The 72,089-nt window shown below is 34.6% G+C and overlaps 2 protein-coding genes across 2 annotated transcripts; one reads left to right on the plus strand and one right to left on the minus strand.

Moving 5' to 3' along the window:
- Nucleotides 1-10,753: 10,753 nt before the first annotated feature.
- On the minus strand, nucleotides 10,754-11,155 carry LOC145286393 (uncharacterized). Its single transcript, XM_080135320.1, has one exon. It carries the CDS (start codon nucleotides 11,153-11,155, stop codon nucleotides 10,754-10,756), a length of 402 nt encoding a protein of 133 aa, XP_079991446.1.
- Nucleotides 11,156-11,483: 328 nt separating this feature from the next.
- LOC145286394 (protein CFDP2-like) lies at nucleotides 11,484-12,582 on the plus strand. The gene is made up of 2 exons (XM_080135321.1): nucleotides 11,484-11,787; nucleotides 11,933-12,582. The coding sequence occupies exons 1-2, from the start codon at nucleotides 11,484-11,486 to the stop codon at nucleotides 12,580-12,582; spliced, it is 954 nt and encodes a 317-aa protein (XP_079991447.1).
- Nucleotides 12,583-72,089: the final 59,507 nt, after the last annotated feature.

Below are 72,089 nucleotides of genomic sequence, written 5' to 3' on the forward strand. Positions count from 1 at the left end.
CTCTCGACGGTGGCAATCTTTCTAGGGCAATTGCTCTTGACATATCTAAAGCGTTTGATAGGGTATGGCATAAAGGTTTACTTCATAAGATCGCTAGCTATGGTATAGCTGGAAAAGTCTTCTCAATTATTAAATCATTTCTTTCTGATAGGTTCATAAGAGTAGTAGTTGAGGGGCAAAAATCAGAAGCTCACAGTATTAATGCCGGTGTCCCTCAGGGATCCATCCTGGGCCCAACTCTTTTCCTGATCTACATTAATGATCTTCCAAATCATATCCTTACATCATTTGTAGACATTTATGCTGACGACACTACCATTTATGGTACCACATCTAAGACAGTAAACGAGCAAGTACTCTCCAATTCTCTCTCCTCTGATCTTGAGCATGTAGTACAATGGGGAAAGGAGTGGCTGGTTACTTTTAATGCATCTAAAACCAAGCTTCTCTCTTTACATCATCAACATTTTAATCCACATTTGTCATCAATTGAAATGAATGGCTCTCGTCTTCAGGAGGCCTCAAGTTTTGACAAGCTTCTGGGCTTGACCATTACTCCTGATCTTAAATGGAACACGTATATCAAATCTGTTGCCAAGGCCGCTGGAAAAATGGTGGGATCTTTCTATCGATCCAGTAGATATCTCACTGCTGATGCTATTCTCTATCTATATAAGAGCCAGGTACGTCCAAGGATGGAATACTGTTGCCACATCTGGGCAGGAGCTGCTAGAAAGGACTTGTCCTGCCTTGATAGAGTTCAAAATAGAATTCGTAGCCTCGTAGGAGATGTCCTTTTCTCCTCCTTACAACCTCTATCTCACAGAAGAGATGTTGCGAGTTTGTCTCTGATGTATCGTTATTTTCATGGAAAGTGTTCAACTGAGCTTCAATCTATGGTCCCCCCTCGCCAAACTTTCACAAGAAACACTCGTCTAGCTGTAAACACTATCAATAATTTCCCCCACTCTTTATCTGTGCCTAAACCTAAACATAGATTCCATGAACAAAGCTTCTTTCTTAGAACTGCACGCCTGTGGAATTGTCTTCCGTTTTCCTGCTTTCCGGCTGACTACAATATGGTTGTGTTCAAGTCTAAGGTAAATAAGTTCTTGATGAGCCGTTCCATATAAGTTATTAAATTTACCAAATTTTCATTACTAATGATTACTATATTGACCAACTTCTACTGTACACTCTTTAACCCTTATCCTTGAGTGGCCTCTGGGCCTTGATAATGTGGTGATGCCTTTGTAAAAAAAAAAAAAAAAAAAAAAAAATTCCATTGAATGATGTATTCGATGTTTTTTTTATTCGGAATAAAAGAGCTGAAATCTTCGTGTATGTGCAAAAGCCAACTGTTACATGATTACGTTAATTTTTTTTAAGAGTTCTCTGAAATTTTCATAGTTTTTAAAGAAAAATTATGCTATTACATTTCGAATATTCTCTGAATTTTTTATAATTCCTAAAGAAATATTATTTGACTAACGAAAGAAAGTTTCCTGAATTCTAGATGATTTTTAAGGAAGAATTATTCGAGCGAATTCTTTAGTGCAAGGTTTATTTGAAATTGGACCATGTGATAGGGGTCCCTGAAATATTGACTGAGGAGTATTTACGAAAAATTGAATTAATTCTTAAGAAAAAAATGTCCTCGGTCTTGAAAGATCTCTCTTTAATTGAAACTTTAATTTCTTCAAGCTGTTAACTATACAGAATTGGTCATTAACTAATGTTACTCCCAGGTGTGGCGGGAGTTTATTAATTCGAAATAATCTTTGTGAGTGAGTTTGAGAAGAGAGTTGCTTTTAAATAATAAACTAATTACTTTGAAAAAAAAAAAGTTAATTAACGTGAAAAGTTTCGGAATTCGAAATGATCTTAATAATGGTCTATAAGAAGAAATGATTTTTAAGAATCAATTAAATAACTTTGATATACACTGAATTTTAAAAATAATAATTAGGAAATGAAAAAAATTGGGATGTCTGAACTTCATTGTGAAGGGTAAATTGATTCAAAATCGATTTTCTATGATTTTTTAGGAAGATTAATTTTAATAATGAACCAAATGTTTGGAATAATTTTTGGATTTCATTGTGAAAAATGGGTTGATTCGAAATTTATGATCTTTTGAGAAGCTCGTTTTAAAATAATAAATGAATTGCTTTGGAAAGAAGTTAACATAAATTCGGAATTTTTAATGGTATTTTGGGAAGGAAAAATTGATTTTAACGATGAACCAAAATATTTGAAATAATTTTTAAATTTTGGAATGAAATTTTAATGATCTTTTGTAAATCACGTTTTGAAAAAATACACATACTTTTAAAATGTACCCTGAAATTTGGGAAAAAGTTAATTATGAATGCATTAACTTGAAATGCGTTTGCATTGTGTGAACAAATTCTAATTGTGACCAAGGTGCTCTGCAATGATTTTTTTTTAAATGTTTTGTTTTTAAGAAAAAAAATTGTTAACACCCTATTTCATTGATTTAATGTATACCAGGTTTCTGAATTGTTTATCTTTTGAAATTATTGGCCCTAATTTAGTATTCTAACTCATGAAGGCTGAGTGCCCTTCTTAATAAATTCTTTATATAATTAATAAATATTCCGTGGTGGATAGTTTTTATTGGTCGTTCGGCGGCAGACTCCCTGCTCTAAGAGAATTTAATTGGATTAGAACATCTGAAGGTCGAGGTTTTACTAAATCCATATAGATCGGCGTGATGAGGTCACGTATCCCGACTTATTTAAAATACATTATACTAGTTGCTGAAGAGAGCGTATGTCCAGTTACTGAAGTAATAACTTGGAATACTAAATCCATATAGGTCGGCGTGATGAGGTCACGTAACTCCGACTGGGTTAAAATACATTATACTGGCTGCTGAAGGGAGCGTAAATCCAGCTAAGTAAGTTGCTATCTTTCTGTTTCTTTCCTGCACGACCACCATGAAGTGGAGACGCATATTCTGTCTCTCCGTAAATCGGGGGCACCCCTCTCTCAATACTAGTGAGGTTAGTTAGCTTTGAAAAACCTTTTGTCCAGTTTTTATTTGTTAAAGTTTTTGTAATATATATTTTGTAAAATAAAATAGTTAGTTATGTTCCATATATATTACAATTGTGTCGCGTGTCGTCTTTCTTGTGTCTGCCATAAATGCCTTCGTTGAAACAACGAAACGGTCCGGAAAATGAAGAAAGAAAGAAAAAGTATTGGAGATTTGATAAAGTGTCTTACTTCAGGGGGCGGTTCATCAGGAATTTGTTTATGTTGGACTTGAAGACATCCAGGTTGTAGTCAGGTGGGAAACAGGCAAACGGAACAGAGTTCCACAGGCGTGCACTTCTAAGAAAGCTTTGTTCATGGGATCTACGTTTTGGTTTCGGCACAGATTAAAAGTGGGGAAAACTTTTCACAGTGGTTTCAGCTAGAAGGGTGTTTATCGTGAAAGATTGGCGGGGAGGGACCAGAGATTTGAGCTCAGACGAGCACTTGCCATGGTAGTAACGATAAAACAAAGACAGGCTCGCAACGTCTCTCCTGTGGGAGAAAAGTTGGAGGGAAGAGAAAAGGGCATCCCCCACTAAGCCACGAATCCTATTTTGTACTCTCTCAAGGCAGGATAGGCTGTTTTTAGCAGCTCCTGCTCAGATGTGGCAGCAGTATTCCATCCTTGGACGTACTTGGCTTTTATACCGATAGAGAATTGCATCAGGGGCGAGATATCTTCTGGCGTGGTAGAAGAATCCTACGATTTTTCCAGCGACCTAGGCAACTAACTTGATGTACGTGTTCCATTTCAGGTTAGGAGTAAAGGTCAAGCCCAGAAGCTTATCAAAACATGGAGCTACCCCTAGTCGAGAGCCACCCATATCAATTGATGCCAGATGGGAATCAGAGCGTTGATGATGTAGAGATAGAAGCTTGGTTTTAGATGCATTACAAGTAACCAGACACCTCTCCCCCCACTGTACCACGCGCTCAAGATTAGAGGACAGAAAATCAGAGAGAAATTTGTTATTTACGGCCTTTGATGTGTTGCCATAGATGATCGTGTCATCAGCATAGATGTCAACGAATAGTTTAAGTATGTGTTTTGGGAGATCATAGATGTAGATCAGGAAGAGAGTTGGGCCCAGGATTGACCCCTGAGGGACTCCAACATTAATACTGAGAGGCTCGGATTTCTGCCCATCAACCACTACTCGTATGAGCCTATCAGAGAGAAATGATATAACGATTGAGAAAACATTTCCAGTCATACCGTAGCTGAAAATATTGTGATGTAAGCGTTATGCCATGCCTTATCGAAGGCTTTTGATATGTCGAGAGCAATTGCCCTAGAGAGGAAGCCTTTGTCAAGAGATTCGCTAATCCCATGAGATATAACCGTTAGCACATCTGCTGTAGATCTGGAAGAACGGAAACCATAGTGCATGTCATTAAGAAGGTTATTTCTGTTGAGGTGGTTGACTACTTTTCTATTTAATATGGATTCCAGCAACTTATTCATGACACATAGGAGACTTATTAGTCTGTACTGAGAGGGAGGCGACTTATCACCTGAATTCTTAAATACAGGACATACTGATGAGGTTTTCTAAGGTGTTGGGAAGCACTTCTCTTTAAGGCAACGTTTAAACAGTTTTGTGAGTATGGGGGGGAAGTTCTGGTTGAAGCTTTTTCAGCACTATAATTGGAATGCCGTCAGGGCCAGTTGCTTTACTGGAATCAAGGTTCTTGATTATCTTGGCGACCTCACACACAGATATTTGTAGTTTGCAGAGCGTGTTGTCCGTTATGGGAGTTGATTGCCTTCCTCACATAAGGTAGCATTAGCTGCAAAGTTTTTGGCAAATAGTCTGGTCTTGTCTGATGCTGATGAGATGACATCAGGTTCATTGATGATGGTTGGGATAGAACGCACGCTTCTGTTCAGGATCCTGTTTGCTATTTGCCAGAACTGGTGGGAACCAAGCCGCTGCTCAGCTACTTTGGATTTAACGGACTGAGCATAAAGCTCTCTTGCATTTTTTATTACTCTTTTACATGATTGCTGGCAGTCCTAAAAGCAGTTTTAGTCTCAGTGCATCTATTACGTTGGTAGCTATGGAAAAAGTGATTTCTGTGAGCGATGGTAGCAGCATATTCTGGAGAGAACCATGGCTGGCTGTTAGGTTTTTGTTGGAATTTTTTGGATAGTATGAATCGGTCTATGCCTACAATTAGCCATTCGGTCAGGTCTGATACTATGGAGTACACATCCTTTTTAAACATGGAATGCAGGGGTAGATCAGATATAAATGTACGGAAGCTATCCGAGTCAGCCGTAGAGTATCGATATTACATTACAGTGAAGAGGTACGTCTGAGGACTTATTGCATTTCGATTTTTTCTTAACTGATACAACCTAGTGGTCGGAAGATCCCAAAGGAGACAGAACAGAAACTGAACATAGCTCAGGGGAAGTTGTAAGAAAAAGGTCTATAATGTTAGCGTACTGACCTGAAGTATCGGCACACGGATGAATTCGTGAACAATCTGGGAGAGGTCATAGGCAATGGCGAAATCATGGCAAAAACTCCACTCATCATCTGTTTTGTTAGAGTGGGTCAACCATTCCAGATTCTGGACATTGAATCACCACAAATACGGATGTTAGCTGAAGGGTGAGTAGACAGGATGTGATCAATTTTCTCAGATTGCTCTTAAAGAGAGTAACTCCGCTGTTGTAAAGGCGATAGACGGCTAATATAAATGCAGTGGTGTAAGCAAGTGCAACCCAGAAGTACATATAAGGTAAATTAGGGTCTTCACTGGAGATATCCCTTCCACACGGAAAACCATCTTTAATGTAGGCACATATTCCATGTCAATGGCGATCTTGGGGGTCAGATTTAGATGTTAAGTTAGAGTATCCTTTAATTATGACCTCGTCAAGGGTAGTGGTCGGCCCTATGCCAGTTTCGCTTAGGAAGAATAGGTCCAGTTTCGTCTCCTGATCATCTATAAAACGCTAGGTCCACAGTGTAGCAGCAAGTCTAAGGATCGCAATACCAGAAAGAACAGTTAGAAACCAATACTATGAGTATGCACTTCATAAAGCTATGTAACATAATACGAGAACTGTTAAATCTATAATAGTAATATAGGACAAGATAGGGACATGGGTATCCCTAGTCTAAACAGTGTATCTAATGATGCTGGCTTAGTCAAAGCTGGGAAGGAAAAGATAACAAAATGCAAAGATCTAATGTATGACATAAAAACAAGCCCGAAACCTTACGAAGATCTCCATAATTCCAGTAGTTATAAGAGCAATTCGACTCCGGAAAGAATTATAAACATTACTTAGTGAATGTACCCGATGAACCATGTGCAATAGAAATACAAACAAATACACTGATCTGTTACAATCGTAAAAAAGATCCCCCCGATGGAGTGTCTGAAATAGCGGATCATTGTCCGGAATCCAGTAGAATACCGTGTCTTTAACAAAATCAAAATGATAAGTAAATTCCTGTGTGTATATGTCATATGCTACTGGTACCATGTAACCCAGTACTACATGCTTCATGGTCGAGTCACCGGCGACTAACTGGTTCCCCCACCAGACTTGTTTGGTGAGGACGGTGGCTAGTCTCCCTGAAGGATTAAAAACAAGACCTTCCAAAGGGCGAATGAACCCTTTTTCGGGGTCAACGGCCAACTAGCACCGTGTGTATTTGTATATATGTATGTGTGTGTTGGGGTGGAGAGGGTTCCGGTAAGCCGTGGTGAAGGCAACCTTTCGAGAAGAGGCAAATCTCTGATTTAAAAAAAAAACATAAAGCGGGAGACCAGTACCCGTATTAAGCTGGTCTGCAGTTTAACTTGTTGCTGGCTATCTTGCTCTTGCTTGTTGCTGGATCTCAACATTTTGAACCGAGAGAGAGAGACTTAGCTGTCGTACAAAGCTAAGACTCTGTAACATTATCTGTGTACAGATACTCTCTCAAACATTTGTCTATTAAAATGGTCTTGTTGCGATGGAAGTCACTTTTAGGCTCATGGAATTTAAGTGTCTGAGGCAGTGACACTCGTCTGACAAGACGTTGCAATCATAATATATATATATATATATATATATATATATATTGATAGATAGATTTTTATTCAAATTTCACCCCAAACAAGGCACAGTGCCACTTTGATGTAGGGGGCATAAGTTACAGGGATACTACGTAGGGAGTTGGGCGGCAAGATGTCAGTTCTCATTACAATTGAACTTCTGCATGTCAGTACAGTTGGGAAAGCAGAAACCCGGAAAGGAGTTCCAAAGGCTAGCAGTTATAGGGAAGAAACTATTAGCGTAGAAGGCTTACTTACATCGAGGGATCTCTGTTGTGTAGGGGTGGAATTTTGATGCTTTTATATATCGAATACGAAACTATAGGCTCACCAGATCAATATATGTTTCTATACAGTTATATTATCTTTTTTAATTATTATTTTACTAAAAAAATTTTATTAGCTTTTGTGCTGGAAATTTTGCTTATCACTCAAAAGGTCAGCTTTTTTAGAGGCCACCTCCGTCTGGTTTATGGCGAGTTACACGAAAATAGCAATGTGTCTCTTCTACAAGATGTTAATAAACTTACAGAGTACCTCATGAATTCCTCACGTAAAATAAAAATCAATCATCTGACACATCCAGTACTAGATGGAAGAAAGCGTTTATAATTTTATATGACAAAAGGTTTGGGATCTACAAAGGTTTTTATTCGACTCGAGATTTTATTTTGTTTGTTTATTTGTTTTAATTTGCTATGAATATATTGTGATCAGGTCCGGGTAAAACATGTCCACAGACGTCACTATGTAGAAAGGTTTAAAAACGAACGTTCAATTCATTTATATTGTACTGCCTGTGTATTATTAAGTAGGGATTTTAATCAGCAATGATATTAGCAAAGTAGAAAAATACAGTTTCTTTGTTACTAGAATTTCAACTCGGCGTTGCCCGGATGCTTGGAGGTGTGTGCTGAGCAAAAAAAAAAGTGGTAGTAGGAAGGCAGGCTCGAACCCGTACCGCGAAGGAGGTAAAAGAACGGGAAAAAACTGACGTCTTTGCTGTTACGACCACCGTCAAACCAGAAGTGACATAGGTTTAAATTAAGGCTAGACAATCGAAAAGAGGGATGATTTTCGAAAATATCGGTGAAAAATGCGACCCCTCCCTGTAGAAACGCCAATTTTTCGGTATTTCTCGTCTGAAGGGTCGAGCTTCAACACGATACTGATCTCTTCAAAATCAGACATGCAAACATACATACATTTATATATTGATAATAAAAATGTTTGGCCCGAACCGATTAAAAAAGCTTGTCCTATCTCTGAATATTCTTTATTTCAAATTTCAAATGTTTAGACCAGAAATTGTTTGAGAAATTTGGTAGAGACTACAGAGGTACAATTTTTTTTTAAACTTTGACCCCCATTTTGACACATTAACATTTATTGTTTTTGGCGCAACCCAAGTTATTAAGTTAGATCCATGTCTAAGGAACCTATATCTAAAATTTCAAGTGTTTCGACCCAACATTGGCAGAGGAGTTTTGTAGAGTTCTCAAAAGTCAAATCGTTGAACTTTGACCCCTTACCAGGAAAATTTCTGTCCGAAAACAGATTACGAAGATGTTCCCAAATCTCACTACCATGTATATCAAATTTCGAGTCCTTAGACTGAAAGTTGACAGAGTTATTGTGTAGGGAAATGTACACAGACAGACAGACAGACAGACAAACAGACAGTTTTATAGATATCTAGATATGTACTGGCTGTGTATTGTAAATTAGGGATTTTAATCAGCAATAATATTGGCAAAGTAGAAAAATACAGTTTCTTTGTTATATTTTTTTTTTTACTTATTAGAGGTACAGGAAATAAGAAACTGGGAAATATGATAGTTTGTTTGTTACGTTGAACACAGAAAAATAAGGAAAAGGAAAAAAAAAACAAAGAAAAAATGTTGCGTTCACAAAACATGTACTTATATCCTTCAGAGACGTTCATTAAATCAGCGCATTTAGCATTTAGTGCTGAAGATATTGTTTCAAATATAATCGTCAAAAAATCGTAAAACATCGACAAACGGACAGACAAAGATACGATTTATTTCATACTCAAACAGAACAACAAAAAAAACGATATAACTATAACTATATTGTATTGGTTGTCCTTCTATGTGACTGTTCAGCTCGGTGGTAGTCTTGCCGTTTTGAGTGTCAGTGACCCAGATTTTAAACTTGTACTTGAACTTGAAACGACATTCACCCTGGAGGAGTTGAGTCGGCTTCATAAAGATGCACATCTCGTATCGCTGCAGCCCAAGCCCGGCGATCGGAGGCAAGATCCCGAGTGAGCAACAGCCAGTCACGTCTCCAACGAGACAGGCCATAGATGAGCGGGCCCGAAATAAGCTCAGCGTCGGCTTTGATAGTCCCGAGCCACGTTCTTAGCTGGCCACCGACACGTTTTTTCCAGCCGGGTAGAGGACGTGGGGAGATAGCCTCGTGGATAAAGACCCCTGCATCACAGCGAGAGGCATGGCCGAACCATCGAAGGCGTCGGGCCCGCAGTAGGTCAGTAATTGCCTGGAGATTGCAGCGATGCCGGACTTCTTTGTTGGCGACGAAATCCAAGGGACGGACATGGAGAATGCGGCGGAGATTGTAGTGGTCGAAAACTTCTACGCGTCGCAGATCCGCTTTCCGTATGGACCAGGTCTCACATCCATACAAAAGTATTGAGCGGACGAGGGCCTGGTAGATTCGTATTTTTGTCCTCAGACGTATTTCAGGCCGTGGCCATAATCGCCTTTGGAGTCGACAAAAGGCAGCTCGTGCGGCATTAATGCGCGTTTCAATCTCATTCATGCTTTGACCGGTACCAATGAACGTGCAGTCCAGGTATTTGAAACTATCCGTCTCCTCGAGGGTTTTCCCGTTGAGAGTGACGGAGGACCTTTCTGCTTGGGGGATGCCAGCCGATAGAATCTTCGTCTTGCTGGCGTTGATTCTCATGCCGATGGCAGCTGCCTTCTCCTGGATTCGGTTCAGCACCGTCTGTATGTCTCTGTAGCTCTCCCCGAGAACCGCAATATCGTCCGCGTAGTCCAAATCGGTGAGATGAAAGTTACGCCCCACCACGACGCCAGGATATCCAGGTAGCGCCTGCTCCATGATCCAATCAATAGCGTAATAGAAAAGGGTGGGCGAGAGCGCGCATCCCTGCCGGACACCACTACTGACGTTGAAGAAAGAGGAGTCCTGGCCATAACAGCGGACACGCGTGCGAGTCCGATGGTAGTAGGCCTTGATCAAGTTGAGTAGCTTCGGAGGGATACCATCTGCTTCCATCACTCTCCACAGGGTACCGCGGTCGACCGAGTCAAAAGCGGCAGCGAAGTCGATAAAGCATACGATTGTACGCTGTTGGTAGCATCAGCACTGTTCCAAGGCTCGCCTCAGCGTGAATATTTGGTCGACACATCCGCGGCCAGGTCGGAATCCGCATTGGTTAGGACGAGTCCTTTTGTCCCTTTCGTATTGAAACCGTCTCAGAATGAGGATAGTGAAGACTTTGGCAGCGACATCTATAAGGATGATCCCTTTGTAGTTACTATATGTCCGTTTGTCACCCTTTTTAAAAAAGGGAAGAAGGATGGCGTCACTCCAATCTTGGGGAATCTCCCCACTATTCCAAATCCCAGAAATCAGCTGGTGTAGGCGAGGGGTTAATTAATTCATCGATTCCGGTCTTGTAGACCTCAGCCGGGATACCGTCCTCGCCTGGAGCTTTGTTATTCTTCAACTTGGCAATGACGGCTCTGATTTCTTCATGGCTGGGGGTATCCGACGAGAAATCGTAGAGATCTGCAGCCGTGAGGGTGTTTTGACCTGGTATTGTAGGTGGAGGCTGGTGGTTCAGGAGTTCACGGAAGTGCTCGTGCCACCGATCCAATCGTGCGTTTAGCTCAGTAATGATTTCACCTCCACTGTTGTGGATGGATTCGCTCACGGATGACCTCGTCTGTGTGCTGGACTTCAATAGTTGATATAACTTGCGGGAGTCCCCTACCGAGGCCGCATGTTCCATGTCAGTTGCGATATTGTGCTAGTAGACATTGCGGTCGTTGCGGGCAGAGTGCGTTGTTTCTCGGCGAAGGCGACGATAGTTGGCATCTCCGTTGAGTCTGGCACGTTTAGCCTCCTCACCCAATTTCACCGTTCGACTTGAGATCCAGTCCTTTTGACGACGCTTTGTGAAACCCTGTCGATAATCGGCGGCTCCATGGTCGGACTATCCCTTTGCGTCTGCTGACAATCAGCGGCAAGGATATCCGTTCCTGGGCACACACCCACAGTGTACACTTGCGACTGGCGTCCGCCTGTGGTTACTACCGCCAAGAAACTTCATGAGAAATATGCACAATTATACAACTGCGGACCCTACTACGGCGTATGCGGGAGCCGACGCGCTTGTTCACCCGGTGGAACAAGTGTTAAATTTGCAAGCTGGAATGCTTCGAAGAAGACAGAACTACTTCTTCGCCTGTTGGAACGTCCAAACCCTGAGATCTGAGGCGGCACAAGCCCTAACGGTGCGCTCTCTACACCAATACAAGGTGGACGTCGCATGCTTGTCTGAGGTCAGATTACCGGACAGTGGTCACCAATCCATCAAGGTACCACAAGAAGATACTTCCTACCACCTCTATCACAGTGGGGGTAACGGACAACTCAGGACTGTATGGCGTCGGAATCGCTCTGAGCGACCGCGCACAAAAATCTCTTTTGGACTGGGAACCCATTTCCCCTCGTCTTGCCCGAATTCGGCTAAAAGGAGTTATCCACAACGTCTCTGTCATCGCAGTCTATGCACCCACGCTAGACTCAGCCGACGCTATAAAGGATACCTTCTACAACGAATTACAAGCTGCCGTCAACGGAACCCCCGCCGGCGACATGCTTGTCATAGCAGGTGATTGGAATGGCAGAACTGGCAAGGCGGATGCTCAAACAAGATCTACGCTGGGTCCATTTGGCGTCGGGGATCGCTGTGCCAATGGCGAACGTATCATTAACTTCGCGATGAACAATCACCTCATTGTCTCCAATACGAAGTGTCAACATCCAAATCATTATCTGGTGACGTGGTACTCGAATGACGGTGTCACGGCGAACCAGATAGACTACATTTTGATACGCAAACGCTGGGTAAGCAATATGCGTGACTGCCGCGCTTACAGAGGTGCTGAAACAGGAAATACCCATGGATCGGATCATGTCCTTGTTAGAGCCAAGCTCACAATGCGACTGAAGGCCAACAAACACGTTTCCCGTCAAAAACGTCTTGATATCACGAAGCTGAAAGTGAACGACACTGCGACTCAGTTTCGACTGGACCTACGCAACCGATTCAATGGTTTACAACCAGAAGAATCGGTGGAAGATATATGGAAAGCACTCAAAAAGGACGTCACTGAAGCAGCGGCCAACACCGTGGGTTTCACAAGATTTTAAACTATTTAAATATTTATTTTTAATAAGGGGGGTCGATTTACTAGAACTGTGTATTAGAAACTGAGCACCTTTTAAAAATATTTAAATATTGAATTGAGGGTGGGGCATTTTTGTTTGGATTTGTTAGTTTGCGATGGATAATAATCCGCTCCAAAAATGGAAAAAAAAGACGAAAATAAAAAATATAAAATAAAATATGCATCAAGTGCGCTTGAAAGCCAAATCACAACGTAATATTAGGAAAATAATACAAATATTTACTTGCTCGAAATTTATAACACATATATTTCGGAGACACACTCCATCCTCAGTGTGTTGCCTTGTTTCGTTTTTCTTTTCTTCTTTATTGCCATTTTGTTAAGTTGGAGAAAGAAAAGTCTGTTTGTAAAGAGCCGCGCGTTGTATTTCATCAGTTGTATTTTGAAATGCTTGAACTGTGCGTAGGCAACGCGAGAATAACGTCAAGGGTGTGAATTCATATAGAAACGTTGATTTAATTTGAATAAGATAATTTTATTCGAATTAAATCGACGTTTCTATATGAACTCACACCCTTGAAATTTATATATATATACAGTGATGATCATATTTATTGGCACGGTAAAATAAAAGTTAAATTTTGTCTAATAAATTCTAAAAAAGGGATTAAATTAAAGAAAATAACAAAGTATATTATGTATTTTTAACTGGCCTTTCCGATGCAGCAATCGGATTTTAGAAAAAATAAATAACAAAGGAACAACAAACATAATTGCAAAAAACCGTTGTTCAAAATTATTGGCACGGCTTTGTTTTTCTTTTAGTATCATCAATCAATTTCCGGTTTACGTGCTTTCTGAACTTTTTTATAGCCATATAATGCTTATTTAACGCTAATTCAGTGAATAATTTTTTTCAGATGATTTTTAGATAGCGATTTATTTAAACTATTATAAGTGACTAAATTATAATTTTCAATCGCCATGGTTAAAACTAAGGAACACAGCGAAGACGTCAGGAAGCTTGTTGTAGCATGCCATACCAATGGGGAGGGCTATGATAAGATTTCAAAGAAGCTAAACCTTCCCGAATCCACTGTTAGAGCCATAATAAACAAGTTCAAATCGCAAGGCCACGTTATGAGTTTAGAGGGTAGAGGGAGAAAAAGGATTCTTTCCCCAAGAGATGAACGGAAAATTGTTCGACAAGTAAAACAAAACCCAAGGATCTCTGTTGGGGAGATTGTTGATGAACAGAGCACCTCTGGAGTGAATGTATCTCGACATACAGTTGGTAGAGTTTTGAAGAGAGCTGGTTTAAAAGCATGTCGTCCGAGAAAGACTCCATTATTGAAGCCTATGCACCTGAAAGCAAGGCTAGCCTTTGCAAAACGTCATATTGATAAAGATGTTGCATTCTGGAAACGTGTTCTATGGACTGACGAAACGAAAATAGAGTTATTTGGCCATAATAAAGTGTCTTATATTTACAGAAAATCTGGTGAAGCTTTCCTGCCTAAGAACACCATACCCACAGTGAAGCACGGTGGAGGCAGTTTGATGTTTTGGGGATCCTTTGCTGCCTCTGGACCAGGGCGACTTGTTAAGGTCACAGGTAGCATAAAAAAGGAAGATTATGTTAAAATATTGGATGAAAACCTGAAAGACTCTGCTAAAGAGCTCTCACTTGGTCGTCGTTGGTGGTTCATGCAAGATAATGACCCAAAGCATTCGGCTAAACTGACTAAGAAATGGCTTGAGGACAATCATATTAATGTTTTGGAGTGGCCATCACAAAGCCCAGACCTTAATCCAATTGAAAATTTATGGAGAACATTAAAATTGAGGGTAATGCAAAGGAAGCCTAAGAATCTTATTCAATTGGAGGATTATTGTCAGGAAGAGTGGGCTAAAATTACTACTGAAGAGTGCAACAACTTGGTTGTAAACTATGAAAAGCGACTGAGGAAGGTAATCAAGGCCAAAGGCTATACAATTGATTATTAAATAAATCGTGCCAATAATTTTGAACAAGGGTTTTTTGCAATTATGTTTGTTGTTCCTTTGTTATTTATTTTTTCTAAAATCCGATTGCTGCATCGGAAAGGCCAGTTAAAAATACATAATATACTTTGTTATTTTCTTTAATTTAATCCCTTTTTTAGAATTTATTAGACAAAATTTAACTTTTATTTTACCGTGCCAATAAATATGATCATCACTGTATATATATATATATTGATATATATATATATATATATATATATTGATATATATATATATATATATATATATATATATATATATATATATATATATATATATATACGGGGTGTCCATTGTGCAGGTCAATCGATAGAAAATGCTGCTTCTTTGTTATTGTAAGGAAATGCGACAGCAGAAAAGTTGATTTTTAATTAAAAGCAAACAATAATAACTACTTACATATTTTGTCTATTTCAACGATAAGCAATATTATCTACCTAATTGGCATGTCCCAATTTATCAAGTCTTTCATAATTCAACGAAAAAAGGATATCAGCTATGTCTCTTTTGTCATGTGACATGTGACGTAACCACAAGGGAAATATCTCAAATTTCTAATTTCTTCGAAAACTATTTTCTTTAATAATTGATTCCAACTTCATCATTTTTCATTTTTTTTTTTCATATTTTCAGTGCTGCGACATAGCAATTCTATAGATACAATTGATTCCACTTTAAAATCAATATTTCAATTCCCGAATTTCGCTACAATAACGCTAAACCACTTACAATGTTTACGAATATTCTCATTTATTACATTTGAAAGCAATATTCCCCTCTAAAAATGTGGGAAAATAAGGATATTTATCTTAATAAAAATAACAACAGTTTGCCAAACGATTTACCTTTTGCAAAACTTATTTTACAGCATTTTTACATCCGTTCCTCCATATAAAATGGCCTTGTGTCATACCTATATATTTCTACGGTATGCTTGTAGATTGATCCGTTATTGTAGCTTCATAAACAAGGGATTCAGCTTTACAGTTGCCCTCCAATGGGCACTTGGTTTTGGTCCTGCAAGAGCAGCAAGCGTTAACTATCTTTCCTGGCTCCTTAGATATAATAGACTTTATCGATTATGCTGTCAAATAACTTACTTTCACTTATTATTTGTCTCCAACTTTGTTGCTTGACTCCTTAAACATTTTTCTTTTTTGCCATCGAGTTATTATTGATAAAACACTGAACTTTCATGCAAAACATCAGTTATTTATTAATTCATTTATTGCGGACTATTATCCTCATCTTTTCTTAGTTGTTGTTTTCACGACGTTTCGGCCAACTATTCCTCTGGCCTTCGTCAGGTGGTAACCGCGATGGGATAGGATCTCCGACTCTCCTAACTGCATTCGCAGCAATTACTGCCATCAATAATTGTTGTCGTCTCACCACGTTTTGGCCAAGTAAGCCTCTGGTCAGCGTTGGGTAGGATTGAAACCGCTATCTTCAGGCAATTCTCACCTGGAACCGTAAAGATTCAACGTCTCTATCCACTACGCTATCGGCCTCGAAGTGCGATCAAGCTTGGGTTTATTGTTCTTATAAATCCACGTTTATTCATTGTCTGATCTTCCATGGTCGGTCCGTACCGAATGGTATATATATATATTTAATTGGAATTCATGAGTGTTATTTATTAATTTATTATTGCGGACTAGTATCCTCTTCTTTCCTTAGTTGTTCACAACTTAATTGCTGAGAATGCAGTTAGGAGATTCGGAGTTCCTATGCCGTCTCGGTTATCACCTGACGAAGGCCAAAACCGTTGTGAAACAACTAAGAAAAGATGAGGATAATAGTCAACAATAAATAAATTAATAAATAATAATCATCTCAATAATGAATTCCAATTAAATTTATATATATATATATATATATATATATATATATATATATATATATATATATATATATATATATATATAAAGGGTGACCAAAAAAACGGGCCCCAACTCTAATTAGGCCCCGTTTCTTAGTGTTTTGTTCGAATGAAATAAAACTTTGGTCATAACTTTTTTATTATATTCAAAACATCACATCAAAACACTAGGGTCTTTGGCCTTTTTTTCTCCGTTCTACAGCATATGTTCCAGATGACCTCCATTTAGCTTTTGTTTTTTGGGGGGTCACCCTATATATATATATATATATATATATATATATATATATATATAACTACTTCATTTATTCGCATAAATTTAATATACGAAAGTATAGATTTATGCGTAAACTTTAAGTATTTACTTCAAATGTGCTCAATACGTAGGTAGAGCTAGTTAGTAATTTATAAAATATATATGGCGATTAAGCTACACTGAATATTCTGCGTTTCATCCAACTATAGGATTCGTCAGGCTTATGCGCTTATGGGGCAGGTCACCTATGAATGACCGCATAAGCCTGACGAATCCTATAGTTGGATGAAACGCAGAATATTCAGTGTAGCTTAATCGCCATATATATTTTATAAATTACTATATATATATATATATATATCGTTGTAAGTATACATCTATAGTTATAAATATTAACACTGTACATCTAAAAACATGAGTAGCTTCAACGCTTACCAGATTCAAACTGGAATTGCCCACAAGGAAAAATATTAGGTAAAAATCAGTTTTAAGCGATATCTGGGGATGAAGGTTCAATCTTCAGCGCAGGCAATATGTAAAATACAATAATGAATTACTCAAGTTTATACCCGTTCATTACTAACAGAGCGATAGCATGATAACGCGTGGATTTAATAAAGTTTGCCGTTGAAATTCCCTTCAAATTCCTTAGTTCAAGAGAAATATTGCTGAATTCGACAAGATACCCCTGAAAAAAATTGAGAGGATATCGACCAAAACGTTGTGCGAATAACACTCGAGATGAGGACAGAATTCTGTTTTGTATATTTTCTTTTTGTTGTATTCGTTCGTTGTATTTTTCTATTTCTATATTTTCTTTTTTGTATTGTCTTATTATATTATTTTGTATTTCTATTTAGTTTCTGCATCTTTTATTTTGATATTTTTTAAAACTGTTTTTTCCATGATTCTATTTCTTTTTCGTTGTAGTCTTTCTTTCTTTTTTTTCTATTTCGAGTTTTTTGTTATATTTCTACATTTTCTTTTTTGTTTTATTCTTTTGTTATATTTTTCTAATTCTTGATTTTGTTATATTTTTCCAGCAGAGTGCTCAATTATAGGGAAAATCCTGAAATAACAGCTTTTATATTTTGTTTACAGAAAAGAGCGTTCATACTTTGTTTACAGAAAGTTTTTAGATGGGGCAGGTCATTGGTACCGTCGGTTTCAAACCCGAAAATTAGGCCTATTTCAGATACCTATATCAAGCTCTCTTAAGCCAATATTCATCTATTTTATAACCGGAAGTGGAAACCTATATATATATATATATATATATATATATATATATATATATATGGAAGGAGAAATTTCAGAGGAAACATAATTTAATTTAAATACCAAAAAACAAGAAATGGGCAGGTGAAATTATTAAAATTACCTTAAGGCCTTATCGTCTGACCCTCTATGAGGAAACGTCAGAATGATAAATTAAAAACTAAGAAAACGAATGAGGGAAGAAGGGAATTTTGGTTTCAGTTGGAAGAACAGTGGGGAAAAAAAAAAAAAAAGAATATCTCACTGTTCAGGTGGTTTTAAATCAATGAATATCTCCAACTGGTGTTTCAGAATCTTTTGTCTACACAGGCTAGGTCGAGAGTTGTTAATAACTAACGCCTCAATAATATTGAGATGATAGTTCGACCTAGCACTGTATAGAACAGAAAACCACCCATCGGAATATTGATCGGCACACCTATTTATACTCAACAGGTGATTACCAATGGCGGACTCATGAGCTTGGGAGTGCCCGGATATTCTCGAAACCTGGTGTAGTCGAATATCCCGAGGGATATGTTGGGATATTCTCATTTCTAACCTTTGGGATGTTTTGCCAACGTAGTCAGCTCCACACTGACAAACGAATTTATAAACAACAGAGTTCTTTTGAATGGTTGGCAAAACATCTTTACGAAAAGAAGAGAAAAAGGTTCGAGTTGTGTAAACTACTCTAAGCATAGTAGCTGGAAAACAACGTTGATATATATATATATCACGAGTTCACGTTTAACTCTCATTTTCTGAACGTCCCTTTTTATTTATCGGATGGTGATGATTTTATTAACTTAAAAATTAAATTATATTAAATTTAAAATATAATTTCAATTAACTTTTTTTTATGTTAAGTGCCTTTAATATTAAAGCCAAATCAATTTAAAAATGTAAAAATTTTTTAAATTGGTTTGGTTTCAAAATGTAAAACTTAAAATTTATCTCAATAGCGATTAAAACTTTAAATTCCATTTAATCATATTGAAATGCGAAATGGTTTTTCCTCGTACATAAAGCTCAATGCTATTGTATTTTTCCCTATAGTTTTAAAATTGAAATGGATTGTAAATTACGTTTATAAAGTATGATGTTTTAAAAATTTATATAATACAATAATTCAAAATCTATAATAAAATAATTTTAAATTACAATTGAAATCCAATTTTACAAACTAAATTAAATTTTAGAATTTAAAAGTTGATTAAATGTAAGTTTTTTTATGAATAAAAATCTAGGTTTTGTCTTTTTCACTGACCCAGTTTATAATGAGTACTTTCCTTCTATGTATACAGTTTTTTCAAAGATACACTCCACATGTTTATACATCTTATTTCTGAGTCTTGAATTGCCCGCAGTATGTGGTATTTTTCCACATTACAGAGAGAACATTTACTTAACTCCAGGACGTATGCTGGTTTATTCTCGATTTTTCTCCATTTTATGGAAAAAAGGTGTACCCTCTTCTTTAAGCCCCCAGACCTGGTGTGCTACTTATGTTTTTATCCTTGTTTTAGCTCTAAAGGAGCTCATATGCAGATAGTATCTTTGTTTAAATGGGTCATGTGTCATATCGATATATTTCTACGGTATGCTTGTAGATTGGTCCGTTATTGTAGCTTCATAAACAAGGAATTCAGCATTACAGTGCCCTCCAATGGGCACTTATTTTTATTCTTGCAAGAGCAGCCTGCGTTAACTACCTTTCCTGGTTCTTATGATAGATGATAGATGTGATAGACTTTATCGATGGTGCTGTCAAATAACTTACTTTCACAGTATTCTCATTAAATGTTTTGTGCAGTCTGTGCTTTTTGGGGAAATGCTTATCTAGAAGTCTAAGAACAAAATGCCCTACTCTCGTTTTTGTATTAAGTGAGAATGGACGTAAGAACAAATTATTTTTGTCTCCTAGTTCTTTTTTATTTACTTTTTGATTCTGAGTTTGTTTGAATTTTATATTTTCACTGAATCCGCTTTTATGCAGTGCCTCATTATAATATGGCGCTGCTTCTTTGAACACTTCAACGTTCGAAGAAATTCTTGATATTCTTTTGCTAATATTAGCTACTATATTTTTAAACACTGTGGGTGGGTGTTTTAAGAAAAAGCCAGTGGCTCAAGACTATAGAGAAGTGACAGATATTAGGTTGGTGCACAAAATAATGTCGTTTTCTATATATAGTTAAACGCCAAAACTGACATTATTTTTGCACCAACCCATTAGAAGTTCTTCTATTCACAGTGTATTCACCATTTAACTGGACCTAATGACTCGGTAGACATGCTGTTATTTTTTCTTAAAATAATTTTATGAAATCTTTCTTTTGTATTTCACCGATACCTTGAATGACGAGGTCAAGTGTTGATAATTTGCCAAAGGCTATTAATTAGAGGCGTTAAACTATTCCCACTTCCAAACTGACGGTATGTGGTATTCCGAAATTGTCACCAATTTAATTACAGGCAAGGTTTAATGCTGTTTAGGTTTCGGAAGAACAGCTGTTGCATGTTAAAACGATTCAATCATTTCAATTGTTAAAAGTGTGCCCATTTCGTTTCTTTTAGTTGATAACTTCACTTTTCAGTAATCAATTAAACGTTCCGACATGTTTTTCCCCCAGTAAGATATTATTTTTCTAATTTCATTTTCATTTTTAAGCAGAAGGTTGCCTGTGTTTCCTGATCGCAAAATAGATTTTTATTTAAAAATATACAATTTTGAGTTATGAATGTTTTATGTTGCGCATTAGCAAAGGTAACAGCAGGGGCATTTTTTTATTTGACTTACCATGACAAGGTCAACTGTTTTTTTTTTTTTTTTGTCTTTATTATTTAACCCCTTACCAAAAATTTGCTGGCTAAGAAGCAAATCGAAAGTGTGCTACAGGTTCAAATACTCTTTATATGTCAACTCTGTAGTCTAAATATTCAGAGAGAATTCTGGTACAGAGTTTTCGCATACGGACAACGTAACTTACTATACCTATCTATCTATCTATCTATCTATCTATCTCTCTTTCTCTCTCTCTCTCTCTCTCTATATATATATATATATATATATATATATATATATAGATATATATATATGTCAGGTCATGCCATATGCTACTGGTACCATGTACCCCAGTACTACCTGCCTCATGGTCGGGTCACCGACGACTAAACTGGTTCCCCCACCAGACTTGTTCGGTGAGGAGGGTGGTTAGTCTCCCTGAAGTATTAAAAACAAGACCTTCCAAAGGGCGAATGAACCCCTTTTCGGGGTCAATGGCCAACTAGCACCGTGTGTGTTTGTGTGTATTTATGTGTGTGTTGGGGTGGAGAGGGCTCCCGTAAGCTGTGGTGAAGGTAACCTTTCTAGACGAAGCAAATCTTTGATTAAAAAAAAACATAAAGCGCGAGACCAGTACCCGCCTCAAGCTGGTCTGCAGTTTAACTTGTTGCTGGGTATCTTGCTCTTGCTTGTTGCTGGATCTCAACATTTTGAACCGAGATAGAGAGACTTAGCTGTCGTACAAAGCTAAGACTCTGTAACATTATTTATGTATAGATACTCCCCCCAGGCATTTGTCTATTAAAATGGTCTTGTTGCGATGGAAGTCACTTTTAGGCTCATGTCTGAGGGAGTGGCACTCGTCTGACAAGACGTTACAATCATCATCATCTGTGTGTATATATATATATATATATATATATATATATATATATATTGAGAGAGAGAAACATATAGAGAGAAATATTTCCATGTGTTAGAACATTTTCATTTTGAATTCTACCCAATTATGCAGAATGTAGAAACTATGTAAAAATAGAATTTAGCGAAATAGTTAAATAAATCCACTTATCTAATCAGAAACTATAAGAAATTATTAAGTAATTAATTAAGGTTCGTTTTTTAAAGGAATATGCAAATTAATAATTATTAATGTAGTTTCTCGTATATCCGGTGTTGAGAATATTAAGAAGCTAATTTAAATATTTATTAAATAGGAAAAAGTGGGTTTTTAAATCCATTGTGAGACTGAGGAAAAACTCAACTTTATAGGTATACTAACAGGATGACCGGACGTTGCCCGGAATTGAATGATGATAAACTAAAGTTTCACACTCCCATATTATTTTGTCATCGAAATTGGTGAAATCGCCCATTTTCAATTGATTGCCTGCTCTAGCGAGGGACCCATCGTGGTGCACCGGGAAGAATCTCTAATGTCTCTCGCAGTGACTTAGTCCACATTACATATATAGTCTACATCGCTTCCCTATTACTTTATACTCTGTATATTATTTTCAATTGTTTTCTTTCTCTTTTATTTTTCCCCTATTATTTTTACCCTATTATCATATTAATTATATTTCCCTATTATTTTCATACCTAGTTATTTTTTTACATTTCAATGTTTTTTCTACTATTATATTTTCTTTTATACTGTTTTTTATTATTATTTTATACTAATGTTCTTTACTTGATCTCTATTTGAAAGTTTCTTTTGGAGAAAATGTGTTTTTGTAGGTTCAGAATAAGAAACGGGTCTTAGAATAACGGTTGAGTGGAAGAAACGTTCCATGTGTGAGAGGAGGAGTGCGGTAAGCCTGGAATCAAATCCAAATCTCCAAACCACGAGATAACATGTCAACGCCTTTAAAACTGGATATAGCATTTTTTTTTTAATCCCGTCCTATGCAAAAAATAGGGTTGAAGAATTTTGGAGGTGGGAATAGAGCTCTATATTTACTTTAAGGGAATCCAAAAAATGTACAAAACTATTTCGGAGAAATTTACTAGTGTATAAAGCCATTATATTTAATTTAAAAAAAAAATAGACGCTTAATTAGAATCGCACTTATTTTATTCTGCTTATTATTTTATTTCTCTATTTTATAACTCTTATTTTCTTTCATTAATTTGCTTTTTATCTGATTTTATACATGTTGCTTTTCCTTTAATTTTCATTCGTGTCCGTAATTGTTTTTACAATTATATTTTTTCATGTTTTATTCTTATTTTTGTTCAACTAGCAATTTTCACATTTATATTTCTACTGGCTTTGAATTTTACTTTTCTTTCGCCTTTTTTTACAGTCTTCCTTAATCGCATAGACATATTCACATACGTTGCCATGATTTAATTTTACGTCGATGAACGAATTACATTTCAAAAATAAGTCTATTAAAAAAAAAACTTTGAAAAACCAATGAAAAGAATCATTGACTAGATCATATTTTAAATGAGATAAATTCGCATTCTAATTCTCGGCGCTCAAAATTCTTCGATTCATCATTATTTTCATTTCATCTATTCACAAGAAATTCTTTTTGCTATTCACCATAAAACACTACAACTTTTAGAAATTGTTCCTCTCTTTTGATTTTTGTATCAATGTGTTTCTTTTACAACGATTTTTTCTTAATCGAAATAGTGTACTCTAAAGAAAAATTCTGGTAAGCATATGCACAAAATCAAAAGCTGTATTGGTAATACACCTTTTTGACTTGAAAACTTAAAATCAGATAATTAATCAGCCGCACATGCGCTTCTGATTAACCATAAAACACCGCATTAATTATCGATATTTCCTCTTCCTTTCTCATTCAACTTTGAACCACCCCCATTCGATTTTATCTCCAATAAAGTAAACGCATTATTTCCATTAGGTCAAAACGGCCAAATCTATGTATTTGTTGGTTTTAATATCCGCCATATAGATCAGCTTCGCTTCTCGAACAGGAGAAACATAGCTGCTAATTGTTATGTTATAAATTCTCGAACAGGAGAAACATAGCGGATAATTGTTATGTTATGAATTATATTTTACAAATGCTGACTTTCCCGATCCGACTCCCATATCGTGAAGATGAACAAGCCTCAAGTATGGGTCTCTATTTTAGAAACCACTACACGAGGTTGGTTTCAAAAATGCCCATAGACCACTTTGAAACGTTGATCACGTTGTGATAATGGGCGATATCACCTTACAACTCCGACTCCAAACCGAAACCCCTTTATTTAAAATGTCAAGATATTCCCAACGAGACGATTGGGCATCTTTCAAAGATCTCATTACAGATAGCCCAATGGAGTGAGATTTTATTTCTTCCAGGTGCACATTACGTAAATAGAAGTAATAGAATGGGCTAAAGCAGACATAAAATCGACTCTCCCCTAAATTCCATAATAAGTCATGCAGTTCCTAAATGATTGACTTCGAGTTGCGCATCTGTAAATAGGCACAGGCAGCAACCATGGCGACAGGCATTGCAAGTAATTGATAACTAGAATTCTTTCACATAAATATTGTCTATATATATATATATATATATATATATATATATATATATATATATATATATATATATAACTACTTCATTTACTCACATAAATTTAATATACGAAAGTATAGATTTATGCGTAAACTTTAAGTATTTATTTCAAAAGTGCTCAATACGTAGGTAGAGCTAGTTAGTAATTTATAAAATATATATGGCGATTAAGCTACACTGAATATTCTGCGTTTCATCCACTATAGGATTCGTCAGGCTTATGCGCATAAGCCTGACGAATCCTATAGTGGATGAAACGCAGAATATTCAGTGTAGCTTAATCGCCATATATATTTTATAAATTACTATATATATATATATTTATATATATATATATATATATATATATATAGAGAGAGAGAGAGAGAGGAAATTTATTACTGTGAATCCAGAATGAGTTTACATATTGTTTCAGCTGGACTCACAGTAATAAATTTCCTATATACTGCTCTGGCTAGACATTGAGCACTCTAGTCCGATTTTTTCACCACTGGCAAATAAATAAATAAATATATATATATATATATATATATATATATATATATATATATATATATATATATATATATACGAGTAAACATAACAGAAAAATACAAGTGATGGTTGATGTTATGTTATTTGAGAAGAAAAACCGAGAATTAATAAAATAATAATCAACGTTTCGTCCCTATTTCAGGGGACATCATCAGGATTTCGTAGGAAAAATGTAGAAGAAAACGATTACAGACCACATACGAGTGAAAAAGGAAAAAAATCCTAAAGTCCTTCCCATTCTGGGCCGAAACAATAAATGTGCGTCTATAGTGCACATCTAAAATACCCCCCCATATATATAAACAGAAAACGGAAAACCCCTGAAAGAAGGAATGTAGGTAAATCTTTTATCACATAGTTTTTGTTCTTAAAAAGGAAATGGATTCCATATTGTTCATTCCAATGTCTGATAAGTGGCCTTTCTTGTGAATAAATATTCGATACAAGGTTTGAAATTGCCCGAATGGTTGCGAAACAATTGTAACGAAGTATGAAAATACACTATTTGTTGCGATCAATCCAATCTTTGTTGCGATCAATCCAATCTTTGTTGCCTTGATTTTGTTAAAACAATATATATATATATATATATATATATATATATATATATATATATATATATGAGAGAGAGAGAGAGAAAGAGAGAGAACGTTTGCTAGAATCATTGCTCGTAAATAAACATGGAGTAGTATAAGAATGCGATAGCAATGCAGAGGACTTATGAATAAACGTAGACAAATGAAGGAAGACCTTATTTATTTTTTGTTTTTTTGTTTTTAATTTTATCTTTGTATATAAATTCGTTTTCCCAAATAAAACTCAGTAAACATAGGCTTACTGTTTGATATGCCCGGGATGTTGAAGGCATTGAATATTTCGAGAATTCATCACTTTTTCAATACACTTTCATCTCTCTATTTCTCCATCTATCTATCTATCTATCTATCGATCGATCTATCTATCTATCTATCTATCGATCTATCTATCTACCTATTTATCTATCTATATATATATATATGTATATATTAGTTAAATGAACAAAAACAAAATATTTCGTTTACTATATTTCATTTATTTAATTTTAGTTGAGAAAGCTGGCTCTGGGTTGTCGCTAGACTAAAGAGCAAAAAACAACTCGCGGTTTTGGTGTTGGAGGGGAAATAGGAATTGGGAGGGAGAAGGAGAAGACTGAACTAGTTTTACATTAGAAAACACCATAACGAGACCAAAAAAAACGTCGGTGGGGGCGAAATGTCAACGGTCATCCCACATTTACCACTGAGCTATCTAACTCAATTAGCAATTTTCACATATATATATGTCTTTACTTAATTTTCACATATACATATATATATATATGTCTTTACTTCGATTGATTTCGTATGTTACTTTTCTTCCTTCTTTCACCCTTTTTTACTGTTCCTTAAACGCATAGATTATTCAAATATGTGACTCCGATTTAATTTTACGTCAATAAACGAATTGCATTTCGCAAATAAATGCACTGAAAAAAAACTTTGAAAACACAATGTAAAAGAATCACTGACTACATAATATTATTAATTGCTGAGAATGCAGTTACGAGATTCGGAGTTCCTATCCCATCGCGGTTATATCCTGACGAAGACCAGAGGAACAGTTTGCCGAAACGTCATGAGACAACAACTAAGAAAGATGAGGATGATAGTCCGCAATAAATAAATTAATTCATAATCAATAGTATTATAAATTCTGTGTAGTTTTACAATCAGCACAACAGCTGTAGATCTCGAAAGACTGAATTGCTTGACTCTGAGTAGGTTGAGTTTGCTAGACAACTATTCTTTTTATTACGTAATCGACCAACGTACTCTTGGCGAACATCAGACTGATTGGTATGTACTGAACTACATAACACCGATTAGTGGTGTTTTTGAATATTGGCCATATTGTCGACATGTCTAACCAGCTTTGCAAGAAAAAGAGTTAGTAGGTTGCAGATTTTTTGCACTATAGTGTGAATGTAGTTAATGCCATTTGCTTGGATGGAATCAAGGCTCATGATAAGTTAGGCAACATCTCTGAAAGATATATAGATGTCACTCAGAATATTTTTTGTCAGTTGATTTGCTATTCTGATCGCAAAAGGTATAGTTTGATGGCAAGTTCTTTCAGATGCTCAGGAAATCCCCTCAGGTCAACTGATAATGATTAGGCTACGCTTTTGTTCAGGATCATGTTTTTATTCGCCAAAGCTCGAGGGATCAAGCATTTGCTCAGCTACTCGACGTATTGAGCATATGACACTCCCTCATTTTCTAAAACTCTTGTAGTCGTTACTTGTCGTGCTAAAATCGACTTTAGTTTCAAAGCATCTATTCGTAGAAAGCAATTGAAAATGTAATTTTTATGGACCGTGGTGGCGGCATATTTTGGGGTTTACTACGGCTGGCTATTTGGTTTCAGTTGAAATTTCTTGGACCGTATTTAGTTGGATGCTATAAAGGACACTTTTTTAAACCCGTAACACGAAACTATTTCTTATAAGAGCGTTCGGAAGCTGTCTCAGACAGTCATGGAGTATCGATACATTGTTCGATGGAAAGGGGGTCTGAAGTCTTGTTAAATTATGTTTAAGCAATAAATATTTTTGATTATATTAACGATATTTTGGGGGGTTTTATATTACATTTTTATTGAATCTGCATTTGATCTTCTTTCATCGTCATCATCAGCATCATCGTCATCATCATCACCACTTCTACCACCACCACAACCAGCACCGCCGCCGCCTCCATCGAACTTGCCACCGAAAGCGTTGGAGTCTTCATTCATTCTTTACGAAAACCGAGCCTATGTGATCATTAAAATAGTCATTTACTTGATAAGGTTAAGATTAAAAAAAAAAAAAACATTTTATGGCCATATAAATTTTACACGCGGACATTTTTATTTCACTATCTTGGGACATTTCGCATGTACTTAATATAATTGTCTTTTTATAATTGTTTTAATCTTTTGAAGGATCTGCCCAGAAAAAAGTTTAATCAAGCAAAATTGTATTATATAAAACAGCCAATCATCATCATCATCATCATCATCATCATCATCATCATCATCATCATCATTATTTTTCGTCTTCCCCTTATTTTTATGTCTTCTTAATTTCCTTTCTTTCAACATCCTTTTCAACGATCCAATCTACTTTGTTCTACTTTATTTCGTGTTCTTTTGTATGTCAATATAGTTTGGAAGGTGGACATGTTCATATATATATATATATATATATATATATATATATATATATATATATACATATGCATATATGATGATGATTGCAGCGTCTTGTCAGACGAGTGCCACTCCCTCAGACATTTAAAATCCATGAGCCCAAATGTCTGAGGGAGTATCTATACAAATATGATGTTACAGAGTCTTAGCTTTGTACGACAGCTAAGTCTCTCTCTCTCTCTCTCGGTTCAAAATGTTGAGATCCAGCAACAAGCAAGAGCAAGATAGCCAGCAACAAATAAAACTGCAGACTAGCTTAATGCGGGTACAGGTCTTCCGCTTTATGGTTTTTAAAATCAGAGATTTGCTTCTCATAGAACGGTTGCCTTCACCACGGCTTAGGGGAGCCCTCACTGCCCCAATACACATACACACACACAAATGTACACGGTGCTAGTTGGCCGCTGACCCAGAAAAAGAGTTCATTCGCCCTTTGGAAGGTCTTGTTTTTAACCCTTCAGGGAGACTAGCCACCCTCCTCAGCAAACAAGTCTGGTGGGGGGAACCAGTTTAGTCGCCGGTGACCCGACCATGAGGCAGGTAGTACTGGGTTACATGGTAATAATAGCATATGACATGACCTGACTATATGCATATATACATACATATATACATACATATATATACATATATATACATATATATATACATATATACATGGTGATCACTATGTAAAAAATATATATATACATATATATACATATATATATACATGTATATACATATATATATACATATGTATATATATATATATATATATAGAGAGAGAGAGAGAGAGAGAGAGAGCTGAACGTCTGTGTGTGCCTGGTCACGAATAGGCTCCTATATGTTTGACTATTATAGTAAACTGATCACATATAATCATAGATGTATCGAGGCACAGGAATGGGCATGTTTGATCTGGCATATTGATGATTCATTAAAATTGTGGGGTCTGCGTACGCGCCTGGTCCACAAAGTATGGAAATAAGAAATTTAAAAATTAAAAAAAACGTTTGCAAGTGTTTTTGATATAGATGTACATAAGCATACTTTGATAAGTATGTTTTAACTTAAATAGGGATGGTACATTAAATTGTGGCGTCTGCGTTCGCGCCTGGCCTCCATAGAATGGAAATAGGCACAAATTTTAATAAAGACTTTTCATATCTATCTGCGTAAGTACATTTGATAATCATGCTTCAGTTTGAAGAAATATAGTATAATAAAATTATGGGGTGTTCGTTCGCGCCTGACCTCCATAAAATGTAAATATGTTACAAAGTTAAACAAGGTGTTTTAATATAGATCCACAGAATAGTGTGATATTGTTTCAGTGTGAACAGGTATGGTATAATAAATTATGGGGTTTATCGATTTTATTTTTTACTTTCATCATATTTTGCTTTGGTTTTAATACCCCCAAATTCGAGGCTATCTCTTTACAACCCTTCCTTTTCATAACCTATCATACTTTCATAAATCAGAGTCTATTTTCTGTAGCCTTTTTTGAACCCAGTCAACGACGGGTACTTTTTCTAGTATATATATATATATATATATATATATACAGAATTAACTTGTAAAGTAATTCCCCAATAGTCATACTACATAAAAAAATTTCAGCATGAAAAGTAATGTGGTTAAGATTTAAACAAGGAAACGTTGTTAAAACTGAAAAAAGAAATGAACTAGGTATTCTAGTAAAAAATATTATAAAATTATTATTTAAAATATTGCAGCATTAATATATTTTTTTCAATTTAACATTATATAATCAATTTTTATAATCAATATTTTAAGTTATAAATTTATCATATTTTTTATTAGAATATTTTGTCTTTTTCTTTTTACAGTTTAAACAACTGGACCTTTAATTTTCATTTTTAACTCTAAACCCTATTACATTTCATGCTAGCATTTTTCTATTGTAATCCATTATTTTTCCAGACTTTACTTTGAAATAAAATTGTCTATCTCTGTTTTACGTGTTATGAGTGAAATATTAGCGAAAGTGCAGCTGAGCGGCAGATCAAGACACCAATGAATTGTTAGTGACAGTTTTCGTATATACTGTTGCGTCATACGTCACCAGCCGATTTGAATAGTGTAAAGGATGTGATTGCTATAGCAGCAGCAGCAGCAGCCAATCAAAATGTTGCTTACAGAATTATGAGAATTTGAAACAGTAATTTTATCATAATTTTTTTACTGAAGGAAAATTGTTTTTGTTTTTTCAATATATAGCTGAGAAAGTGATCTACGAACTGTAAAATAGTTTGAAATTTTGTCACAAAATGAGTGAGCAGTGAAGCTTTAAATCAGTTCTAAATGAGAAAAACTAACACTTAACAATATATTTAAACACGGTAGTGTTTGAATTATATGATTTTGGAACAAAGTTCCTATGCGAAAAGAATCCACACGCGAAATATTTTCAGTTTGATTCAATTATTTGCTAAACAATTAAAATAGAGTCGGTCATTTGTGAAAATTAAAATAATATAGATATGTATGAATGTTGACAATAGCTATTAAACATTAATTAATAAATATTTTTCCATTTTCAGTTTCTTTTGAGTATTTTAAGCAAGTTCAGGGGGCACAACCTCTAATTTCAAAAACTCAAATATATCAGATGTGCGTTGAATGACCAGATTTCTTGAATTCCAGTTTTTCCTTAAGACACCTTAATCTTAAGCATTACATTTTATACATTTTTTTATAGAATAAGCATCATGTACTTAATGTTTCTTAAAAAGGAGAACAATTGTTATGAGCCACCGTTCTACCAGATCAAACATACCCATTCCTGATCCTCGATACATTTTCTATCATTATATGTAATCAGTTTTTTTTTTAAATAGTCAACCATATAGGAGCCTATTCGTGACCAGACACACGTACTTAATTTTTCTTGAAAAGGAGAACAATTGTTAAGCATATATATATATATATATATATATATATATATATATATATATATATATGGTGACTGCCACTTCTTTACAGAAGACGGCCAACCCTCACGATACGATGGCGCGTGAGTGAGTCCGCATATGATTCCACATAGCCCCACCCGGCCTGCACAGTTTGCCGCATATTCTGCAGGATAACCTTGTTGGTGACCGCCCCCCTCCCTCCCGTGCTCTCAGTTCATGTCCAGCGTGCGTAGTTCCATGACTCTTGATGCCTGCCTTTGACAGGCACACCCTGCCGCATATCCCGCACGAGTACGCGGGGTCGAGATCAAAGTCCTCTGTATCCTCTCGCTTTCGTAAGGCTCGCTTTGTAGTGGCGTGCTCAACTCTCAAAACCTCAAAATTCTCACATCCCGCGTAGACGTAGCGCCTCCAACTTTCCCGGTCTTCAGCTATCTCTTCCCACCTTGTTATTATATATATATATATATATATATATATATATATATATATATATATCGATCCTTGGCAATAAAAGTCTACCTGTACTAATGAGAAGTAGACTCTGAAATATACATGCATATAGATGACGTACTTTTATGCACGCAGTAATTATTATTAATAATCAATATTTAAATAGTAAAAAGTAATAAAAAAACGTCCTAAGATTTGGGCGAAGAAAAATGTAAACAGAGAGCAGATAACTCCTTCCTCATAATAAGAGAAATCGCTCAGGAAGCGAAATAAAGAAATTAATCGCAAATAAAAATAAATAAATAAAAAATAATACAATCTTAGATTTATAAGCGATAAATATCGTTCATAAAATTGTCTAAGGTCCGTTAGTCGCGTGGTAAAATACCAGACTACTTATCGAGCCGTTATAGGTTCGATCCTGGGCTATAAAAGTCTAGTTATGCTGATGAGTAGTAGTCTCTGAACCATACATGTATATAGATAACTTATTTTTATGCACGCAGTAATTATTAATAATTAATATTTAAATAATAAATAAGTAAAAAAATAAGTCCTAAGATTTGGGCGAAGAAAAATATAAACAAAGGGCAGATAACTCATTTCTTATATATATATATATATATATATATATATATATATATATATATATATATATATATAATATAAAGCTGAACGTCTGTATGTGTGTCTGGTCACGAATAGGCTCCTATATGGTTGACTATTTAAAAAAAAACTGATTACATAAAATGATAGAAGATGTATCGAGGATTAGGAATGGGTATGTATGATCTGGTAGAACGGTGGTTCATAAAAATTGTGGGGTCTGCGTTCGCTACTGGCCCCCAAAGATTATGGAAATAAAAAATAAAAAAAAAAACGTTTACAAGGGTTTTTGATATTGATGGACACAAAAAAAACGCGATGGAAAAATTAGGCAGGGAAAGAATAAAATAAAAACAACTTTAAGTCCGAAAAGATGTTCTCTTTGCTTATAAAGTCTTTAGATAAATGATTTTTGATATTTTAAAATTAGATAATGAGTGTGACTCGCTGAGAATGTAGAACAAGTCAACACTGAACCTAGAAGCACAAACACGGCTATGTATTAGATGTTCACTTATGGTTGAACCATACGTATTATTCATGTTAGAGGCAGCGAACTGCAAATTAAATTAAAACAAATAAAAATATTTTTATTATGAAAATTTATGGTTTATTCCGAAAATTGATTTTTGGTATTTATAATTTAAATAAAATTCGGACACATAGTCCTACAGCTCCCACGTCAATAGCATAACTTAGTGGTCTAATTTTTCACTAGCTCTATGCATCAAGTAAGGTTGTGTTTCAGCACAAATGAGTCGAATTGTACTTTCCAACTCGTCTATTGTGTCTGGTTTATAAAGGTAGATGCCGGACTTCTCATATCCCCAAAGAACATCATCCAATAATGGGATAAAATCGCACGAATGAAGTGACCAGGTGACACGCCAATTTCGTGAATTTATTCGTCCATCAAATGTTTCTCTTTGTAAATTGAGCATGTCCTTTGCAAGTTGCAACGATGTTCGAACGTCAGTCTCTTTATTATGAATTGCGAAACAAAATATCTTTAATTAAAAAAAGTAAACTTGTCAATGTAACTATCTCTATATCTCTCTATTTCTCTCCCTCTCTCTCTCACTCACTCTTTCTCTCTCTCTCTCTCTCTATATATATATATATATATATATGTATATAGGTATGTATATATATGTATATATATGCATATATATGTATATATATGTATGTATATATATGTATATATATGTATGTATATATATGTATGTATATATGTATGTATATATATGCATATATATATGTACATATATATGTATATATATGCATATATATGTATATGTATATATATGTATATATACATATGTATATATATGTATATATATGTATATATATGTATGTATATATATGTATATATATATGTATATATATGTATGTATATATATGTATATATATATATGTATATATATATATGTATATATATATACATATATATAATTTAAAGGGGATTAGAACAGCCAATATTTTTGCTGATGAGGAGACTTTGTTTCAAAAAACTATATGTTAAAATTATTGTCCATGACTTAATGTCTATCTCAATAAAAACATCGTTTCCGAAACAATCGGACAATTTAGTAACTTTGTTGTGTTCCTCCTTATGAAACCGATTTTTAAGTTTTAATTTTAATTATAAATTATCAATCATATTACTAAATATATATATATATACATATATATATACATATATATACATTTATATATATACATTTACCTGTTTCTCATCACACCTATAAAAATCTACTTACATATTGGAATTACCCCATGTGTCTTGAAGCTCGTTGGCATCTTAACTAAATTGGATGAGCTCGACGTGACATGTGTGTAGATGGGTGTGCGGCGGTAAATCATGTAATTAATTTGCGTCCTTCCCATTTTCATCTTCCCATTAGCAACACCAAGACGCCGTGTAACAGTTTTTGTTCTCGAGTCTAGCGACAGTCTGCAGCCATTTGCACATTTGAGAATAACCTATTACGTATAAAGTAAAACAACATTGATGATGACTTTAATTGAACTTTTCGGCTGTTTTTCTTCTTTGGACTTTTATTCTTGCTCTGCTACGCATTGAGCTCTCTTATTTAAGATTCTCTACAGAAATTGCTCTATGCTTTACGAAGATAACATTCTATATATATTATCGTTAAACACATAAACTTAGCATTATTACATTTTGATACCAGCTGTTAAGGGCAAAGTGTCTATATGTAATATAATTTAGTTTCAGGAAAATAAGGATAAAAAAGGGAATAGTATTCTTTGATGAAAATTCAAATACATTTGATTTTTTTTAATTAAATAAACAAGTATAGGACATTATAGTTCTGAATTCTTTAGATGGGGGTGATTGTTTGTATGACTTGTATTGATCGGATTATTGTTCTCATCTTCAGTGCTATTTTACAACGGTTCGGTCGATGTAGCCTCCGACCTTCGTCAGGCATGTTGGTCGCCATCTTGTAAAAGAAAAAGAAAAGTTACAATCTTTCACAAATGAGGGATTATTATTAACCATAAGGTTGCTACGCAAAGATAATGACACAATCATACTTCCAGCAGACAAAAGCAATTCTACTGTGCTAATGAACAGGGCAGAATATTCCCAAAAGCTAACAGACATAATGGATTCTGGGAGCTATTACAAATTAAAGAAAACCCTAACCTTAAAAAGTGAAAAGAAGCTGTGACAAGTCTTAAAAAAATCAGACCTAATACTCCCGACAAGATACAACATCACAGTAAACTACCACACGTGAAAAGTTTTTTTGAAAATTTCACAAAGACAGCACTGCATTAAGACCGATCGTTGACTAAAACTAAACATTCCCTAGAACAGTTAGCCTGTGGAATTCTGTTCCGCTGGTTTGCATTCCAGCTAGCTACAATATCATTATCTTCAGCTCCAACGTAAACAAGTTCTTGATCAGCCGTCATCATAATTGATCTAATTATACCAAATTACTTCTACAAACGCATGTCTCAATGACTACAATACACATATAAACCTCCGAGCCTTGATATGTAGTGATCGCTTCGTCAAAAAAAAAAGTGATATTTTCTTTTCAGTTTAAGAAACAAATAAAGCTAAAACGTTTGACTATCTACAAGATTATCTACATAGGTATGTATGTTTTTCAAACAGTTCCATTTTTCTTACCTTACTTGACACACAAAGTGATTAACAGAATCAAAAATGTGTTTTGTTCGAATGGCAAATTTTCATCTCCAAAGATTAATATATATATATATGTATATATATAGGTATATATATATATATATGTAGGTATATATATATGTATATATATGTATATATATATATATATATGTATATATATAAAGTAATGAAATCAAAACGATGTAATGTTTACTGATATACGCAATGGTAAACTATAATCTAATATAAATGCCCCTGTTTATATATAGATAGTTAATCCCACAGAATGAAAAGTTCAATACGCAATAGAGAGTAGAGCTTATTATGCGAGAAAAGAAAATTAAAACAAACAAGTTGAACTTTAAAATCAAAATTTATTCTTCACCTGAATACTCCAAAACAATTTACAAAGTCCTTATTCCGCGGAGATTCAAAGAATGCTATGCTTGCTACTCTCCTAATCAGAGGAGAGAAAGAAATCAGCAAATTATATTTGCAGCAATGCTAAAATTTGCTTGTTATGGTATTAAGTGAAACCGTAATTTTTTAGAGTCATAAATTGCCAACAACAAAACAGTGAAAAAAGTTTGATAGGCAAAAGAAAAATTATAAAAACAAACCGCGTATAGTATTTCAGTTTGCATGAAAATTATTTCAAGATAATCCGAAAGGCGAAAATAGTTCTTTAGAGAGAATGGAGTTCAAACTGAAATCCAGTTTAATTATGCATATAGTCCAGTTGGAAAGTTTTTGATTGTAAAGTTCAACTTATAGTTTGAAGTTTCTTGCTGATATATATATATATATATATATATATATATATATATATATTATAAATTACTAACTAGCTCTACCTACGTATTGAGCACTTTTGAAGTAAATTCTTAAAGTTTACGCATAAATCTATACTTTCGTATATTAAATTTGTGTGAGTAAATGAAGTAGTTATATATATATATATATATATATATATATATATATATATATATATATATATATCTTTGGAAGACGTTAGGAGTGAAAGTTATGGAAAGAAATCCAACTCACACGGAGGATTTGTAGGTGAAACTTCAAGAAGAATAGTCTAAAATTAGTATCGAGGATTGTCAAGAACTATTCGTTCTTGTAGTCGAAGTCGAAGTTGTTCAGCTGCCATTGGGAGCAATGGGTTATTTACTAAGTATTTATTGTGCGTGTATTTGTATTGTTTTTTTTACTTTTACGTTGTTTTTCTCAATGTTGTCTCTTACTTTGGACGTTTCTATTTTGAAAATAAATAAATAATTGCTATAATTCTTTATCTATCCTTTGCAAATGATTCAAATTTTAGTATGTTATTATGGATGCCAACGACTATCAGTTGTCAAAATTTCAGCTGTTCACAGTGGTTATTTCTAACAAATATAAGGTTTTAAAATGTCGTTTCTTAGTTTTGAACACAACTATATATATATATATATATATATATATATATATATATATATTAAGGAAACAAACAGTCTAAAGAGCAGAGTTTATTTTAATGTATTAGTAAATGTATTACTAAAATTAAAAAGAAAACAGTGCTCGTTGTAACGTAGATATATAATAAGCTCGATAGGCATAGATATCCATGAGCTATTTTAATATTGAGTAAAATGATTCATAATGTATAATTAAAGATCAGTTTCAAAAGGAAGAACCAACAAAATCAATGAATTGTACGATCGTTTCGGAAACGTACAATTTATTGATTTTTTGTTCTTCCTTTTGAACCCGATTTTTAATTATAAATTATGAATCATTTTAATATATATATATATATATATATATATATATATATATATATATATATATATATATATATATATTGCATTCGATACGAACTCAACAAAGGGAGATTAGATAAGAACACAGATTTGAATGTATAAGACTATAAAATCTAACCTTGATCGCCCTTCCTAGTGGATAGATGCGTTGAATCTCTACGGTTGCAGGTTAGAATTTTCTGAACATAGCGATTTCGAATCTATTCAAAGCAGGCCAGAGAATTAATGGACCAAATCGTGGCGAGATAAAATAACTATGGAAGGCAATAATTACTTGGGATACAGTTACAGGACTCAGCATCCCTATCCCGTTGAGGTCAACTATCTGAAGAAGGCCAGAGGATGAGTTAGCCGAAACGTGGTGAAACAACAACATTTATGAAGATCAGGGTAACATTCTATCATTATTTTTAATCCATCATATTCTATTCATTGTAATGTTGTACTACTAGAATACTTCACTATATATGTGTATGTGTGTACCTGTGTTATATGTGTGTGTGCGAGAGTGTCTGTGCGTGTGTGTTCGCGTCCTTGCGAACGTATCTGAGTGTGTATTTTGAACGCCCTTGTGTCCGTCTTTCTGCTACGGATCACACAGCACTCTTCGTTCATACAAAATGTCATGAATAATCTTTTTATTCCCTTTTTTACGCGCTTTGTTTGACTCTTTATGAAGATTAAGCTTTTCCTTCCATTCATTGTGAATTACGCATTGCATTAACACTATCCTTAGGCATTAACTTCTGCAAGGTATGTTTTAGACAAAACGTGAATGCAGCGACACCTTTACAGAATCACATCAAATTATCTCACTGGTTGAGTGATTCTCAGCCCTAACGCAAACTAGTTGCAAAGGCTAACGAATGCGCTAGAAGCTATTTATTTTGCGCATGTATTTGCTAAATTGCCATCTTCGGTATTGTACATGTTACCTCGACTATTTTCGCTTATCTTCTGTCCATTCTCGTCTACCGAATTTGAGGACGTTTGCAAGTGAATCCCCAAATCTCCCTGACAGAACTGTTCAGGTAAGAACGTCGATAGCAATCGATTTTTGTGGATCTATCACTTCATTGTCATTGACAAACGCGTAGGTTGTATGTAGGTATCTAATGTTTAATGCGTTCAAACAACTACATAAAAAGCGTTGTTAGCGTTGTTTGAATTTGTTTAAATTCTGAATAGTTTCTTTTCTTTATATCGAATTTTATGCATAAGCATGACACAGATTTTTCGGTTGTGTCTCATTCTTAATCCGTAACATATCAAACATTATATTAATTCGTAATATAATGTTCATCGATTTTTCGCGCTCAAATTAGAAATACCATTTTCTTTGTCTGTCATGCATAAATTGGAAATGAATTTTTGTCTGTAACAATGAAATTTGTAGTAAAATATTTTTGGTCTGACAATATTTAGTTTAGAAATTCCACTATCTGTTACACTTGAGTTTTACATTTTGTGTGTGTTTGTGTGTGTGTGTGTGTGTGTTTGTGTGTGTTTGTGTGTGTGTGTGTGTGTGTGTGTGACCTAAATGTAAAATATCTTTATCTGTTTAAGTTTGAAATACTATTTTCACGCCTAAAATTAAAATAGAATTTTTTTAGTTATGTTAGTTTAGTTATGTGCTAAATAGCATTTTTCTTCCTCTGTCACTGCTAAATGTTTAAATAACATTTCTTCCTCTGTCACTGCTAAATGTCTAAATAACATTTTCGTATGTTACAATTAAATTTGATAAAGTTGGTTGGTTGTTTTTGTTTTACGGCATATCAACCCTTTTCGGGTTATTTAATGCCGAATCCAAGGATTTCGAAGAATTTTTTTTTAATAGAATATATTTGTTTTCACGTCGATTTCTATTTAACCCATAGTTGGGACCCTAACAGGTACGACCACTCCGGGTCAGAGTGGACCTGGGAGCAATGGTAATTAAAGGGTGGCTCCACACTCCCCAAAGCCCACAAGCTGGGGCCTCACCACTGGATATAGTTTAAGGTCATATCCAGGACCCCCATTGAGGGACTTTTACCCTCTGCAGGGGGCAGTCGGCGTATTCTAATGCCTCATCGACAGGGCCAACATTTGATAAAGTAATTTATGTGTTATGTTTAAGTTTGAAATATTATTTTCTTTGGTCTATTAAGCCCAAATTAAAAATATGAGTTTCTTTAGTCTTTTATGCTTTAAATATTAATAGCCCTTTTTTATGTCTGTCGCGTATAAATTTAATTTTACGAATAATTTTGAAATAGCGTTTATTTGTTACAAGTAAGCTTCAAATACGATTTTTTTTTATAATAAAGTTTTAAATAGTATTTCTTTTTGCCTGCTCTGATTAAGATTATAACAGCATGTCCTTTTGTTTGTTATGATTACAATTTTAATAGTATTTTCGTTTTTCTGTCGTGCCTAAATTTGGAGTAGCATTTTTATCAGTTGCGATTAAGTTTTTGCTATGGATTTCTACAATTAAAATATATAGCATTTCTCTTGGCTCATCAGTATTTAGTTTGTAATAGTGTTTTAATTGTTACATATGCTTAAGTCTGAAATAAAAATATTATTGGTTTGTCACAGTCAAAATTTTAATTTTCAATTGTCTGTCACGCAAAATTATACATAGCTTCCTGTTAATCGGTCACACGGAAGTTTCAAAAACTGACTTTATCGCACAACGCGCAATTCCAATGGACGCTTCTTTTACACGTACTTTATCTTTCTATATTCAGTTAAATGCTATGAGTGCACGATTTAAACCAAACGCAAATATAACAGAATCGTCCTTGCGTAAATCATATCAAATTACACGATTAGGTGAATGGCTCCGAGGCATACGATATTCTCATTGTTGATCTTTCTAGATACAGTGATGAAACGGTTAAAGCATCGAACTGTTGAATGCCGTGTTATAATTCTAACAGACATAATGCATCGGTTTGATAAATCCTGGTAAGAATGGTATTAAGATAATCTATATATATAAAAGCGAAAATGTGTGTGTATGTATGTTCGCTTTTAGTGTATGTCTTCAAAAGGCGTTTTTCCGGCGGATTCTCCAGGCCGTCGCTCATTTTTAAAACTTTTTATATCACGTCTAAATGATAATATCTATGACTTAACAACGGTGGTCGCCTCTCTATTTAATTTGCCCGAGTTTGAAACGTTAATTATTCGACATTTGCGGATCGGCACGTGTTGCATTCGGTCCTGGATATGAACTAAAACTACATCCGATGGTGAGGCCCCACCTTGCGGGCATTGGGGAGTGTGGAGCCACCCTTTAATTGCTATTGCTCCCAGGTCCACTCTGACCAAGAGTGGTAGTACCTGTTAGGGTCCCAACTAGGGGTTAAATAGAATCCGACTTTTAAAAAAATATATACTCCATTAAAAAGCGTTCCTCAAAATAACTAGATTCGGCATTAAATAACCTGAAAACTGTTGATACGCCGTAAAAAAAAACAAAAAACAAACAACAACCAACGTGTTGCATTCGTTTTTCTGTATAAAAATAAAGCGAAACACGATTTGAATTACTGGCCCACGGCCAATGGTCTCTAGAAAACTATGTAACGTTTGGTCAATGTCGGCTTCGTCATATCAGACGGTTGCTTTCATTTCGAGACAAGACACCCCCCCCCTAATAAACAGGGAGCTGGTTTTCCCCAAAGTTAGTTAAAAACAAACAAACAAACCCCTTTATTGACCTCATTAAAAACTGTCATGCAGAAAATGTTAACTGCTGAATAGATATTGTTTACGATCGCCGCATGTGCATTAAGCTTTTTCGTATAAAAAAAAGAAGCGAACAGACTCGCGTTAAATAAAACACTGTCCCGCACTCAAAGTTCCCGTCAATAACTCGTCAAAAAACGGACACCTGTTTTTTTTTTTTTTCACACTTTACTATTTTCCAACTGAGCGTCAAGTCTTCGTTTTTTGTTTTTAACAACCAACGATTTTTCTTTTTATTTACCCCAAACCACACACACCTCCAAACACCTGGGCAACGCCGGGTACCCCCGCTAGTAGTAACATAAACTAAAGCCTACAGTAACTCTACTAGTAACTCTAATAAAACTTCCCCAATTCATTCATGTTTGTTTGTGTTGGATCGATAAACAATCATTACTTGTAAGAATAAAGGTATATGTTGTTAATGAACATGAATATTTCAAGCAAATTATAAAACCGCGACTTATTTCATGATTCTATATTATATCCTGACAATTTATAGGTTGAATGGTACTCAATAGGTACGTGCAAAATAAATGTCAATGCTCAAAATGAAAAACATATTGACCCCTCCCTTTACTTTAAAAAAAATCACTAAAAATACAAGAAATTAATCAATTTTAATAAAGTTTTCAGTATTTATCAAATAATGATCACGGAATACATTGAACCATTATTTTTATTTTAATCTCAGTGGAAATGTACTATTTTGTTTAAACAAAAAATACCTTTACTAAAGTTATGGTTTTCTGTAATAAAAAAAATTAAATGAATTTATTTTTGCTTTTTTTATGAATATAAAGCCTCCTAAAATATAACAATTAAAAAAATTATTTAATTTTTACAGGAACATTACGATAAAACCCCCTAAAGTATGTATTAATAAATTCGATATAACTCGAGGAAAAATTAATTTTCTCGAACCACCGATGTTACGATTGGATTAAGCATTGTTTATTTAATATTTTCACATAAAAAATTATAATAGCAAAACATACTTCTGCTTTTTTCTTAAATTACAGTTTTCACATAATTTTTATCTGTAAGATTTTAATATTTTCCTTGCTTGAAAGAATGTGAAACTTTCGGCGTAACATAATTTTTAAATAGTATTGGCGAAAATTTAAAAAAAATGAATTTAAATCCAAAAACATAGAAAAATAATTAAATTTTAAAAAATGGACAAAATTATTAAAACGTTTACAATAGAAATGTATGGATTCACGTCTCGGGAAAATAAAGAAACCCAGGACCCCTCTTTTAAGTATATGACGTCATTCTCAGACAGCTTTTCGACTGTCTCAGATTTTCTGCCTCAGTTTATTCCGTGTTTACAAAACTACGGTTTGTTGCGCTTTTGCGAACGGCAAAATCACTCGCTTTGGGCTAAGTCAGCTATTTTTTGTGCAAACAAGGTGTTTTTCATTTAATTCACTATCCTGAAATTTTACTTTACTAATTGTCTTTGAAATAGACCCAGAAAACTAATATTTATTTTTAAAAATGTTTTTACAATTAATTTATTTGACTTAAAAAATTAAGCTGGATTGCTCGCCGTGAAAGCATTTTTCAGAACTTTTTTTCACGTTTACAAATATTTTTTTCCTTTGAAAAATTAAGTTTAGTCCTTAATCTTTCCAACACAATCAAAAAGTAGTCCGAAACCTACAAAAATTATGATAAATCGGCTTTCAAATCTAAGGCTCCCTATCCTTATTCGTTTATTTTTGTCCGTACCTAATGCTCAATAAATGTTTTATACTTCAATTTTTTTCTTGTCATCGATATAGGTGAAATCGCCATTTTCAATCAAATCGATTGATTTTCTGCTCTAGTTAGGGATCCATCGTGGTGCACCGAGAGAACGCTTCACATGTCTTCCTGCAGTGACTTGATCCACGATGTGTTGTATTCTACATTGCACTCTAGGGAACCTACTGTTGATTTTATAAAAGTGCTGTTTTTTTTTTAGAATGGCTTGAATTTAAGTTTAAAATTTAATAGTAAAGCATCATGGTTGAATTGTGCTCTAAACAGAAACATCTGTTTCGACCGCGTCCCTGCTATTTTATAGAACTTACTTACTTTTGATTTTATACACTTGGTCTTTCGGCTTGTGTGGTAATAAAACTTCTCAAATGCACTTGTGATGTTAGGCTGTGTAAGGTGTAAAATTTCGTCTTAATCGCCTATTATTTCCCTCGTAAGCTTTTTCGATTATTGATTGCCAATACTTATCAAACACATTCCGATACAAAACTATCTAAGAACACTGTCAGATCCATAAAATATATTTTTATGAAACTTAATAAACATTGGTCCAGCCGTTTCGGAGCCCACAGTGAATGAACTCACATACACAGACAAAGTTCCATTTATATAATAGTTCCTTTTATATATGTATACAAAGTATCCCAAAATAATCTGACATATTTGTAGGTCAAAAATATTAAATAACTATTAAATAAAGAGCATTTTTAATGAAGGTGTAATGCCGTGTCATTTCACAAAGTCTTAAATATTAAATCGGTCAAATGTTTCCCATCATTGCAAACACACGATTATAGACATTTGCACTTTTTTTTAATAACTTGATGGATCATTTCGGATGGAATAGCAGCAATCTTATAACATAATATTATGGCGTGTTTTAATTCCGTAATAGATTGAGAGCGGTGACTGTTTAATTTTGACCTCAAATATCTCTATAAAAAATCGCTGGCGATCTGCGGCCAACCGATATCACCACGCAAAGAAATAAACATGATTCGGGAAATGCGTAAATACAGATATAAATGAATTTTGATCTAATTAAAATAAAATGGAATTCTACATACATTTAATTACATTGTTTTTTCTTTATTTAATTCTTTTTATAAGTTTTTAAACCTAAAAAAATAGCCAACTGATTTTCGGACACCCTATATATATATATATATATATATATATATATATATATGTGTGTGTGTGTGTGTGTGTGTGTGTGTGTGTGTGTGTAGGGGTGTTTGTGTCTGTGTATTTATTATTATTATTATTATTATTACTATTATTATTATATTGTATATATCATATATATATAAAATCATATATATAATATATTTATTATATATCTTATATATATATATATATATATATATATATATATATATATATATATACTAGAAGAACTACCCGTCGTTGACTGAGTTCAAAAACAGCCTACAGAAAATGGATTGTGATTGATGAAAATATGGTAGGTTATTAAAAGGAGGGGGTTGTAAAGAGATAGGTTTTGATACTCAAAAATTTTACCCTGTGCAAAATATGATCAAAGTAACGATAATTTTCGGGAAAATATATTTGTTTATATCAACTTTGTTTCCATTCGTAGCCTAGAGTGACCAACAAAATGAAGTTTCCTTGCAAAGAGAAAATGTATATATAATAATATAAATATATAAGAAATAAATGTTAACATAGTCAATAAGAGTTACTTTTATGGTAGAAAAGTTCATTGGTTTGTATTTTTATGTAGTTTGTAAAATTTTTTTTTTTTTTAATTCACGAACCGGTTTTAAAAAAATCAAAATGGCAGCGACTTTGAAATGGAGAGCCCCGTTTTCAATTTGAAGGAGGGGAACCTGATCATTCTTTGTTAAAAATTTATGAGAGTTCCGTCAACGTAAGGAATATTTATAAACATATTTTAATGTTTTCCGTTATTTTGTGCTTGAGGAATATTCGAGTATTGCATGTGTAGTTTATATAAAAATTCATTTCAGTAGTTATCGCCTCAAATTCCTTTTTAATTTCGATTCGCTGAAATTATTCCAAGTAAAGTGCATTAAAAACTATTTCAAAGCAAAAAAAAACATGAACTGAACTTTTATTGACTATGGTAACATTTATTTCTTGTATAGAACGCAGCCCCACAATTTTATTATACCATCCCTATTTAAGTTGAAACTTACTTATCAAAGTAGTCTTATGTACATCTATATCAAAAATCCTTGTAAACGTTTTTTTTTTTATTATTTCCATACTTTGGGGGCCAGGCGCGAACGCAGACCCCACAATTTTTATGAGCCATCGTTCTGCAGGATCAAGTATACCCATTCCTGATCCTCGATACATCTTCTATCATTATATATAATCAGTTTTTTTTTTAATAGTCAACCATATAGGAGCCTATTCATGACCAGACACACACACACATACACACAAACACACACAGACGTTCAGCTTTATATTATAGATATAAATTTTCTTTAATTTAAATTTCACCTGTCTATTTAATATATAATGTATGTATTATGTATGCTTGTTTGGAAAATCGACTCTTCGGGCGACAAATTTGCTAAAAACATTAATTCCTTCACCCTCAACTAGGCAATTTTCCACAAGGAGAGGTCAGATTTTTTGCCGATATTTTTCGAAAGTCATTCCCTCTTTTCGATTGACTAGCCTTAATTTAAACCTCCCACACTTCCGGTTTGGCGATGGACGCAATAGCAAAAGCCGTCACGTTTTTTTTTTTTATTTCAAGTTCTTTTACTCCTTCGTGGTACGTTTTCGATCCTGCCTGCCTACTACCACTTGTTTTTCGTTTTTTTTTTTTTTTTTTTTTGCTCTTCACGCACCTCCAAACACACGGCCAACGCAGGCTTATATATATATATATATATATATATATATATAGTAAGTTATAAAATATATATGGCGATTAAGCTACACTGAATATTCCGCGTTTCATCCACACAAACAACCACAAAATTCGCGCATAATCCTGAAGAGTCCTAGAATGGATGAAACGCAGAATATCCAGTGTAGCTTAATCGCCATATATATTTTATAGCTTACTAACTAGCTCTACCTACGTATTGAGCACTTTTTAAGTAAATACTTAGTTTACGCATAAATTTATACTTTCGTGTATTAATTTTATGTGAGTAAATTAAATAGTTATATATAAGTAGTTATATGTATAAGTAGTTATATATATAAGTAGTTATATATATATATATATATATATATATATATATATATATATATATAGCAAGTAGTTAATAAAACATGTTAAAAAATACTTTGAAAAAGAGTTAAAAACATATTTAATTTAAAAAAGGAAGCACAAAATAAGCGGATAGTCCTTAGTCCGCGGAGTTTCGAAGAAATACTTTCCTTCTCATCAAAGGGTAGAATTTCGCAAAATACCGGATTGGATTTTGCTTGCAAACGTATTTGATGAAACTATAAATAAGTCATAGATCTTACTTGGCAACAAATAGTGAAAGAGAGGGAATATGATGAAGAAAAAGGTGATTTCACGTGAATGGATAGTCTGGTGAAGGGTAAAAAAATCGTTAAAATCCAAGGGAATCGCGTAATTGGAAAATGGTCCAAAGTAATCCAAAAGGCGGAAATCGGTGGAATAATTCAAAAATCGGGGCAAGCGAAAGATGTGCGTAGAAAAAAGAATTTAAAACGACGGTCAAAGCTGGGCTAAATTTGGGAGAATTTTGGATATATATATATATATATATATATATATATATATATATATATATATACAGGGTGTTTCAAAAGTCTTGGGAACATAAAGATTTTTAATAACTCAAAAACTATTAGGAGTTAAAAAATGAAATTGGTACCGTTGGAAAGGTTAAAGTTTCAAGTTTTGTGGGGAATCTTAAAACTTGCTCAATATGAGCACCATTCGTCACACGGCAGACATCTAGTCGATAGTCCATTTCCTGCCAAACGCGTTCCAGCATCTTGACGTCAATGGTTCCCACAACTGCCGTTATTCGAGCCTTTAGTTCGTCAATATCTCTTAGAAGGGGCGGCACATAGACTTGTTGCTTGACAAAGCCCCAAAGGAAAAAGTCACACTCAGTACCCCATATGCGAGTGCTATGCTTGTTAACTTTGCCATTCAGATAGAAGGTCGCCTCATCGCTAAAAACAAGCCGGTCATCAAAGCCGTTATCTTCCAACTTCTCTTGCATTGCAATGCAAAAGTCACGGCGAAGTGGCTTATCAGTGTCCTTCAACTTTTGGACCAACTTGAGCTTGTAAGGTACCATTTGCAGTCGTTTCCTTAAGACACGCCAGACAGTTGCTGGAGCAAGCTGAAGTTCCCTGCTGGCTCTTCTCACTGATTTACAGGGGCTCTGCTGAAAGGCTTCCGGACTTGCTCAACTGCATCTTCTGAAGTTGAAGGGCGACTTGTTCGCTTACTTGGGCATAAACATCCATCTTTCACAAATTTAGCATGCCATCTGACAATGGGTTTCCTTTCAGGGACTTCTTTTTTAAATTTCCTGCGAAATGCATGCTGAACACATGTCCACGATTCAGTCTTTGCAAATTGGAGGACGCAAAACGCCTTGTCTTGTTTAGAGAACGCCATTACTGCACATGGAAAGATAAGACGAAAATCATTAGTATGACCAAAAATTTGATTAAGCAAGCTTTAAAATGGCACCAGTTTCATTTTTCTACCTGGAATAGTTCATGAGATATACGCATTTGTAATGTTCCCAAGACTTTTGAAACACCCTGTATAATAAGCTTATATAAACCGCATCATATGTAAAAAAAAGAATGTCGCAAATTTATCCAAATATCAGTTTCCTAGGTATTTGTAGCATGCAATTGTTTCAATATGCCATTTATTACGTTTGAAATGCATGAAGCATTTCATTTCATGGTTATACGATCATCAATGCTCATAAAAAGGAATAGTTATAAAAACATTCACGTTAAAATATATAGAGAAATTGATGCCAAACGTTATATGTAATTATGCCGGGCAATTAAGGTACATGTTACTAATATTCCACGATTGTGTGCAAAAAAGAATTATATTGTGTCAATTGTTTCTGTATATATACGAAACAAAAGATCAAATATATGTAAATATAACACTTTTTTTTGGGATGCTTACCTTCTTCTTTAGGAGTATTGAGGATAGCTTCATAACGAAATTATGCCTCATATTTTATACATTACAGATATCTTGGCGGTAGACTGACACAATTTTATGTTGAAAATAAAAACTAACTTTTTATGGCTTCGAAGAAAAATTTGTTCGCTTACATTTGATATGCATTAATATGTGTGTGTATATATATATACATATATATATATGTGCGTGTATATATATACGTGGGTGTGTGTGTGTATATGTATGTATGTATTTATGTATGTATGTATTATGTGTGTGTATGTATGTATCGATTAACTGCGTTATACATCATAAACTGTTTCTTCATTGTTTTCTTATTTCTACTAATGCAATAAAACCAGCCGCAATAAATGCCCTTAAAAACAATATAGAGGAGGAAATTAGGGCCATAAACCCTGAAGCATTAAGTGATGTGCTGGACATTGCCCTACAGAGAGCACAAGAGTTTGAAAATGAAAAGTGAAAATGATGGACATTTGAGTAGCATCATTTTTCATAACTAAAATTAGAGTTTGTGAAAAACATACCCTAGATTAAGTTGTGTAAATAAAATTAGAATAAGTAGACTATGATATCTTACTATATTTCAAGAATCACGGAGAGGCTCATCTACCTACATATGAAAATTGGTAATCGTAACTTAAAGATTAAGAAAGTTAATCAAATTTAAATTAATCAGCTTCTTTTGGGACACCCTGTATATATATATATATATATATATATATATATATATATATATATATATATATATATATATATAAGGTTTCAATCCTGGCTTGAGGTAGTTGCCTGTCTAGCCGCACTGATGAGCTGTGAAACAGCGAAACAGTACTGTATGTGGATGACTATAGTGCTCCTCACCTTGAGTTGAGCATATTGAGAAGTGAAAAACGAATTACCATTAGCATATAAGCGACGCTCTTTGTGTAAAACAAATCGAGCGGAGGTATTTCGGACGATATCAAAACATCGTTAAACTCACTACTCGTTCAAGCAGCCGCCAATAGCGTAATGGTTAGAAGCCTTGACTGCCGTATAAACGGTCGGGTTTCAATCCTGGCTTGAGGTAGTTGCCTGTCTAGCCGCACTGATGAGCTGTGAAACAGCGAAACAGTACTGTATGTGGATGACTATATATATATATATATATTCAGGCAAAAATTATTAAAAACAACAGAGATACCTTGCTTAATGATTCTTTTTTTTTTTTTCATTTTTTCGATCTTTCGTTAGATTTTTTTAACTTCAAGATGGAAGGTATTTACAAATGTTCCATGGTTCACACTTTTTTTTATAATTCGTAACTATATATTTCACTTCTATTTTTAATATTTTATCTCCACCTGATGATGATTCAAGAAAGAATCGAAAGCGCTCGTGTTAACCATGGAACATTTGTAAATACCTTCCATCTTGAAGTTAAAAAAATCTTACGAAAGATCGAACAAATAAAAAAAAGAATCATTAAGCAAGGTATCTCTGTTGTTTTTAATAATGTTTGCCTTAATGAAGGAATACTACCTAAATACACTAATATATATGTGTGTGTGTGTGTATGTGTGTGTATATATATACATATATATACACACATATATATACATATATATACATATATATACGGGGGGTGCGTGTATATGTATGTATGTATGTATGTATGTATGTATGTATGTATGTAATTGGCAATGAAATTGTACTCGTCTCTATTACCCAAAACAATTCGGCTTTATATCAGGTGTCAGTATTAACGACTTGCATTGTACATCATAAACTGTTTCTTCGTTGTTTTCTTATTATAAATAACGTAATATATTTTCGAACGTATTTTTCTGAAAGGACAAATATAATTATTAGAGCTCATACTTTCGCGAAAATAAAGCTGATTACAATAAAATGCCGGCTGTAAATTGCCTAGACTATAAATATTATGGGAATAACTATTAAAATCACATAACTTCCTAACTCTTATGATTTCGTGTCTATTTCGAAATCAGGAAAATAACGCGAGGACAATTTATAGCAAACAATATATGTAATTATTTGGCGGACAGTCAAGACATATAACACTAAAATTCCACGATCTTGGAGTATGGGTGTAAGGAAATAACCTTTTCTGAAAAGAAAAGGTTTATAGCTCTTGACATACAGAAGATTTCTTATACTGTATGGAATTAAGGTCTACTTCAGAAGATTATCAGCTACGGAAGAGTTGTTCTTTTTTTACTTATTAAATCCTTTCTATCTGAGAGTCTTATGAGAGTAGTCGTCGATAGTCAGTAGGTATGACCTATGCTCATGATAAAAAGTGCTGGCGTCCGTCATTGTTCTGTCGAGGATTTTACTTTCTTCCTGATCTTTATCAATGTGCTCCAAAATCACATTCTTAGATCATTCGTAGATATTTATTAAGATGATACCATAATCTGTGCCAACACTTCAAGGGCAGGCAATAACTAAGATCTTTCTGATTTTCTCTTCTGATCTCGTGCACCTAGTGCAACGGTGACAAAAGTGTAAAGTTTATTTTAACACATTTAAAACCAAGCTTCTTTCTTTTAATCAGCAACGCTCTGACCTCTATCAAGCCCCAATTGAAATGAATGGCACCCGTCTTGCGAAACACCATGTCTTGACAGGCTTCTAGGACTGACCTTTGCTCTTGATCTGAAATGGAACACATACACTAAATCTGTTGCCAAGATTGCTGGTAAAATGGTGTGATCATTCTACTTCTCCAGTAAGTATCTAATTATCGATGCAGTTCCCTATCGGTATAACAATAAAATACATCCTCTAATCAAGGACTTTTGCTACATTTAGGCAGGGTCTACACAGTGCGCAATATCCCGCTTTGATAGAGTTCAAAACCGACTTCGAAATCTAGTAAGTGATGCACTTTTTCTTCCCTGCACCATCGTTCCCACCGAAGAGACGTTGCGAATCTGTGTCTGCTCTATTTTTATGTTCATGGCAAGTGCTCGCCTGGGCTTTAATCTATGGTTTTTCCCTTGCCAAACCCTCATAAAAACCTAAAACATCCGACTGGTTACAACAACTATTAACAATTTCCCCTATTCTCTAGATGTACCTAAATTTTAACGCAGACTTTGTGAACAAAGTTTGTTTCCTAGAACTGGTCGCCTGCAAAACACTGTTCCACTGGCCTGATTCCCAGCTGACTACAATATGGTAACCTTCAAGTCGAATGTAAACAAGTTCTTGTTTATTCGTCCCCTTAAATAACCACATTTTATCCAATTTCCGCTATTACTTATCAGTTTACATTCATCAACCGTTATCCTCGAGTGACCTTCGGACCTTGATAAGTGGTTATTCCCTTGTAAAAAAATTATTTCCGTTTTATCGCATAAATATAGCATCATGAACATCTTGTAGAGTAGGCATCTGACGACAATTGTTTAAAGTTTAGTTGAGACCTGCTTGCATTCGTGGTTGTTTTCGGTGTTAATTGGTGCATTATTTGAGGATATTCCCGTCAAAAATATTTACTCGATTCAGCAATACGTAATGACAAGTGCTTTCCGCTCTCCGTAGATTTTAAATCGCTTACAATTCAGTTACGTCCGGATCAGATACATTTCTTATTTCTCGTTTTTTTTCACGTATTTTTTTTTTAACCTACAACCTGATGATTTCTTTTAACTCTATTACATGAAACTTCTGTTTTAAGTCATTTTTTCAGCGTAGATCACTCTCAATTGAAATATTCATTTTCATTCATTTTATATTCCAATTAATTGTACTGAGAAAAGGCTTTTATTGACATTCTTCTGAAAATAGAGCTGTTTGCATAGTTTTAAATGTAAATTGATCCAGACAGTGGGCGAAGCCACTTGATGTAAGTCTTTCTCTCGGGCAACGCTATGTTTCAACACACCTGTCCCATCTATGATAGTGATCACTCTTTGATTATTATGTACCAATTACAAGATAATATACTGATTCTTTAGTATTGCTGTTGTTATTATTATTATTATGATTGTTATTATTATTGGTATTATTATTAATGTTATTATTATTACTAGTATTATTATTATTACTATTACTATTATTATTATCATCATCATCATCATTATAATTATTATTAATAATAATATTATTATTATTGTTATTATTATCATCATCATTATTATCAATGTTATTATTATTGTTATTATTTTTATTATTATCATCATCATCATCATCATCATCATCATTATTATTGGCCCTGTCGGTGAGGCATTGGAATACGCCCACTGCCCCCCTGCAGAGGGTAAAAGTCCCTCAATGGGGATCTTGGATATGACCTTAAACTATATCCAGTGGTGAGGCCCCAGCTTGTGGGATTTGGGGAGTGTGGAGCCACCCTTTAATTACCATTTCTCCCAGGTCCACTTTGACCCGGAGTGGTAGTACCGGTTAGGGTCCCAACTATGGAGTAAATAGAAACCGATGTGAAAACAACAAATATATTCTATTAAAAAAAATTTTCTTCAAAATCTTTGGATTCGGCATTAAATAACCCGAAAAGGGTTGATATGCCGTAAAACAAAAACAACCAACCAACCAATCATCATCATTATTATTATTATTATTATTATTATTATTATTATTATTATTATTATTATTATTATTATTAATCACAATGCCGAGTCGATTTATATGAATAAAATAATATCATAAGAGATAGTGGTGCACTTTTTGTCAGCAGTGTGACCTTTGGGCATATGTGTTCTATCCAGGATATTAAGCACTTTGGATAACGGCGTATAGCACTTACCTGATATGGCAGTATTTTTACTCCGTGAAACAACATATTTTGTCTTGTATAGAACGTAAGTACTCTTTGATTCATATGTACGATTTAACTAGATATGATATTGTATTATTAGTATTATTAAATTCAGACAATTGGCAAAATAGTATTATAAAACACAGTGATGTCGTTTTATCCCCGTCAATGCGGCCTTAAACATATTGTTCTATCCAGAATATTGAGAATGTTGGATTACCCGACGTAAACCCTTTACCTGATATGTAATTGTATTTTTTTTACACAGTGGTCACCACTTATCAAGACCCGGAAGCCACTCAGGGATAAGGGTTATTGCAAGTACATTACGTTAGTGTGGAGATTTGATGAAGTGTTTACTTAAGGGGGCGGTTAATTAGGAATTTGTTAACCTGGACTTGAAGACATCGAAGTTGTAGTCAGGTGGGAAGCAGGCAGACTGAACAGAGTTCCACAGGCGTGCAGTTCTAAGAAAGAAGCTTTGTTCATGGAATCCACATTTTGATTTAGGCACAGATAAAGAGTGGGGGAAATTTTTAACAGTGGATTCAGCTAGACGGGTGTTTTTCGTGAAAACTTGGCGAGAGGGTACCGGAGATTGGAGTTCAGACGAGCACCTGCCATGTAAATAACGATAAAAAAAAGGATAGGCTCGCAATGTCTCTTCTGTGGGAGAGAGGTTTCAGGGTAGAGAAAAGGGCATCCCCCACTAAGCCACGAAGTCTATTATTACTCTCAGGACAGTCTGGCAACACTATCTGCTTTTTCTAATATGCAGAATAACAATAAAAGACGAATAAGTTATTTCTCCCGCATGATTAAGCACACATGCCCTATATAATATACTGAGCACTCGTTATCGCTATACATCGCTTGATATAGTACTATCTTTAATAAGATCCCAGGCTTGTATGAAATAGTATAATAAAATATGGCGATGCTGCTTTTGGGGGCAACACAACCTTTAAACATATCTAACTGTTGAAGGTCGACTGACCACATGGAATAAATAACTCCAACACAGAAGTAAAGTAGAACAGATATATTTAAAGCAAGAAAGTATATACAACTATTTACATAGCGTCCATTGGTATAGCCATGGGGAGACCGTTCCTGGAGAAGGTGTCGGTTGGGTGGTGGTCGACTCTCGATCTCGTTGTCTCTCTGAGTCTCTAGCTGAGTCTCTCGTTGGGTCTCTCTCGTCTTGACGGTACCAACCATATTTATATAATTGACACTCCACGTATGCTAATTAGGTAGATCCTACCACAATAGTAACGTATAGCATTTACCACATATGACACTGCATTTTAACCAGTATAGTGCTCGAACAATACCATCTGATTTGTCTCGTATATGGAATAGTAACAAGATACAAAAAATATTTATTTCTCCCAAAGAATGTAGCTTTTAAACACAACCAATCCATTTAAGGATATTGAGCATTTTTTTGTGTGTCTATTTACGCCTTACTAGATATGATGTTGAATTATTATTATTATAGCCCCTCGATCATGCCGGGAAGATTTTGTTGTATAGAATATAATAATAAAGTAGGGATGCGGTTTTTTTTCTTGTCAGCGAGCACTTTAACAATACCTGATCTATCAAGGATACTGAGCACTTGCGATTACCTGACATATACCATATACCGCCTATATTATTCTGTTATTACTCTTATAGCCCTCTACAAACACAATTTCTATTGTCTAGTATACAATACAACAAAAACGAAATGTTGTTTTCCCTGAAAATTCTATGTTCACACACTATCTAATATACTGAGCACACTTTTATTTATATATTATAGTTTGCAGATATAATAGTGTATTATTACTATTATGCCTTCCAGGCAACATCGAATATATTCTCTTTATAATATATTATAATAATATATTGTGATGCTGTTTAGTCCTTGGGCAATGTAACATTTAAGCATACATGCTCTATTCAAGTTACTGAGTACTTTGGATTACTTGACGTACACAACTTAATAATAATAATAATAACAATAATAATAATAATAATAATAATAATAATAATAATAATAATGATAACCAAAGAGTCGATAAGGTTCAAGGAGGATGAAAAGACCGAGGAGGGAGCACTGGCCAGACCTCCGCTGGACAAGTGCGAAGAGAACTGGGATCTTGGGGAGGCTTAGTGCCACTCAAATTCCAGTATAAACCAATTGCCACTGCCATCGAGAAATCAATGGTAAGAGGTTGTTGCGATGATGCAAATTTATTTGCAAATGCTATCGAAGGAGGAGGAGGAGGATACTGGACGTCTGGGGAGACCTGTTGTCACTCAGCTTCCAGAGAACACCACAGGTCTCCAATCAGATCGTTTGTTGACTTGTGTGGAAGCTCCATGTAAGCCGCCAATAATAATAATAATAATAATAATAATAATAACAACAACAACAACAACAATAATAATAATAATAATAATGATGATGATGATGATGATAATAAAAATAATAATAATAATGATGATGATGATAATGATGATGATTGGATTACTTGACGTATACAACTTAATAATAATAATAATAATAATAATAATAATAATAATAATAATAATAATAATAAAAATAAAAGTTTATTACTCTTAAGGCCCCTGGATAACACCATCTACTCTGGTATGCAACATAAAAACATAAAACGTTGAAGTTATTTCTCACGCAAAAATGTTACATTTGAACACAGTCCTTTATCTAATATTTTCAGCATGATTCTAATACTACACTGCTGATCAAAAATTTAAGACACCTTAAAAATCTTTTTTTTTTTTTAACTTTTTTTTTTTTAGGATAGATTTTAAACTCTTCCGACTAAAGGTTACCAATACTACAATCTTAAATGTTATGGAAACAAAAAGCTACATTCCAAAGATTTATTTTTTAAATTTACATTTTTATTAAATTAGGATTTTTACACATGATCAAAATTATAAGACCAGTTACAGGCATTCTGTTAAATTGTACAAAAAGTCTATGAAAACATTCAACAATCAAACTTAATAATGAGTTCTACCTCAACAACTTTTGATGACTTCAAAAATTCTTTGGGGCATGTTAGAAATAAGGGTTTCCATTAAAGTGCGGGGGATCCTACTCCAGTTTCTGAAGATGGCTTCACGAAGTTCATTTTTTTGTTGAATATTGTTTGCCATTTTGATAAACCTCTCTTGTCATCCATCTCCAAACATTTTCAATTGGGTTCAAGTCCGGTGAGCATGCAGGATCTCCCAAGAGGTGGATTCCATTTTCTTGTAGAAAGCTCAATGTCCGTCTCGCAGCCTGGATTGCAGCATTATCATATTGGAATAACCATCCATCCCACACAAACGATGACTCTCCATCATCAAAGATGCTTTTTGTAGCATGCTAACATAACCAGTTGCTGTCTAACTACCCTGCACCACCTAGAGCTCCATCGATTCTCTGTAAGAAAAGACACCCGATACCATTACGGATCCCTCACCATTATGACGTGTGGAAAAAAATTCAAGGGTCATATTTTGTCATGCCAATATCACTAGAAACCATCAGGACCATCTAAATTGATTTTTTTCTCATCAGAAAACAGTACTTTCTTCCACTTCTCAATGTCCCAGGTTTCGTATTCACGACCAAATCTTAAGCGGTCTACTTTGTGGCATGGAAGGAATCGAGGAATTTGTTTAGGCTTTTTATTTACCATGCCTTTTTGTTGTAAGTCTTATCTGATGGTTATTCGACTGTATCAGCATCTGTAACCGCCTTAATTTAACTAGAAGAAAGTCCCCTGTCATTCATAACAACCCGTCTGATACTCCTACTCGATGCAGGAGAAATTTTTTTTTGGGGGGGGGCATACCAAGGGAGTTTGCTTTTCCATAATTCTCGGTGTTCTTTAGAAAGTTGCAAATAACAGTTTTACTTCGATTTACCTTAGTTGCTATCGCTCTCTGTGACAAACCTTACTTATGGACTCCTAGAATTCGAGAGCGCCCAACTTTGGTTAGTTGTCTTGCTTTAGGCATGGTAACACCTTTACACGGTGATTGATAATCTCTAACTGAATTAAAAACATATAGTAATCATTAGTAATGAAAATTTGGTAAATTTGATAACTTATATGGAACGGCTCATCAAGAACTTATTTACGTTAGACTTGAACACAACCATATTGTAGTCAGCCGGAAAGGAGGAAAACGGAAGACAATTCCACAGGCGTGCAGTTCTAAGAAAGAAGCTCTGTTCATGGAATCTACGTTTAGGTTTAGGCACAGATAAAGAGTGGGGGAATTATTGATAGTGTTTTCAGCTAGCCGAGTGTTTCTTGTGAAAGTTAGGCGAGGGGGGACCATAGACTGAAGCTCAGTCGAACACTTTCCATGAAAATAACGATACATCAGAGACAAACTCGCAACATCTCTTCTGTGAGATAGAGGTTGCAGGGAAGAGAAAAGGACATCTCCTATGAGGCTACGAAGTCTATTTTGAACTCTATCAAGGCAGGCCAAGTCCTTTTCTAGCAGCTCCTGCCCAGATGTGGCAACAGTATTCCATCCTTGGACGTACCTGGCTCTTATATAGATAGAGAATTGCATCAGTAGTGAGATATCTACCGGATCGATAGAAAGATCCCACCATTTTTCCAGCGGCCTTGGCAACAGATTTGATGTACGTGTACTGTATTAATACTACTATAAAAACACGGTAAGCTTAGATTTTATTGCATAAAATTATATAACAAAACATGTATACGTTATTTTCCTTCGACAACATAGTCGATACCCATACCAGCTCTTCCACGATATTGAGCACTTTGGATTCACTGACGCACACCACTTACTAATCAGTAGGGCTATGACAACAGCATATTCTTTTCCTTGTTTGGGCTCAAAGGTATATATCCATTAATATCTTTTTTTTTTGTTTGTTTTTATGTAGAGTGATGTGGTTCTCGGTTGATTAATTGTCTCTAACTGTGGCGGATATATACTCGAGTGTAAAAGCAATGAAAATAATATGCTGTTGTCCTAGACTTATTAATTAGTAATACTAACATTAATGCTGAACTGATATTAATGACATTAAGGAACCCTCTCTCTATTGTACTTATACGTGTAACCGTGCGGTATTTCTTTTCGTCACTATCGCCACCATAATTTTAAAAGAACTGATGACATTTCTGGAATAGTAAAAATTAAAACAAAAACGTTTATCTCCCCAGCATTATTAGCCACTTTATAACCTCAGACAAATGAATATAAAAACTTTAAAAATTAATGCAGTTTAGAGTACACATATATCTTTGCGCATGCGTAGAGAAGCACTTAAAGTCAACTTACTCCTGGAAAGTTCCAATTTTTTAAATTTTGACCCTTTAGTAGCTTTTTTGGCCGGGTGAAAACCAAACCGAATTTTCCGCAGGTTTGAATCTCCTATATATCAAGTTTCAGTCTTCTGGTAATGACTGAACAGAGTAGTTTTGTAGAAACCGTTTCGCATACACAGATGCACACACGGACACCGTTACTTTTATAGATAGATAGATAGATAGATAGATAGATAGATAGATAGATAGATAGAATATCCTGGAAAATAATACTACTTCAGTTACAGAAATTGAACAAAAATAAAGTACGTGAATTGGCTAATAAGAAAGGTCAATATCACTGTCTTTTTTATTTATTTATTATAGCCGGCGGAAAATGGTGTCAATACTATTTATTTAGTGAAAAGATTTGCAATATAAAAATTACATTTTAGACATTGCAAAGATACTTTACCTGAAAGCACTTCGTTCAAGCTCCTTGCTTTAATGTTCACAGGAAACATGAGTTGGAATAAATACATCGAGATCATTGCTAAGGCTGCTGCAAAGAAGGTGGGCTCTCTCTATCGTGCTAGAAAGTTATTTTCGCCTGAAAGTGTCCTGTACCTCTATCAAGCCACCATGCGCCCATGTATGGAGTACTGCTGTCACATTTGGGCTGGTGCATCTCCTACTAGTCTCTCTCTCCTGGACAGGGTCTTAAAGAGAGTCGCCAACCTAGTAGGTCCCAAACTGTCATCTAAACTTCAATCCCTGTCCCATCGAGAAATGTTGCATCCGTCTGCCTGTTTTACAAGTATTTTAATGGTGGATACCCTGACGAACTAGAAGCCTTGTACCCCTCGACGAAAATACCCCGACAAACCCGACAAGCAGTGAAGTCCAACCCCTACACAGTCGAGATCCCTGGATTTAAGAAAGCCTTTTACTCTAATAGCTTCTTTCCCAGAACTGCAGGATTTTGGAATTCTCTTCCAGTTTCCTGCTTCGCCAACTGTACTGACATGCAGAAGTTCAAGTGTAATATGAACAAAGATCTTGCTGCTAAACTTCCTACATAGTACCCCTGCAACTTAGGTCCCTGATAGTAGTGGCAATGTGCTTTGTTTGGGGTGAAAATGTAATAAAAACAAAATCGGTTGGTACTTTATGTAAAATACGTTTATATTTCAGACTGAATATATAAAACTCATTTGCTTTTTTAGCTCATAAATAAAATTATGATTTCGAAAAATAGAGAAAAGGAGGAACCGAAGGATGGATGAAGAGAAGAGAAGGAAGGTTGAGTAAAACGATGCTCAATTTTCATTTCATTATTTCAAAATAGCACCATCCCCAGATTGAGAAAGGGGAGAGTGGTTATCAACCTTTTCGTCAACTCTGATACGTATCTTATGTAATTCTTGATATTAAAGCAGTATTAGTTTCATTTACAACACCATCTTTGGTAAATATAATATGTATTTCCTTTTTAAACTACTTCCATATTTTTCTTTGCTGTTCTAATTAAGACTATGAAAAGAAAACACTCTTTTCATTATTTTGACTCCCGAGTATATATCAATTAATAGTATATATGTTTTTAGATAGTGATGTGCTTCTCGATTGATTAACTGTATTTAAATGTGCGGATATATACTCGAGAGACAAAACAATGATAAGAATATTCTCTTGTCATAGCCGTAGTTATAATCGATGACACTATTACTGATTCCAGTAACTTAATCATGAGGCACATGAGACTGATTTATCTGTTCTGAGAGAGAGAGATGATCGATCGGCTGCAATTTAAAATACGGAACAGACTGGTGAGGTTTTCCAGAATGTTGGGTAGAATTTCTCCTCAAGACAACGTTTAAAAAGCTTTGTACGTATGGGGGCTAGTTCTGGTTGAAGCTTTTTGAACACTATAATGGGAATATCATCGTGGCCAGTTGCTTTACTGGAATCGAGATTTTTTATAAGCTTGGTAACATCACGCACCGTTCTTTGCATGTCGTATAGCCTGTTTTCAGACACAGAAGGGAATATGGGGTAGGAGGTTTTGATCGCATAAGGTAGTATTTGCTGCAAAATTCTTGGCAAAGACTTTGGTTTTGTCTGATGCTGACGAGATTACCTCAGGCCCGTTGATAATGGTTGGAATAGAGCACACGTTTCTATTCAAGACCCTGTTTATTCGCCAACACTGATGGGAATCAAGCCGCTGCTCAGCTACTTTGGACTTGACGGACTGAGCATACCACTCCCTCGTGTTCTTTATTACTGATTTACAGTGGTTCTTGGCAATCCTCAAGATGGCTTTAGTCTCAGTACATTTTTTCGCAGTGGAAATACTGGTTTCTGTGTGCAATGGCAGTGGCACATTCTGGAGAGAACCACAGGAAGGAAAAACTCTGATGTAAATCTGAGTTATACTGACTGCTTTTTTTTTTTTTTTTTTTTTACACAGTGATCACCACTTATCAAGGCCCGGAAGCCACTCAGGGATAAGGGTTATTGCAAGTACATAAAGTTAGTGAGGAGATTTGCTGAAGTGTTTACTTAAGGGGGCGATTCATTAGGAATTTGTTAACATTGGACTTGAAGACATCCAAATTGTAGTCCAGAGGGAAGCAGGCAGACGGAACAGAGTTCCACAGGCGTGCAGTTCTAAGAAAGAAGCTTTGTTCATGGAATCCGCGTTTTGATTTAGGCACAGATATAGAGTGGGGGAAATTTTTCACATTGGATTCAGCTAGACGGGTGTTTCTCGTGAAAGATTGCAGCCATTACACCGACAAAGATTTGCAGTTGTACAAAAATGTGTACTTTGTTCTGCTCCAGACCTTTACCATTATAAACAAATCATCTGTGTGGATATCCGTGCAGCTCAATTGTTGTGGTCCAGCGCATACGTTGACGGGTGTGGCCATTATATATGCGTATTTTCCTTTTCTTTCTACTCTCTTAACCTCTTTACTAATGTCTGTAGGGCCGATAGTGGTAAAGCGGGAATGTACAAGAGGGCAACGTAAGTTGTGCACTTTCTGACTACGTATAAAATTTTAGTCAAATTAAAACATTTTTATAACTGAATAACTTCGGTTAAATCTGAAACCTCTTTTAACATAGATATGTTGTATTCATACTCATCTGCTGATTGAACCTATACACACTAGTATGTTTAAGATTTAGGGCTGCCATCACACACGCATACAAATTCTATTTTTCTAGTCTTCCATTATCTCTATCTCAATCTTTAACCCCCCTCCACTTTCCCCTTTATCCTATATCTCAACACGGAGCCTAATTCGAACCGTATTGGGCCTTATTTACATACAACCAAATCTTATTTTTAACACCATTTGACGGAATCTCCTAATATAAACTCCCTATGATGAGGAAAACCTAATATTTTCATTGAAACTTTGCTTTCATATAAGCTGTATCGCCTACAGAAGTGTCTAATTACTAGTTACCAGCTGACCGAAACATGCCTATGACTGTTTAGCAAGATATTACTGCTTATGTAAGAACAAATAAAGAATATATATATATATATATATATATATATATGAAAATAATTTTTATATTTGTAAATTACAATTTACAACATTTATTATACGAATAAAGGGTATGAAATTAAATAGTTATGTCCTAATTCCAAAGAATTCCAACCACTGGCTTTTTTTCCTGAGAAGAAAAACAGTTTGCAAAATATCTTTTATAAAAACTAGCTATAATTTTGCTGGTTTTGAACTCCCGGGCATTGTCGAGTAACCTAGCGAGATACTGTGATTGTCAGTTGTTATTGAAATAAATATCTACTAGACAAATTTTTTGAATGGTAAAAAGAATGTATCAGAGACATAATTATATTTAGAAAAGGAACTGCTGAAAGATCATGACGGACCCTTTTTGAAATGGCAAGACGTCTTCTCATTGAATCAAATCTCCTCACAAACATCTCCACGTATGCATCAATGACGGCTTCATATATACTAAACCGGTTCTTTAACAAAAGACTATCAAAAACCCCATATGAAGCTTCCTGCGTAAAAAAAATCCAAATATAAGCAAAGTGCATGTATTTGGTTCAACTTGCTTCGTATTTATGGATAAGAAAAGCAAATTAAATATCAAAACTGATCGAGGTATATTCCTTGAGTACGACAAAGACAGCCCAACCTACTTACTATTTTTTCCAGACAAAAATAAAAATAAAAAGAATTCGATGTGTAAAATTCATAAACACGTTTAATCCCAAAGAAGAAAATTCATCATATGAAAAGGGTAAATTAATTTCACCAAATTTATAAAATAAGTGACGACCATGAAGTCGTCGCTGACGAAGACAAGAGTATTAATAATAATGTTTAATATTAATAATGATGACAGCTATGATGCTTATGTAAAAGTACAAAAAATCATGAGAACATTATCTAAAAAAAGTAGAAGACGACCAGATTTTTGTGGTTAACAATTTGTAAGACTACCAAGTCGACTATTGCTGCTCCGGGGATAATACGACAAAAAGCTTGAAGAAAGCAATTAATTCAGTACATTGTCAGAAATGGAAAGATGGTATAGATACATAAACAGAAAATAATACCTATTCGGTTGCACTTCTCCAAAAGAATAAACATGTCATTGCTTCTCGATGTGTCTTCACTAAAAAGAATATAGCGTCAGGTGTTGAACAGTAAAAACGTGAGATTTATTGCTAAGGGATATTCTCAGTTTTACGCCACAAAATATTGTCTTGGTTTTGATCGACTACAAACCATAACCATAATCAGAATTTTATTGCAAATCGCATCGCAATATAACCTTAATAGCCATCAATTGGATGTAAAAATTACTTATTTAAATGCCCAATAGACTGTGAGATTTATATTGCCACTCCAAAGGAATTCATTATGAAAAATAAAGATTACGTGTGGAAGCGTAACACGATCTTTGACAAAGTTGAAGAATTTGAAATAAAGTATTTCATTATTATATGATTGAACAAAAATTCAAACAATACCCAGTGAATCCATTTTTGTATACCCCAAACAAAGATAATAAATTACTGATTTTAGTTTTATGGTATTTTAATCGCATCAAATTGTGACATAATGTTTATCGATGTTAAGAACAGATTAAATAAATAATTCAAAATGACCGATCTTTGCCAGATATCACGGTTTCTGGGCATACAAATTACTCGTAAGAAAAAGAATTATTAAATGAATCAGGCGAGGTGCGTTAATAAAATTCTATTAAAGTTTGGAATGGAAAAATGCAAGAAACGCAGTACACCGGTCGAAAATAATATCAATATAAATATAGATAGAATCTAAAATAATTAACAATAAACAATACTGGGGAATTATACGAAGCTTTATCTACTTAATTACTGCTGCAAGACCTGAGATATGTTACACAGTAACAAATACAATCACAAAAATTATCAAAACCGACAATGAAGGATTTAAACAGAGCTCAACAAGTCCATCATTACTTAAAAGGGGCTAAGGAACAGAATTCAGTCTTTAGACAATGAACAAGTTCCCTAAAATTAGAGGGATCTTTTGGGGTGCAATTTATAGGGCTTTCATATTTTGCACAGGGAGCCCTATGCCTAAAAGTAATTCTAAAGACAATTTTAGAACCAGAATTAACTAAAACTCCCGTAGTAATAAACTGTGATAATTAAGCCTGCATAGTCTTTGCGCAGAACAGGGTAAGTCACCAAAGATCTAACCATACAGATATTAAGCAGCAATTCTATAAGAAATGAGGTAAAAAAGGAGTCTATTATGGTAAATCACATAGCATCAGAACAAAATGGAGCCGATATATTAACAAAACCGGCGACAAAAATAAAACGGAAACTTTTTTCGTCTAAACTTGTTGGGATTTTTTTTTATTCAATCTTCACCCCAAACAAGGCAAGTGCCACTTTGAAGTAGGGGGCTACTATCGGGGACAATTAGCAGTTGTTAGGTGTTGGACTAGGGCTTGATTAAATAAGGACGTTGACTTTAAATAACTTTTGACACGCCCAGATATGTATTAAAAAAAAGAAAGATTGTCCTGAGAAAGACTTAAAAATGTGCTCATTTTGTTTGCATTAGCATTTTAAATATATTTCATTCGTAACAATTGTTTACACCTTTATTAAAATAAAAAATAAAATAAAAATAAAGTACTTTTTTTTAATTTTGATTCGGCATTAACTAACCCAAAACGGTTGATATGCCGTTAAACTAAAAAGAACCAACCAGCTTAAAAACATGACTTCAATTTTTAGATGTTTGAAAATCTAAATGAACTAAATAACTTTTCTTTTTTTATTTTATACTAGCATGGATACCCAGCGTAGCCTGGGTAGGTATAAAGTTCGGTTTGGACACAGCTGTTACTCCATAGTTATCCCCACAACAATTTAAAAAATAAAAGAACAGATAAAAAATACATACATGCAATCGTCCATGACAAAAAAAAAACCACGTGAAAACCTCTCCACTGGAAGAAGGATACAAATAAGCTATTCTCCGGATAAGTAAAAGTTAAGCGAGCCTTTAATGCTGCCTTAGTCTAGAAAGAGTTCTCGATATGGTCTGTTTCAACAGAATCAAACTGAAAATAATTCAGTTTAATAAATAACAAAGTAGAATTTGTATTAACTGAAAAAATAATTAGTTATGACTTAATGTGTTATTAAAACAAAAAGATATTACGTCCAAGGTACGAATACTGCTGCCATATCTGGGCAGGAGCTGCTAAAAACAGCCTATCCTGCCTTGACAGAGTACAAAATAGACTTAGTGGCTTGGTAGGGGATGCCCTTTTCTCTACCCTGCAACCTCTCTCCCACAGAAGAGACGTTGCGAGCCTATCCTTGTTTTATCTTTATTTGTATGGCAGATGCTCGTCTGAACTCCAATCTCTGGTCCACCCTCGCCAATCTTTCACGAAAAACACCCGTCTAGCCGAATCCACTGTAAAAAAATTCCCCCACTCTTTATCTGTGCCTAAATCAAAACGTGGATTCCATGAACAAAACTTCTCTCTTAGAACTGCACGCCTGTGGAACTCTGTTCCGTCTGCCTGCTTCCCACCTGATTACAACTTGGATGTGTTCAAGTCCAACGTTAACAAATTCCTAATGAACCGCATCCTTAAGTTAACACTTCATCAAATCTACACACTAACGTAATGTACTAGCAATAACCCTTATCCCTGAGTGGTTTCCGGGCCTTGATAAGTGGTGACCACTGTGTAAAAAAAAAAAAGTTACGATGTCAAAAAATCACATTACGTAATCCATTAAATAAGAAAAATGGTTTGTTTTAATGTAATTAACCGCCGATAGAAAAACGCCAAATAAAAATATCTTAACCCTGTTCACATTTAACATGTCAACACGGTTAAACAAAATGTAAAAATGGTTTTAAAAAAGTGTAAAAAAAAAATGTAAATGATAGAAAGTTTTTTTTTTATCGCAATTGGATTAGAATTTTTATTTCTTCTAAATAAAAGCTTACTCTTCTGTTTACTTAAACCGCTGACAAAAACAATCGAAATAAGGAAATTGTTTTCGTTCTAATATAATTATCGGTCGAAATTACAAAACAACTTAAAAAAAACGACAAAACAACCCTGTTTATAAAACAAAGATTACCGTTACGTGTACGCCAAAACTAAAGCTTATGAGGCAACTCCTAACCACTGGCCCACAACACTGATTACGAAAGAAAAGTTGGAAATTCTTTTATTTAAACCAATTCAAAAAAAAATAATGCTACACGCATGCGCATTCGTTTATGAAGTTCGGTTGGGACACAGCTGCTAACTCCATAATTTATTCACAAATAAAATAATAGATAAAACACGAAAGTGTAATCGTCCAGAAAAATAAGAGGTACGTGAAAACCGCCCCGCAAGATATTTTAGGCTGAAGGGATACGAAGATAAGAAGCTATTTTCCAGATCAGTTTAAGCAAACTTCTTTAATGCCTCAGTATAGAAAGAGTTTTCGTTTTGTTTCACGGTTGCACGGTTTGTTGCAATGAAAACGAACTGAAAGTAATTCTGAAGCAAAATGTAATAGGAAAAACAAAATAAAAATTCAGGAACACAGATAGGAAATAGTCAGTATTGCCTAGCTCTAGAAGAGAGAGATTTATTATCTGTAATAACCGTGGAGAAAAAGACAAAAAAAAACAGAAAGAAAAAAACTCGCTTCTCACAGACACGTGGTTCGTCAAAAAGAACAATCCAAATGCCAGAACCACCTAAACACAATCTGCAGGACGCCCCCTCACTGCTTTCCAGTGACCTGCCTTTATAGCGGCCGGGAATTATGTATTTGCATAATCGCGCGAGAGCAGACAGATTCTACGATGATTGAATGGAGTAAACGCTAATAAAAACCCATGGACGCCATTTTGGAGCTCTCCCTTCTGCTCAGCCTGAAACACAACAGATGTATCCGAGGTAAGCTCTCTATTCCCCCTCATGTCGGTTATTGCTAATTCTGCTACAAAACAATAGAGTAGAATTTGTTCTAACCGAAATAACTTTTATAAAAATGATTAGTTATGACTTTATGTGTTAAAAAAAAAACAAATCAGAGGTTACGCTGTCTGATATAAAATAAGGAAATTGTTTTTTTTTTGTTGTTTGATATACTCTCGCAAAACAACCCTGTTTATATATATAAAAAAAGAACGCCGAAATCGCAAGCTTACAAGGCAACTTCCTAATCCACTCGCACACAACGATGATTGCGGTATAACGTTGGGCAATTTAAAACCAATTCAGAAAACAATGCTTGACGCGCATGTGCAGTTTTCGAAGTCGTTAAGAATAAGAACATTTCACTGTCCTTCCCTTCGATTAAAATTTTATTTTTAAACGAAATAAATAGGAAGACTTAAGCTACAAAAAAGCGTATATTTAGTAGGTACGATGCAAAGAATGGCCGATTCCTTAAATTGATAAAGGTTTTGACTCCTTTCTTCAATATAAAATTCACTAATAGTCAGTTACTCAAACTAATTTTTGTGAACGTTTCAATATTAATTAGATAATGATTACGGAATATAATTGACACCTTTTTTAAGTCTTAATGAGAATGTATTATTTGGTTTAAACAATAACATTATTATTATAGTTATTAGTCGTAGTAAAAAGCAAAACTGAATTTATTGTTATTTGATGATAATAAAGCATCGTAAGTGTTTTTAATATAAAAAAAAATAATAATTAATTCAGGAACATTATTAGAGAAGCCCGTAAAATTCGTGTTAGTGATATCAATTTAATTCGAAAAAAAGTAAATTCTCGAACGAACTATCAATGCCTCCATTCAGTCTCGAAAGACAAATGATACGCCCAGTAGGGGAAGCTGCACGTTTAATTATGTGGCAAGGGCTGCGCAATCACCAGCCACACCTCTCCTGAATCGGCACCGCTTTAGTCCAGTGGCAAGGAGAAGTACAGGTCGACTGGAAACAATGCCGAGATAATCGGAGAGAACATACAGCACCTGGTACTAAAATAATTATATAAACATTGAATTAAGCAATGTTTATCCCTATTATTACTCCTAAAGTATAATTACAAAACGTTATTCATGGTATTTAAGAAGACGTTAGCGTAAATATTACATGCAATAATAAGAAACGGTTCCGATAATCGTAAAAAAAAGTGAAGTATGCATGGTCCACCGTGATTGCACAGTGTACGAGGCATGAAACGTGACTAAGTTTAGCATTCTCCCCCCCCGTCATTTATCCCCAAAATTCCCAGAGGACTCAAATCCTGGTGAAAATGGACAACGGTGCAGTTTTAGGCCTTAACATATGTAGATTTGAGTTTTGCACCATGCAAAAAAAAGAAATGACTGTCCATCATTTTCCCTCCCTCATTTAGCCCCAAAAATCCCTTACCATATTTAAATTTGGGTTCAGCACCATGCAAAACTACTAAATAGACATGCACAGAAAATTTGGAACAAATATGGTAAAATAGTCCCAAAAATGAAGTGTTTTTTTATTAGCCCTTAAAGAGCCCTTGGAGCACACCCAAGCGTTATAGCGAAGTATAGACAAACAAAATTATATAGAAATTCAAAGCATCATTTTTTCTGTTGTTAATAAGCCCGAAAGTTTTCCCGGAAAATCCGTTCTGTTACTTTGTACTCATATAATGTTTAATGTTTGCGCAAAATTTCAAAAAGTTCCAAGGGGTAGTTATTGAGAAAAATGCGGACGAACGAACGCACAAGAGTGAATGTAAAGGTCCACCCGCCTTTTGTCTGGGGCCCAAAAACAAAAGTAAAGTATTGTATAATATTACAACGACGAAGTCTGGTAAATTCGGAAAATTCAATAAACGTGCTATTTTGATAGATACGGATGCACGACGTGCAATAGAAAAACAAAAGACGCCTCTCAATCCCAGCCTTACACCCGCCCACGTTCTCATGGAAATTTACGACTGAATTAGTCAGTTGTAGAAATTACGTTCAGACATTAGGAAAACTTAAATTAAACTTTTTTTGTTTTGTTTTTGAAAGTGTCGTATCTTCATTAATAATAAATAATCATTTTGTGTCAAATATGAATAGAACACAAGCGTGAATATAATCAACGAGTTTAATTGACTTCTGCTATAACGAAAGCCATTCAAGTTCGAAAGGACATTGTGTTACTTTCAGGCATGATAGATTACTCCTATTGCTTTTAAGATTTGTACACAACTGACCAAGTAGTATATGATCTGAAAAAAAAACTGGTTTTCATCAAACGGACACAAAATCATAAAGTTTTTTTCTAGAGCGTGAATCTTATCGATCCACCCTGTATTTCAGCGCGGTATCGTAGATGCAAAAGTACCCTATGTGTGTTAGAATGTGTTTGCTTTTCAAATGACAAACGCTAAGTTTTTACAGTATCGTTACCTTTAAAGGAAGACGTAAACTAAAATAAAGCGTATATTTAGTAGGTACGATACAAAGAATGGCCGATTCCTTAAATTGATAAAGGTTTTGACTCCTTTTTTTCTAATGTAAATTCACTAATAGTCAGTTACTCAAACTAATTTTTGTGATCGTTTCAATATTAATTAGATAAAGATAACGGAATATAATTGACACCTTTTTAAGTCTTAATGAGAATGTATTATTTGGTTTAAACAATAACATTATTACTATAGTTATTAGTCGTAGTAAAAAGTAAAACTGAATTTATTGTTATTTAATGATAATAAAGCATCGTAAGTGTTTTTAATATAAAAAAAACTAATAATTAATTCAGGAACATTATTAGAGAAGCCCGTAAAATTCGTGTTAGTGATATCAATTTAATTCGAAAAAAAGTAAATTCTCGAACTAACTATCAATGCCTCCATTCAGTCTCGAAAGACAAATGATACGCCCAGTAGGGGAAGCTGCACGTGTAATTATGTGGCAAGGGCTGCGCAATCACCAGCCACACCTCTCCTGAATCGGCACCGCTTTAGTCCAGTGGCAAGGAGAAGTACAGGTCGACTGGAAACAATGCCGAGATAATCAGAGAGAACATACAGCACCTGGTACTAAAATAATTATATAAACATTTAATTAAGCAATGTTTATCCCTATTATTACTCCTAAAGTATAATTACAAAATGTTATTTATGGTATTTAAGAAGATGTTAGCGTAAATATTACATGCAATAATAAGAAACGTTTACGATAATCGTAAAAAAAAGTGAAGTATGCATGGTCCACCGTGATTGCACAGTGTACGAGGCATTAAACATGACTAAGTTTAGCATTCTCCCCCCCCGTCATTTATCCCCAAAATTCCCAGAGGACTCAAATCCTGGTGAAAATGGATAACGGTGCAGTTTTAGGCCTTAACATATACAAATTTGAGTTCTGCACCATGCAAAAAAAAGAAATGACTGTCCATCATTTGCCCTCCCTCATTTAGCCCCAAAAATCCCTTCACATATTTAAATTTGAGTTCAGCACCATGCAAAACTACTAAATAGACATGCACAGAAAATTTGGAACAAATGTGGTAAAATAGTCCCAAAAATGAAGTGTTTTTTTATTAGCCCTTAAAGAGCCCTTGGAGCACACCCAAGCGTTATAGCGAAGTATAGACAAACAAAATTATATAGAAATTCAAAGCATCATTTTTTCTGTTGTTAATAAGCCCGAAAGTTTTCCCGGAAAATCCGTTCTGTTACTTTGTACTCATATAATGTTTAATGTTTGCGCAAAATTTCAAAAAGTTCCAAGGGGTAGTTATTGAGAAAAATGCGGACGAACGAACGCACAAGAGTGAATGTACAGGTCCACCCGCCGTTTGTCTGGGGCCCAAAAACAAAAGTAAAGTATTGTATAATATTACAACGACGAAGTCTGGTAAATTCGGAAAATTCAATAAACGTGCTATTTTGATAGATACGGATGCACGACGTGCAATAGAAAAACAAGAGACGCCTCTCAACCGCAGCCTTACACCCGCCCACGTTCTCATGGAAATTTACGACTGAATGAGTCAGTTGTAGAAATTACGTTCAGACATTAGGAAAACTTAAATTAAACTTTTTTGTTTTGTTTTTGAAAGTGGCATCAATTATTTTTTGTTAATAACCACCAAAGTTTCAATTTTAGCCATTTTAACACGAAAGGCACCCCTAAGGGGGGCAACTGGAGTTTTCTTGGAAAATCTGTTCTGTTACTTTTTACTCATATCATGTTTAATGTTTATGCAAAATTTCAAAAAATTCCAAGGCGTAGTTATTGAGAAAATTGCGGACGGACGAATGGACAAGGGTGCATTTACAGTTCAACCCGCCCTTTGTCTGGGGGCCAAAACCAAAAGTAAAAGTATTGAAAACTATAACAACGACGAAGTCTGGTAATAGAAAAACACGAGATGCCTCTCAACCCCAGCCTTACACCCGCCCACATTCTCATGGAAATTTACTACTGAATGAGTCAGTTGTAGACATTACATTCAGACATTACGTTCAGACATTAGGAAAACTTGAATTAAACTTTTTTTTTGTTTTTGAGGGTGTCGTATCTTCATTAATAATAAATAATCATTTTGTGTCAAATATGAATAGAACACAAGCGCCAATATAATCAACGAGTTTAATTGACTTCTCCACATTTTGCTATAATGAAAGTCATTCAAGTTCGAAAGAATTCTATTTAAGTTAATAAATAATAAAAGATTTTTATTAGCTATTTCAATAGTGTTTGTATGGACAGTGTCATTAATCAGTAAATTTGATTGACCTTTACACACTTGAAATGCATTTTCAGTGTTATTTGAAACTAAAGAACATACCGAAACATTGAATAGAATCCCCTACAAAACTAAAACAGGAAATAAGAAATAAATGTACAACAAATAGATGTAGTAAAAATCCAGCTAAATTACGTATTAAGGTATAATAATTTGTCAAAATTATACAACGAATAAAAACGCATATCCTTGATATGAAAAGAAAATGAATGTAAATTATTTTTTTTTCTGAACTTCCATACTTTTTTGAATTTTCGTCTCAATTTTTTATATTTTTGTAAACACGAATCGAGGAAATTCTCTCTTTCAGTATCTCTTGCTATTTATTGAATAAGTATGGCCTTACTGGTAAATCACAAGCGTAAGACTTTAATTGAAGAAATGTATTTGTACAAATTCCAGAAAACCGATATTTATCTTTCAAGGAAAAATGTAATCACAATGTGTTTTTTTCATACAACTCTGATAATGTAACTTTAACCATCGTGAGAACAGTTACCAATCTGAATGTGATGGCAGACATGTTTGTCCTGTTTAGAAAGTAACGCTCAGCTGTTAGCTTTTAAACACAAGCAAAGGAAAAAGGAAAACAAATATGCAAATAAAGGATGTTATGTTTTTGTTATTGTTTTATAAGTAGTTGAATCTAAATGAAGCATTATTCACGAACTAAAAGCAGGTTTATGCAGAAGCTGTAGTAAATTATGACGATATGTTCGAAAGAACGTAAATGATGTTTATGTTTCAAGCGTTCACCTAATGTATGCAATGGGAGAATATAGATTAATGAAATGTTAGAAAACAGCCAATAAAATCGCTAGAAAATTTGGAGTGGAAGAGCAAGAGGGCGGTTATTGTCTGTGTTGAGAATGAGCTGTGCCGAAAGTATAAAA

This window comes from Euprymna scolopes, chromosome 10 (genome assembly GCF_053919585.1).
Source record: "Euprymna scolopes isolate OS-2025 chromosome 10, ASM5391958v1, whole genome shotgun sequence".
In the NCBI taxonomy this organism is placed as follows: domain Eukaryota; kingdom Metazoa; phylum Mollusca; class Cephalopoda; order Sepiida; family Sepiolidae; genus Euprymna; species Euprymna scolopes.

What these genes read in the sequence shown, in the direction of transcription:
- LOC145286394 (XM_080135321.1), top strand. Translation starts at nt 11,484, where the DNA reads ATGCACAATTATACAACTGCGGACCCTACTACGGCGTATGCGGGAGCC. An exon ending in CCACCTCTATCACAGTGGGG is followed by an intron (nt 11,788 to 11,932) that starts GTAACGGACAAC and finishes CTGTCATCGCAG; the next exon opens with TCTATGCACCCACGCTAGAC.
- LOC145286393 (XM_080135320.1), bottom strand. Translation starts at nt 11,155, where the DNA reads ATGGAACATGCGGCCTCGGTAGGGGACTCCCGCAAGTTATATCAACTA.